The sequence below is a fragment of the Vigna unguiculata genome, chromosome 2 (genome assembly GCF_037176805.1).
Source record: "Vigna unguiculata cultivar grain cowpea cultivar isolate G323 ecotype 2 chromosome 2, ASM3717680v1, whole genome shotgun sequence".
Taxonomy (NCBI): Eukaryota; Viridiplantae; Streptophyta; class Magnoliopsida; order Fabales; family Fabaceae; genus Vigna; species Vigna unguiculata.
This window is the reverse complement of record NC_140793.1, coordinates 14,929,452-15,001,540: the sequence shown is the minus strand read 5'-3', so window position 1 is coordinate 15,001,540 and position 72,089 is coordinate 14,929,452. Positions and strand designations below refer to the sequence as shown.

Below are 72,089 nucleotides of genomic sequence, written 5' to 3'. Positions count from 1 at the left end.
TCTTTATTTCATCTATTATTATGTTATAAAGAAATTATTTATTGATCTAATTGATAAATTTTGGAAAAATTTTAAAGTATTAATTTTATTATTTAAAAACCAATTCACCCCCTCTTGGTTTTGTCTGCACGCTCAAACATTCCGCTGCGCGATACCAACAATTGGTATCAGAGCTTGCTTTGATAGTTATTCAAAATTTTTGAAAATGGTTGGACAAAATCAAACCTTTGCCGAGGGTGCGTCTATTAACAAACCTCCTCTATTTACTGGTGAAAATTATCCTTTCTGGAAAGTTAGGATGCAAATTTTTCTGGAATCTGTTGATAGAGGTATTTGGGATGTTGTTTTAAATGGTCCATTTGTTCCTGTTAATATTGTAAATGATGTGCAGGAACCAAAGCCATTTTCGCAATGGACAGCAGACGAAAATAGACGTGCTCAGTATGATGTAAAAGCTAGAAATATAATTTCATCTGCCTTAACCCTAGATGAGTTTTACAGGATCTCAGTCTGCACCAGTGCACAAGAAATGTGGGAAATATTGCGTGTAACCCATGAAGGAACAGACGATGTGAAAAGAGCACGCAAGAACTCCTTGATCCAAGAATACGAAATGTTTCAGATGCAACAAGGAGAAACTATATACGATGTGCAAAAACAATTCACACATATCGTCAATCATCTCACAAGTCTAGGTAAAACTTTTGACACTGATGAATTAAATATAAAAGTTCTTAAATCCTTGAACAGGACTTGGCAGCCGAAGGTGACAGCCATCATGGAGTCACAAAACCTTGCGACAATGACGATGACGGCTCTGTTTGGAAAGCTGAGAGAACATGAGCTTGAACTAGGCAGATTAAATGATGAAGAAGATATTGGAAGAAAGAAGAACATAGCCTTTAAAACCGAAGTGATTAAAGGCAAAAGGCAAAAGGCAAAAGGAAGAAGAAGATTCAGATGATGATGAAAATCTTAGTCTTATGATTAAGAAATTTACAAAATTCATGAAGGCTAGAGGTAAAAATCAATTCAAGAGCAGCAAGAAGGATAATCAAGGATCATCCTCAAATTTCAAATTCTATGGATGTGGAGAATTTGGACACGTTAAAGCTGACTGCCCAAATTCAAAGAAAAGTGAAGAAAAGAAGGGTAGAAAATTCTTCAAAAAGAAAGCATACATAGCTTGGGAAGACAATGCCTCAAGCTCATCAAATTCTAGCGATTCTGAAAATGAAGAAGCAAATCTATGTTTGATGGCTAATCATGATGATTTTGACAGTGAGGTAAATTCTACTTGCCACAAAAATGACTATGATGATTTGTATGATGCCTTTCAACAATTGCTTATTAAATCTAGTAAATTGGATATTGCTCATAAAAAGTTAAAATCTGATTTTAAAGATTTGCAAAGTAAATTTGAAAAATCTCTTGAAGAAGAAGAACTTTTGAAAAATAAAATTTCAAATTTAGAAAATAAAGAAACTGTTGAATGTGCTTCATGTAAAAGTTACATGTTTGATATATGTATTTTGAAAAAACATCTTGAAGATGCTTTAGAAAATAAAAACTGTGAAAAGTTTAAAATCAAGAAAAACCCAAATAAGACCAAGCATGCTCATAATCATAGTTTTAAAAAAAAAACTAAAAGAACTCATAGAGTTTGGGTAGAAAAAGGAACATATCATTCTATGAATACATATGCATGTACTGCTACATGTTTTTATTGCATGAAAAAGGGTCATACTTCAAATAAATGCAATATCAAACATTTTGGTGTTCCTAATAAGAAATATCATTGGGTTCCTATTCATAAATAGATATTTTTATTCTAACCCCAAGGACCCAAACAAGTTGTTAGGGACCTAAATAAATTGTTTCCTTATTTTGTAGATGACTTCTAAATCCAGAAGATCAATGTGGTATCTCGATAGTGGTTGTTCAAGACACATGACTGGAGATAAAAAGAAGTTTAAGAACTTTAAAAAGAAGGAACAAGGATTTGTCACTTATGGGGATAACAACAAAGGAAAAATACTTGGAACAGGTGATGTAGGTGGAGGAAATACTTTGGAGATCAAGGATGTACTGTATGTAGAAGGACTAAAGCACAATCTTCTCAGTATAAGCCAATTATGTGATAAAGGACTCAAAGTAATATTTGAGAGTGATTACTACACTATTCATCAAAAGGACTCCAAAAAAATAGCCTTAAAAGGTATGAGACACAATAATATTTACTTGATTGATCTTGATATTGCATCATCTAGTGATATAACTTGTTTGGTTGTTAAAGAAGAAAATCCCTGGTTATGGCATAAACGAGCTGCTGATATTAACATGCAACATTTAAACAAACTGATTTCTAAAGAATTAGTAATTGGATTGCCAAAAATAAAGTTTGAAAAAGATAAACTATGTGATGCATGTCAAAAAGGAAAACAAGTAAAATCTTCATTTCATTCAAAGAATGTGATTTCCACATCAAAACCTTTAGAACTTTTGCATATGGATTTGTTTGGTCCTTCAAGAACAAAAAGCTTTGGAGGAAATTATTATGCTCTTGTTATTGTTGATGATTACTCACGATATACATGGACTTTCTTTCTCACACTAAAAAGTGAGGCACTTAAAGCTTTTAAAAAGTTTGCAAAAGCAGTTCAAAATGAAAAAGATTTGAAAATTAAAGTTTAAAGAAGTGATCATGGTGGAGAATTTCAAAATGAATTATTTGAAAACTTTTGTGAAGAAAACGGAATTATGCATAATTTTTCTGCACCTAGAACTCCTCAACAAAATGGAGTTGTAGAAAGGAAAAATAGATCTTTAGAAGAATTAGCTCGCACAATGTTGAACGAATATGAGGTGCATAAATATTTTTGGGCTGATGTTGTGAGCACTGCTTGTTATGTATTAAATAGAATGTTCATTAGACCAATTTTAAAAGTTACCCCCTATGAATTGTTTAAAGGAAGAAAGCCTAATGTAGCACATTTAAAAATATTTGGATGCAAATGCTTTGTTCTAAATAACGGAAAAGAAAATTTGGGTAAATTTGATTCTAAAGCTGATGAAGCTATTTTCTTAGGATATTCATTAACTAGTAAAGCCTATAGAATTTTTAATAGAAGAACCTTGAATATGGAAGAATCTGTGCATGTTGTTTTTGATGAAATTGTGGACCTTGAGGACAACCCTCTTGAGTCAAATAAAACAAATGTAGGTGATGAAGAATATTTCAAAGAAGCCCTTGATGAGATGTATCTAAATGAGAATCCACTGACTGAACCTGAAGATCTTGCCAAAAGCTGGAAATCACCTAGAGGATTATCTCTAGAAAATGTCATTGGAGATATATCAAAGGGAGTTGTTACTAGAAATATGTCAAATTTCTGTATGACTGTTGCCTTTGTTTCACAGATAAAACCCAAAAGTGTAAACGAAGCTCTTCAAGATGATCAATGGTGCATAGCAATGCAAGAAGAGCTGAATCAATTTGAAAGGAATGAAATTTGGGAACTAATTCCTAGGGATGATTCACACCAAGTAATAGGAACAAAATGGGTGTTCAGAAACAAGCAGGATGAGGATGGAAACATCACTAAAAACAAAGCCAGACTTGTAGCAAAAGGATACAGACAAGAAGAAGGTATAGACTATGATGAGACTTATGCTCCAGTTGCCAGGTTAGAAGCTATACGTTTACTTCTTGCCTATGCTTCTCTCATGAAATTCAAACTATATAAGATGGATATCAAAAGTGCTTTTTTAAATGGATTTATAAAAGAAAATATGTATGTTGAACAACCACCTGGATTTGAAGACGATAAGTTTCCTAATCACATTTATAAATTAAAGAAAGCATTGTATGGATTAAAACAAGCACCTAGATCTTGGTATGAACGATTAAGTACATTTCTGTTAGAAAATGATTTTGAAAGAGGTAAAATTGATTTAACCTTGTTTATTAAAAGAGTAAATAAGCACATTTTACTAGTTCAGATTTATGTAGATGACATAATATTTGGGTCTACTGATAGTTCATTATGTAAAGGATTTGCAAGCATAATGCAGGGAGAATTTGAAATGTCAATGATGGGAGTGTTGACATTCTTTTTGGGTCTTCAAATTAAGCAAATGGAAAATGGAACCTTCATTTCTCAATCTAAGTACTGTAAAGAAGTACTTAAGAAATTTGGAATGGATACTGCTAAGGAAGCAAGTACTCCTATGGGAACCTCCTACTATCTAGACAAAGATGAATCAGGAATAGAGGTAAATCAAGTTATGTTTAGAGGCATGATAGGTTCTTTGTTGTATCTTACTGCTAGTAGGCCTAACATTATGCAATTTGTATGTATGTGTGCTCGTTTTCAAGCCAATCCAAAAGAATCACATCTTACTGCAGTAAAAAGAATTTTAAAATACTTAAAAGGAACTACATGTTTTGGACTATTGTATCCTTCAGGAGCATCTCCTAATTTGATAGGCTATTCAGATGCTGATTATGGTGGTTGTAAAATAGATAGAAAAAGTACCAGTGGTACTTGTCACCTCTTAGGTAGTTCATTAGTCTCTTGGCACTCTAAGAAACAAGCTTGTGTGGCTTTGTCAACTATAGAGGCTGCATACATACCAGCTGGAAATTGTTGTGCTCAAATTCTTTGGATGAAACAACAACTAGAAGACTATAATATCTTTCTAAATCACATACCTCTGAAATGTGATAATACCAGTGCTATTAATTTAACCAAAAATCCCATAATGCACTCTAGGACAAAGCATATTGAAATAAGACATTATTTCCTAAGAGATCACATTAATAAAGGAAATTGTGAGATAGAATACGTAGATACAAAACACCAATTAGCTGATATCTTTACCAAACCTTTAGCTAAAGATAGATTTTATGAACTAAGAAGAGACTTAGGCATATTAGAAATCTCTTAAATTGCCAAAAACTCAAATTCCTTAAAAGAAATCTGAAAAATAGCGTTAATAATCGATTATAAGTGTCAATAATCGATTATCAAACTCTTTTCAAAAATCCCAAAACATATTGGAATAATCGATTATTTTGGGTAATAATCGATTATCCTTAAATTCTTAACCTTAAAATTCAAAAACATTTTGTAATAATCGATTATTTGGGGCCATAATCGATTATCCTTAATTCTGAGCCAAAAATCAAAAACTCACTGGAATAATCGATTATCACTTAGGATAATCGATTATAAGCTCGTCAGGATTCATATTTTGCCCAGAACATGAACCAATAATCGATTATCATCTTAGGATAATCGATTATTACACGTCGTTGGACCAAATAATTTTAAAAACTAGCCGTTGCAACGGCTAGATTTGCATCAAATCGCGTGTATATGGCCGTTGGAGTCTTCTCTCTATAAATATTAGCCATTTTTGTCACCAGAACACTCTTTTCACTCCATCAACACTTAAACATTCCGCTACGCGATACCAACAGGTTGGACCACGAATGAGTTAGTTTCGTGGGAGTATAGTGAAGTCCCAAGACCTAGTTCATGTATATGACTCATGAAGGGCTATGAGTCATGGTTGGGTTATTTGAAAAGCATGAAATATTAGTTATGTTATTTTGGGATGGGTGACATATTTAATTCATGTTTCTGTTTTATATATTGTGCATAACTCACCCTTTCTCTGTGTGTGGCGATGATCGGATAACTCGTTATCCGGGAGCAGATGATGTGACAGGTGGGCCAGAAGATGCTTAGACTCGGAGCGAGGGATAGCAGGGGATTTTGTATATAATTATTATTTTGGTTTTGAGATAGCTTTGTAACCCTTTTGGGAGCCATTTGAATATTAATTCAATTTTATAATTATGGACTCCTGGTTTTATGACATGTATATTAAAGTTTTAAATTTCCCGCATTTTTGGAAAATGGTTTTATATTAAATGCGGTATTTATTTTATTTTGGAATTTATTTATTAAATATTAGTAATATTCATTAGGGATGTTACATTGCCGGCTTCACAAAGACCTTTAAGAAGCCGTCCTTGAACTGCTTAAAGGACTGGGAGAAGGCGTCCAAAATACTTATTGTTCCTGCAGAGAACAAATAAGATAAGTTAGGCACGAGTATCACCTTACCATGTAGTCCGCTATCTCTTCAGTTGGCCTCTTCCCAGTCGATACATGTCAGATTGAACCCAGGAGGGGTTACCTGCAGAAGAGTCTCCGAAGTTCAAGTAAGTCAAAGCTCTCAGAGAGTCAAATCAGTGATTAATGAATGCGTACCTTTAAATGATGGGATCCACGTGTATTTATAGAGCATTAATGACGTTTGACCATTTCATAGGTTGGGCCTTGACTTGGGCTCTAGTTTGGGCCATGAGTGGGCCTGGGCCCTAACCCAGGCCCTTGAGACCTATTGAACGAGGGGGCTTCGATTTTCGCTAAGTTATTGGAGTAGTCGGCCTGGGCCTTAACCTTACCAGATATGCTCGTGTAGTCGGTCCAGACCGACTACTTGCCTAGATGGCTTTTGTTGGTGATATGAGGTGCAGGTTGTCCTCTTAGACATTTAGGTTAGGTTAAAACCGGTACAAGTTAGGCTAACTTGGCTTAGCCTGGGTACTTGGCGGTCTCGATATGTACACTGTTTACTTGGTCGAGTTTGGCTAGGTACGGTACACTTATCCCAAGACGACTAACTAAAGATAACCAAGTGAGGGGATCTTTAGGGTGGGTATCATAAAAATACAGGAAACACTATGGGAACAAATGTAAATACAATGACCAACATAACAATCTGGATGCAATTGGGTGGGCGCAATTGATAGCTACCTTTACTACCCAAACCATGTGCAGAACCCTCGTTAGAATCACTACGTTACATACCTTACGGAAATGAACGAAGTTGTCGACACTAAAAACAACACGAAAACGAAAACCTTCGTGAAGCTCACACACAACATTGCTCTTTGCACAAATGAAATCTATCAAATGAAAGCAAGTAAGCACAAATGACCCCAACATCCCTATTTATAACATTAGGAACACGACCTTTCAACTTTTCCCGCTCAAAAATTGCCATCATTACACTCTGTAGTAGCATAATTGTCACAATAAATGAGGTACGACTACACCTTCCCAGACAAGACCCTTGCTTTTCTAACACCTTTTCATCTTAACCTCTACGTCACCTCTACTCCTTGAGGCTGGGGGGCTACCATACTTTAAGGGAGTAGAGGAAAGAAATGGAATTTTTCTTTACAACAGCCTCAGACACATGCGAAAGACTAGGAAGGCTGGTACCCCATACGAACCAGACAGGTAATTATGACAACCTTTAGCATAAAGATCATGCTAAAGACTGGGCTAATGTACCATAGGGGTTAGACAGGCCACTAACCCACAGAACTGTAAATAACACAATCAGATACATAGCGACATAACAAATGATAGGCACTAAAAACAAGACGATCAAATACATACTTTCAAGATTGACAAAAGGATCAACTCGCTAACTATATCTTATGTACCTAAGGTCACCTATATGGCTGCAAAACTAGTCAATCCAGTATGTCGGTATGTTAGCGAACCTATTCTAACTTAGGCAAAAATAGAGCAAAATCTAATGAAACATATTCAAAGAAAATTGGGCTTGCAAGGCCTAATTAAGTCTAATAAGGCCCAACAATGTTTGTTCAAAAACAATTAAACCTAGTCAAAACCCAAAAGCCTTGGCCCATAATTAACTAGTAAAAATATCACAAGTAATTAATTCTTTATAAATAAAAGTGGATCCAGGTAATTAAAGGTATACACAATTCATTAAGCACTATAATATGCATTTTGACTTTGAGAGCTTTTGCTAACTTGATCGTCAAAGTCCTTTCTATAGGTACATTCCCCTATGTCCAACGAAATACCGGGTAACGAGAACTTAACAAACAAGACCGTGGAGTACCCGTCCAAGAAATTCAAAGATTGTGGTAAGATAATGTTTGAGTCTTATAATAACTTAATATTCTACGCATGAATATATATATATATATATATATATATATATATATATATATATATATATATATATATATATATATATGTATGTGTGCGCGCGCGCTTGTAAAAGTTAATCCTAAACGTGAAATTCAGCCAAGCTTTAAAAGTAACATAAAAAGAATCAGTTCAGATTAAGCGGAGCTCTGTCATATGGGGCTGACAGAAAACTTGCATTTTGTGAATTACACTCCAATTTCGACGATTAAGATTTTGTGATTCTAATTTGAGGTTTGGAATAATCTCGGTGTCAGTTCTTTTGCTTGGTGGTTTCTGCATGTCAGCTCTGTTATACAAAGCAAATTTTATGAAAAATTAAAATCAAAAGTTCCTATAGAAACGGGAGTGAAATAGACATTACATACCCCTTGTACTTCACGACAGAGCAGTGATGGGAAAAACTAAAAAGCCCTCACCTTGGCTTGTTTGTTAAGGAGGGCATTTTGGGATTTTCCAAGAGGGAGAATTTAGAACAGTGTGAGAACAGCTTTTGCTTTTAAAAGTAGGTTTCTTTTGGCTTGTTTATTAGAGGAACTGTCTGATGAATGTGATTATTTGAAGACAAAATGAGTGCTTGAGAATCAATAAAGAGTAGCCAACTAAGATTAGCATGGCCAAAGAAAATAGAAAGTAACAGTGAGAGAAATGGGAGACATAATTGACACAACAAAGATCTCACAAGGAGGAGCCATTGCATCACCAATCTCAACCACAATCCCTTGGGATTCTAACTTTTTCTCATAATAATTGAATAAAACGAAAGAAAGTGGAGTTCGGTACTTAAAAGATAATGAATGGCATACCACAGGGACAGGGAATGTTTTTGGATTCTAATTTTTCTACAGGACACCTAGGAGAGCTTATAAGTTCAAGGTGATCCACTTTCTGTTCTCTTTTCCTCGCTCATAGTTGATGGCAGCTAAACTCATTGACCCACTTTGTTAATTTTTCTGATTAAGGTCCATTTGAGCCAAACTTTCCGAGTGCTTAACAGATAATACTTCACTTGCTCTCACTTTTTTTTTTCTTTTAGTATTATATTTGAAGGAATAGAATAATACTTTACACTCCTGCTCTTTAGACCAATGCATGATTGATGGAATTTTCTTTTTCAATCATCTTTTACATTTATCTAGAAAGAGGCTAACGGAGGGGTGCTTCATATCTTTTTATTATATATTCTTTCCTTTCTTTGTTGAACCATCAGCAGGCATGCTGGCTCTCTTTTAAGTCCTTTTACCATTGGCTCTGATTCAAGTCTGACACAAGGGTGGGAGTGAGTGCAATTCTAGCTTGAAAGCAGGTGGGAATGGTACTGTTGGACTTGGTTGAGGTTCCTCTTCTGATGTAAAACATGACATGTAACAAAAACAAACCAAGTTGGAATTGGTGGTGTTAGCTGAATCATTCAAAACCTGCTCCTTTACTTGCCCCCTCCTTAAGATAGAACTTGATCCAGTTTTGTTGTGCTAATAACTAATATAAGTTTGTGTTGATCCTTCAACCCAATGGAAAGAATAGGGGATGTAGCTCTCTTTTGTTTAGCTTTGTTCTTCCTGTCGACTTCAGTGGCTGGTTTGCTTTCTCCCAAAGGTGTCAACTATGAAGGTGATTTCCCTTACTTCATAGAGCACATAAGTGTACGGTCAATCTCATGTCCTAATAAATTCTTGTCTTACATGCAGTTCAAGCTCTGATGAGCATTAAGAACTCTCTGATGGATCCTCATTCTGTCTTGAGTAACTGGGATGCGGATGCTGTAGATCCTTGCAACTGGGCTATGGTCACATGTTCCTCTGATCATTTTGTCACTGCCCTGTATGTCAAACTTGAAAAAACCAAACCATAACAAGATATAGTCAGTTTCACTGTTTTTCTTCTTCTTAAGATTCTACATATTTCATCCTTTTCTTTTTCAGTGGGATTCCAAGCCAAAATATATCTGGCCGCCTCTCACCAAGCATAGGCAGTTTAACAAACCTCCTCACTGTGTGAGTAACATGCTACTTACAGTAGTAAAAGAAAAAATTGGGGGAAAGTTTGTGTCAAGAATATTATCTTACTATGCATTTTGCAGGCTTCTTCAGGACAATAATATTACAGGACCAATCCCCTCAGAGATTGGTAGGCTCCAAAAGCTTCAAACTCTTGATCTTTCGGACAATTTCTTCACTGGTCAACTTCCAGATTCCCTTTCCCATATGAAGGGTCTCCATTACTTGTTAGTTCAAGAACATAATGCTATGCATTCTTTTATAGGCTTTACAGACAAAACGTGTGTTAATTCCCTATCAAGAATTTGATGATAGGAATTTGAATTTTTATCAGGCGGCTTAACAATAACAGTTTGACTGGACCAATTCCTTCCTCTTTGGCTAACATGACTCAACTTGCCTTTCTGTAAGTCTCTTCTAGACTTCTATCATGATCTTTTTCTCCTCGTTAGTTAAGTTGATTTATGATGAGTTTTTTGTCTTCTGCCGAATTTGTTTTAGGGATATCTCTTATAATAACTTGAGTGGACCTGTACCAAGAATAAATGCAAAAACATTCAAGTAAGGTGTTTCGTCTTAATTCCTTTTAAATTTTACTCATTCAAATTTTTCTGTTTTCCTCACGTGAGTTAAACTGATATAAATTCTGTTTAAGTGATATTAGTTAATTGTATGTTTTTTCTTTTTTCGAAACAGCATCGTAGGCAATCCGCAGATATGTGCCACTGGAGTCGAGCAGAACTGCTTCAGGACAACGTCAATTCCTTTGGCTCCAAATAATTCTCAAGGTAATTATAGTTCTCAGATGTCTTAGATTTGTGTATGCTTTTTCACCCTCATGATGTTGAATCTAAAGTTTTTCTTCTCATCGGTCTTAATGTGGACTTAGTCGAAAAGTACTTTTTAGGGTGCATAATTATTTCACAAAACTGTTAAAAACTATCAAGTTCTAAGTTGTCTTATCGTGTTTATAATCATTGCTTCCATCATACTCCACCCCCGTATTTACTTTTTTCTCATACCCTAACGCAACTTTCTCAAATGCTTTTGAAGATTCACAATCCACCAAAAGACCAAAGAGTCACAAAGCAGCCTTGGCGTTTACTTCAAGCTTAAGCTGCATATGCTTACTAATTCTGGGACTTGGCTTCCTCATATGGTGGAGACAAAGACATAACAAGCAAATATTCTTTGATGTTAATGGTTAGTGGATCTTGAACTGAAGTATTCACAGGCCAACTTGGTATGTATATTATGGGTTTACTCTTGATTAACTCAACTCTTGTTCCTCTTTCAGAACAACACCGTGAAGAGGTTTTCCTTGGAAACCTCAAGAAGTTCCACTTGAGAGAACTTCAGCTTGCTACAAACAACTTCAGCAGCAAGAACATGATCGGCAAAGGTGGTTTCGGAAATGTGTACAAAGGGTATCTTCAGGATGGAACAGTTATAGCAGTAAAAAGGCTGAAAGATGGTAACGCTATTGGAGGTGAGATCCAATTCCAGACTGAAGTTGAGATGATCAGCTTAGCCGTCCATCGGAATCTTCTTCGGCTATATGGTTTCTGCATGACAACTACAGAGAGGCTCTTGGTTTATCCGTACATGTCAAATGGAAGTGTCGCTTCTCGTCTGAAAGGTATGGCAGATTACTGTCACAGTATATAATTTATTTTATGTAGAAGTATTCATTACCTTTATATGAAACAGCCAAGCCAGCATTGGACTGGCCTACGAGGAAGAGAATAGCATTAGGAGCTGGAAGAGGCTTGTTATATTTGCATGAACAGTGTGATCCAAAAATTATTCACAGGGATGTAAAGGCAGCAAATATCTTGCTTGATGATTATTGTGAAGCTGTAGTGGGAGATTTTGGGCTGGCAAAGCTGTTAGATCACAGGGATTCACATGTGACAACAGCAGTGAGAGGCACTGTGGGGCACATAGCCCCTGAGTATCTCTCAACAGGTCAATCTTCTGAGAAGACAGATGTGTTTGGGTTTGGAATTCTTCTTCTTGAACTAATATCTGGCCAAAGAGCGCTTGAGTTTTGGAAAGCAGTAAACCAGAAAGGAGCCATGCTAGACTGGGTGAATATTCACTTTATTTTTTACAAATTTCTAAATTACTATCTTAACAACCTTTTAAAATAGTTATATTTAGGGTGACTAAAACTAACCATAAAGGTTTTCAAATATACATGTGGAGATGCATGGCACATTATATCGTAACCATTTAAACTAGTTATATTTAGGAGGACTAAAACTAACCAAAAAAATTTCGAACAATATAGTTTGTCAAGTTTACATGCCTTTCTGTTGTCTGTTTATTTACTTACCTAATGAAAAATATTCACAGATAAACCAGTCAAAATAATTTTTTTCGTAATTATTTCAGTATAAATGAGCTATAATGTCATGTGACCTAAATGTATTCGCCATCACTATACTTGCAGGTGAAGAAAATCCATCAAGAGAAGAAAATTGACTTGTTGGTTGACAAGGACCTGAAAAATAACTATGATAGGATTGAGCTTGATGAAATTGTGCAAGTGGCTCTTTTATGTACTCAGTACCTTCCAAGTCACAGACCCAAGATGTCCGAAGTGGTTAGGATGCTTGAAGGAGATGGGCTTGCAGAGAAATGGGAAGCCTCACAGAGAGCTGAATCCACAAGAAGCAGAGGAAATGAACTCTCCTCTTCAGAGCGGTACTCTGATCTCACTGATGATTCTTCATTACTTGCACAAGCAATGGAACTTTCTGGCCCAAGATGATTTACTTAAACACCATGTGTCATATTTAAGTTGGTGAAGAGTGAAAGAAAGCTAAATTTTCTTCAAATGCAAGTTCACGAGTTGCAGTGAACTTGGTGTAACATTAGTATCATAGTAGCATCTTCAAGAGTGATGCTTGTTTCTGACTGTACAGATTTCGATCGTTGACATTGACTTGTAGATTGAGTTATGTATTTTCCTTAAGTGATGGACCGAAGATTTTGTGGGAAATGTCCTTCCGGCTCCTTCAACTTGTTAGAAGAATAACGTTCTTATAAATATATTGTACTTAAATTGTCAATAATAGTATTTTGGTATTTGAGAGTTTTCACCTACGTATATTCTATACAGTTTTTGTACCACACCGGGCCAACTTAGTAAAATAATAATAAACGATCACCACGTCTACACGCAAAATCATTCAAGTAACTGGCCTGAGCTGACCTAAGCCTAGCCGGCCTGAACCGGTAACATAAGACGCTGAGAGGAATAACCCACCTAAGACAGCGTATACAGACCGCTAAAGAGAGTAGTCGGTTCACGCCGACAACCTTAAGACACTTAACGAAATCCAAGCCCCCTCATATCCAATGGGTCCACAATAATCGAACTAAGGGTCTGGGCTAGGGCCCAGGCCCACCTACAGCCCAAACAAGGGCCTAGCCCATGACATGGCCAGACATAATTAATACTCTATAAATACACATGGACCCCAATAATTAAAGGTACGCATTCATTACTCCATTAATCACCTGATTTGACTTTTTGAGAGCTTTGGCTGACTTAAGCTTCGGAGTCCCTTCTGCAGGTAACCCCCGGGTCCAAGCAGACACATGCCAACCGGGAAGAGGCCAACTGAGGAGATAGTGGAATATATGGGTAAGGTGACACTTGTGCCTAATGTATCTTATTTGTTCTCTGCAAGAACAATTGGCGCCCACCGTGGGGCACGAGACAACACCTTACTACCCGTTTTTCTCCAAAGATGGTTTCCACCCGTAGTAGAGCTGGAGTTAACAAGCAAGCTGATGTTGGTCCCTCAGGACCCGCTAACATCACCCCAGATCTGGCCGTCATCCTAGACGGCCAGGCCAAAATGCAATAGGAGCTGGCAGACCTGAAGAAACGTAGCGCTGATGAGATGGAGGCACTGTGACAAGAAAATTCTCGCCTCAGGCGAAAGATCGAGGCCGACCCCACTCAGAAGGGAAAAGCCAAGGAGGCATCTAAGGCTGCAAGGTCCCCGACCTTTCAGCCCACAGAAGAAGAAAGCGAATACAACCCCACCCCTCACACCTTCACCACCACCCAACAAACACCCATTCCCTCCACCCATCCCATTCATTTCCCCTCCACCCAACCAGGGCATACCACCGCAACCATCTAGTAGCATCCCACAAGCTATCCATCTACAAAGAAGCCCGCTACATCTCTCAGAAAAAATGCAAACTCGGCGAAGAACGACGCCGAGCAGCTAAGGCGAAGGCCAATAAGTTACTGAGCGTAGGATTCATTGAAGAAGCTCAATACACCACTTGGCTTTCAAACGTAGTCTTGGTGAAGAAAGCCAATGGCAAATGGCGGATGTGTGTAGACTACACAGATTTAAACAAGGTCTGTCCTCGAGATGCCTACCCCTTACCTAATATTGACCGACTTGTTGATGGCGCGGCGGGGAATAAAGTACTCAGTTTCTTGGATGCATATTCTGGTTACAATCAAATCCCTATGGTCGCATCCAACATGAACAAGACCGCCTTCATCATGGACGACGCCAATTATTTTTACAGAGTTATGCCTTTTGGTCTAAAAAACGCTGGAGCAACCTACCAACAGTTGATGGACAAAGTTTCCAACCATCTAATGGGACAATGTGTCGAAGTATACGTCGACGACATGGTTGTCAAATCCCCAAGCCATCACCAACACGCCCAGGACTTCTCCGCAGTCTTCTCCGCATTACGCCAATACAACCTTCGCCTCAACCCCGACAAGTGTGTATTCGGTGTCGACCGCGGTAAATTTCTTGGATTCATGTTAACCCAGCGCGACATAGAGGCCAATCCTGAAAAGTGCAAGGCGATTATCGAAATGCGTAGTCCCACCACCATCAAAGATGTCCAACGCCTCATAGGTTGCCTTATAGCCATTTCTCGCTTCCTTCCTAAACTAGCTGAACAAACCCAACCCATAGTACAACTCCTCAAAAAATCCGCCCGGTTCACATGGACTGGCGATTGTGAACAAATTTTTCAAAAACTGAAAACCACCCCTACCTCACCACCTATCCTCCACAAGCCGGACACTCGTCAAGCCCTGCTAGTTTACATGATAGCCACCGACCACACCGTCAGCACCGCGCTTGTCCAAGATGTAGGCGGCATGTAGCATCATGTCTACTTCGTTAGCAGAACGCTGCAAGATCCTGAAACCAGATATCAAATGGTGGAAAAGTTGGTCCTGTGCTTGGTCCACGCAGCTCGCCGCTTGCGCCCACACTTCCAAAACCACAGCATCACCGTCAAAACCGACTACCCAATCCAGAAGATATTGCAAAAACCAGACCTGGCAGGACGGATGTCATCCTGGGCCATTGAGTTGTCAGAGTTTAACATTCCTTATGAACCTCATGGCCCCATGAAAGACCAATGCCTTCTAGACTTTGTTAATGACCTCCAACAGACACCCAAGGAGGACCAGTGGACGCTTCATGTAGATGGTTCTTCAAATCCGAAAGGTATCGGTGTTGGTATCGTGTTAGAAGGGCCCAACGATATCCTCATTGAGAAATCCCTCCACTTCGCCTTCAAAACATCCAACAATCAAGCCGAGTACGAAGCCATCCTCGCCAGCCTTTCCCTTGCCCGCGAAGTTGGCGTCAAAACTTTAACGTGCAAAACCGACTCCAAGCTTACTGTAGGCCACCTAAATGACGAATTCCAGATTAAAGACCCCATCATTTTACAATATTACCATCTGGTCCGCACAGTCATTCAATCCGCTATTGAACAAGTCCGCATCGAACACATTCCCAGGACCGACAACATCAAAGCCGACATCCTATCCAAATTAGCCAGCACCAAATTAAAAAGTCGTCACCGATCCCTATTGCAACAAACATTATCCACACCTTCCATCACAAATACTTGCCATAACCTAACCCACGCCCCAGCCGACAATATCACCCCTCCCCAAACCCACAACCGGACCACCCCCTATATCCAATATCTTCAAACCGGCAACCCCCCACAAGATACTGACAAAACTTGGCTGACTAAGGCAGCCAGATATACCATGATAGGCGATGACCTCTACAAACGCGGATACGGCCAATCGCTTCTCAAATGTGTCACTGCAGAACAAGCACAATATATCATTAAGGAGTTACATGAAGGCATTTCCGGCTACCATTCCGGCGCATGTACTATGGCCACTAGAATCCTTCGAGCCGGTTACTTCTGGCCGACTATAGTAGCAGATTGCCAGGACTACGTCAGAAAATGAAAACCATGCCAAAAACATGGCAACCTCATCCACCAAAAACAATAACAACTTCATTCCATACTATCCCCATGGCCCTTCGCTAAATGGGGAATGGATATCCTCGGCCCTTTCTCCCCCGGCAAGGGCCAGGTGAAATTCCTAATAGTAGCCGTTGATTATTTCACCAAGTGAATAGAAGCCAAACCACTGACCACTACCACAACCCAGATGGTACAGCAGTTTGTCTAGAAAGATATTATATGCCGATATGGTGTTCCGCATACTATCATCACCGATAATGGTCGACAATTTATAGATAAGGAACTAGCCAAGTTCTACACTGGTCTGGGCATCAAACACATAACCAATTATGTGGAACACCCACAAACCAATGGACAGGCAGAGGCGGCCAACAAAGTTATCCTAGTGGAACTACGCAAAAGGTTAGACAGCGCCAAAGGCCGATGGCCCGAAGAACTGGTAGAAGTGCTATGGGTTTACAGGTGCACCCCTCAGTCATCAACAAAAGAGTCCCCACTCAGCCTAGTTTACGGTGCAGATGCCATGATACCTGTCGAAATTGGCGAACCATCCCTATGCCGAGAACTATATGACCCAACCCATAACCATCAAAACATGGCCACTCACCTCGACCTCCTACCCGAACTTAGAGAAAAAGCCCAAATACGCAACTTAGCCGCCAAACAAAGAGCTGCTAGAAAGTATAATGCAAACCTATGTCCAAGATCGTTCATAAGAGGAGACTTAGTATTGAGAATGGCCAGCAGTGCATGAAAGAAGGATGGCAAGTTCTCCGCCAACTAGGACGACCCATACCGTATACGTGAAGACGCGGGAGGAGGAGCATATCGCCTGGAGCATTTATCTGGTGAAGAAATACCCAATACTTGGAATGTGTCCCATCTCAAATTTTACTTTAGTTAAACATATATTGTATCACATCGAAACACTTGTAACCCTGGGTGTACTCTTTTTCCTAACTTGGTCTTTTTTTCCCTAAGTAGGGTTTTGGCCAGGGAGGTTTTAACGAGGCACTCCAGATTCAATGAATAATACAAAGGGTTCCCAACTTTGCGACCATTCTTTACTTCACTTTTCGTTGGTTAATTCGTTCAAGTTCCCCACCCTTACCACAAGTAAACGGCCTGGGTCGAACACCCTTAATTCGTTGGTTAATTCGTTTTAAGTTCCCCACCCTTAGCACAAGTAAGCGGCTTTGGTCGAACACCCTTAATTCGTTGGTTAATTCGTTTTAAGTTCCCCACCCTTAGCACAAGTAAGCGGCTTTGGTCGAACACCCTTAATTCGTTGGTTAACTCGTTTAAGTTCCCCACCCTTACCACAAGTAAGCGGCCTGGGTCGAACACCCTTAATTCGTTGGTTAACTCGTTCAAGTTCCCCACCCTTACCACAAGTAAGCGGCCTGGGTCGAACACCCTTAATTCGTTGGTTAATTCGTTCAAGTTCCCCACCCTTACCACAAGTAAGCGGCCTGGGTCGAACACCCTTAATTCGTTGGTTAACTCGTTTAAGTTCCCCACCCTTACCACAACTAAGCGGCTTGGGTCGAGCACCCTTAATTCGTTGGCTAACTCGTTTAAGTTTCCCCACCCTTACCACAAGTAAGCGGCCTGGGTCAAACACCCTTAATTCGTTGGCTAATTCGTTTAAGTTCGCCACCCTTACCACAAGTAAGCGGCCTGGGTCGAACACCCTTAACAAACAATCGAGTTCGCCAAACATAACATACATCACAAATCATTAACATCCGGCATACAAGACAACAAACACAAAACATTAATCACATTAAACATAAACACAAAGCAATGTACCAAGTATCACGAACATAATGTACCGATTATTGCAGATATAGGCTCAATAATTGTTTCAAATCATTAAAGAGTAAAATTCCTATTTTACTGTATCGTTGCCCCCCTCCACGGCATCCTCCGTCTCCTTCTCCTCCTCCACCACTTCTTTCTCTACTTCCCCGTCCGGTCTGCTCTTATCTTCATTAATAAGCTACCCATCAACAACATCCTTGTTAACATCAAATCTTGAATCGACTGCGTCCACATCCTGATAAAAGAAGGTTGCTTGCCGTAATCCCTTCTGAAAACCATTAATATGCTCTTGGATGATACAACCCTTCAAGTCATCAAGTTCAACCGCAGCACCATCATGCTTCTCTTTCAACTCGTCATAGTCCGCCTCTAAATCCTCTATCCTCTTGTTAAGTTTTCCCTTCGAATCCAAGCAATGGACTTTCCAGGTTCCTAGCCTTTTCCTCTTGATAATGCTGTCGTTGACGCGTTCAAATTAATACTACTTATCTATAACAACTTCAGTATTGTTAAGAAAGTAGTCAACAAAATAGTAAGGGTAAAGTAACCCAAAGTCGTCTCCCAACGAACACAGAATTGATTTTTAACAAATTAGTTCTTATAAAACTATACAAAGCGGTTAGTCAAACAAAATAAAAAATATAGGGGATTCAGATAAACAAAGATAGAAATAAAATTTAAAAAATAAAAAGAAATAAAAACAATAGAAAAGAAAATAGATTGATTCCATTGCTTTTTCAAAATAGATTCATCATCGGTTATCTAAAGATTATTGCTCAATTAATTATTGTTGTAGATTTGCAAATTAATCAATGTAAAGTCTCAATTAATTTGTTGGCGTTCTCACTTTTAACCAAAGTACAGTCTCAATTAAAAGTGAGAACTTTTAGATTATCCATAGTAAATTCAATCAAAGTACAGTCTCAATCAAATTTTACTATGCCTAATCATGTCTATTCTTTTATCTCCTCACCAAATAAAAAGCTTAATTAATCAAAGTAAAGTCTCGATTAATTTTCATTAGAGTAAATACCTTTAACCAAAGTAAAGTCTCAATTATTGGTAAAAACTCATTTAATCACATGAAAGTTTCTAAATAAAATCAAAGTAAAGTCTCAATTAAATTTAAAAACCCTTGAACTCATATGATCAACATGCATATAGATTTAAAATCATTACTTTTTACGAGATTCAAAGATAAAAGACATAGATGAATTAAAACCTCAACAATAATAAAAAGAACAAAGAAATTAATTCATTCTAACCTCAAAATCCATAATGAAATTACAATGGAATCAACCCAAGAAGTTTAGCAATCCATGGAATACAAAATAAAAAGAAGAATAGAGAGAAGAAAAGAGAGAGAAAGGAAACGAAATTAGGCACCCCTAAGGGTTCCAAAACTCCGAAGTCCCGAGCTTGTTTTCTACTTCTCCCTTGGTCTCTTTATATAGGAATTGGACTGGGCTTTTCTGGTGCTAAAATCTCTCAAATATCTTTTAAAATAAAGATAAATATAAATATTTAAAAATATTTAGAGAGATATATACTATTTGACAAATATAGTTGGTTGATAATATCAATATCTAATATAATTAAATTAATTAATTACTTAAAGATATATGATAAATTATCACCAATTAATATTTGAATTAATTTTCCAAATCAACCCTTTGCAATCTTCTCAAATTATCTTCTAAATAATCCAATATCTTCAAGATATATTTGTTTGTTGTGGATCTAAAAAGATTCCAGAAGATCTTGTCATATTTAAAAAGATTTGGTAGTTAATATCTTTTAATATTTTATGATATAATTAAATAAGATAATTATTTAAAAATATCAAATAAAATATCTAAAGATATCTTTTTCCCAAATTATCTCTATCATAAAGATAAAGAAAACCGCAAGGTCCAATTTTTTTGTTCCTCTCTTCTTCGTTTAGCCAAACTTCTTCACTTTTTCAAGTTTTTCTTGCCGTCTTCATGCAATGCTTGGCTTGAACTTTTGTGCTTTTGATAATTCCTTATTCTTGGATTTATCTTTAAGGTGTCATAAAGCTTTAATCAATATATTTCCACACCTCCATGAGCTCAACTTAGCTGCAGCTGCACTAACACACCTCAAAATATCCAACGAACATTTATGCAACTAAAAAGCTATTTTTAACATGTTTTTGTATCTCAAGCTCAATAAACCCAATTATAGGAAATCCCAATTAAATCAATCTTTAAGCACACAAATTCAATTAAATACCTATAATTAAACATTAAATGAGGGCAAAAATACGCACTCATCACCTCTCCTCCTCCCAACTCTCCCTTTCCTTCTTCCAAGCGGCCCTCTCCTCCTCAAACTTATCAACCTTCCCCTGGAACTCCTCCACCTTTTCCTTACCCCCCTCCTTTACTTCTCGTCGGTACACTTGTGCCTAATGTATCTTATTTGTTCTCTACAGGAACAGTTTTCAACAATGACTCGTTGCTTAATTTGCTTATGTTTTCTGCTGTACTTTAACAGATTTTTTATGAACGGTAAGGCTTAGTGGCCATTGTATAACTTACATGCGAAAGATGATCACCCAAAGAAGTTCCATTACAAAAGCTTTTGCTACACACCGTTGATTGGAAAAGGTGTTGGTTTTGCCACTAAGGTGCTGATGCCTTTTGCGTTGTGCAGCTAGATTAAACAAATTCGTTGTTTTTGTTGGAAATCAGAGTTTAGGTCTCACATTGACTAAAAATGAGAAAGTTTAGTACCAGATAATAATGAAGTTAATATCAATCTTATGTGTGGATTGAGCTTATGTATTGGTGTTGTATCTCCTAGGTGATCCTCCCTCGAAAAACCTATCAGTGATATCAGAGCTAGGTTAGTGTTGGTGATAGACTTAGACGAGTCTCTGTATTGAAAATCTGAAGGGACTCACATTTGAGGAGGAGATTATTGGAAATCCAATCCAAGTGTGAGTCTAAGTCTCACATTGAGTGTCCAAGATTTCTGGGGTGTAGGGGAATCCTTCTGTTTGAATGGTAGCGACAGACAGGCCTCCCCTACGTTGGCTCCATTGCTTTCTTGAACTATTTGGGCATGTTCTTCTAGTTGTTTTCTAGTCGGTTCGTCCTGAGGCTGCTTTTTCCTAGGAAGGTTGGAGTGGACGGCACCAGGTCTTCACCATTCCTCTCTTGCCTTGTGGCAGCATTTTCATCTCGCAAGATCCTTAACTCCTCTTCATACCTCCTCTGCATCTCGTCCATCTATTTCTACATCCTCATCCACATCTTCCATGTGTTGACTTAATTGTTGAAGCTTCCTTTATCACAATATTGCTCGCCATGTTCCTTGTGGTCACCATTTAAGTTTGAGAAAATGATCGTTCAGCCCCACGTTGGGCACCAAAATGTCTTAGGTGTATGGTCGAATTCCACTTAAACAATTTCTAGGTCCTTCAAGTCTCTTGTCTATGCTCCTTGCTCGGTGTTCCTCAACCGATCGGTGGGTACCTATTAAAGGTGCTCTGATGCAAAAGTCTATTAGAATGGAGAGAAATATAGAGTAGGCATAATATCTGATATATTTCCCCAAATGTCAGAGAGCACAAAAACAATATTATATAGAGCCTAAGAGGTGAGTCAACACCACTATTGACAGTCAACAACAAACTATTTCTAGAATCACCTTATTGTTACACAAAAGACAAAAGATATAATAAAGGGCAAAACAATATTGTAAATATATTCTAACAAAGTCAGTGCAGGATTGATCAGTGAAAGTAATAAATGTTGTAATTAATGTGAGATAAAAGTTCCAATAACCACACCTTTGACCAATATTTATAGTTTTCTTCGTAGGTATTTGATTAGAGTCGACCTAATCATGATCTAATCCTCTTTAATCTTGATTACTGACATGCTTACATTTAATTAGGAGATCAATTGACTTCCAGGTAGGCCAATCGGTTCAGCATAACCGACCGGACCAAGTTGGACTTATTTAGAGGAATGATAGAGTGAAGATTAGCATGTCTCTTATGCAGGAGTGAGCATTGTCCGTAGAACAACATTAAGGGTTTGAATAATTTCCTATAGGCATCCCTACTAACTGCAGCTGAGAAGCTTAATAGAGTGTAAGCCGACACGTGATTTCCCAAAATCGATTCATAGTGTGCGGACCAACAAGTGGATACATCTCTAGAAACCTTATTTAAAGTAATCTCCACGACCGGTTATCTGTCGTGAATGGCAGGGTTGCCTTGGAAATTGGGTCTGTAGTACCCGAGCTCTCGCCTTATGGTGTCGAGCTCCTTCCTTGTTGGGTGGGCTGCGACGTACAGAAACTGGCACTACATTCAGGTATAGAAAGGTAAGAAAATAAAGTTTTTTATTATTTATTTACATAATGAAAAATGACCTCTTGACAAATTTAACAAAAAGTTTCTAAAAATAGAATTAAAACAGATTAAATTTTTATTTTTAATGAGTTGAAATAGTTGTACGAGTGAATGAGTTGAAATTTAAGAAGCCTTCAAATTTGTTTCATTTAAAGTGGGTCAGTGGTCTGAATTAAATCATTTGTATTAATTTAATTTGCTTTTCACCAAGGATTGGTGCATCTTTATTTCCTTACTTTACCTTTACAAATGATCAAGGGGCGCTTCGTTGAAATATATATGTAATTAAATTTGTCGAAATGAGAAATTTGCCAAACTGACTAGGGGCGGAATTATTAAGGGACAGGGGGAGCCAAGGCTCCCCCAACCGTTTTTGTTTTCACTTTTTTTTTTCTATATATTTAAAAAATAATATTTAAAAATTATTACTCTATTTATATTAATTATTTTTATTTTATTTTATTTTCTATATATTTAAAATATATATTTATATATTACTACTTTATTTATATATTATTACTTTATTTATATATTATTACCTTATTTATATTAATTTAGTTTGAAAAATCTATTTTAAAATTTAAAAATCACGTTTTGTTCTCTATTATAATTTCTTATACTGTTCTATTTGGTTTCTCTCTTCCGTGCCTCCAACTCTTTCTCCCCTTTTTATTTCCATCTCAATTTTCACCATTAATTCCTTATTATTTTCAAAATCAAATTGCACTACGACAAAATTGAAGAGTTAAGGAACATTTTGGACCGAACAATTTCTTCTTTTGAGTAAGTTCATCTTTTCCTTTTTATTTTTGAAGCAATATGTTTCCCTCTTGTATGTGGCTTTTCTACGCTCTAGGCATATATCTATCTGTTAGAGATCATAAAATCATCCTTTAATTATTGATCAAACTCTTATTTGTGTAGATAGAGCTATTTTAAGCTTTGAAGTTGTGTAAGGGAAGAACAAGATTAGGAATCTACTCTAAGGTAAGGGAAGCTAATCATTTAGAAGTTATTAGTTTTCTTAAAATATTGAGTCTTGCTTTTAAGATTTAATTTTGGGTATTCATAATTTTATCTTTTTGTAAATAGGTGAGAGGTGAAAAATTTATATTAGAAAAATTATGATAAAGAGTAAAAGAATTGATTCTTTTTTCAAGAGGAAGGCTTGTGATGAAGATGAAAAAAATGCATCTACGTCATCTAAAATTGAGAAACTTCATGAGAATCCAAATATTGAAAAAAATGAAAAACAACTCTCTAAGGTTCCCAAAGTTACACATAATGAATTTGAAAATACTTTAGAACGTGATCCGGGAAAGCGTCTTCAAATTTGGCAATACCCACCAAATCAAATTGATGAGGTACGAAGGGCTTATCTAAAATGGGGTCCATATCAAATGCGTCTAGAAAATTATCCATTTTCTGGTAAAGATGATCATCCAAGAAGATTTCAGTACACATGGTTTAGCTTATTTCCTTTATGGTTAGAGTATTTGCCATTAAAAGATGTTGCATATTGCTTACCGTGCTATCTTTTTAGTAAAAAACCAAGAGGACGACCTGGCTCAGATGTTTTCATTGTTACAGGTAATTGAGTTTATTTTCATTGAATTCTAATTGGCAATAAGTTTATTGTCATCAACATGTTTTAACTTTTTGAATGTTATTTTATAGGTTTTAAAAATAGGAGGAAAGTTAATAATGGAAAAAATTGTGCTTTCCTTAAACACATTGGGAAGGATCCTTGTTCACCACACAATATTGCAGTGTCTGCTTGTCAAGACTTATTAAATCAAAATTTTGTCACATTAGGAATGTTTTGGAAGTGCAAAGCTCAAATCAAATTATGAAGAATCGGTTACGTCTCAAGACTTCAATCGACACGGTTCGTTTTTTATCACTTCAAGCTTGTGCTTTTAGAGGTCATGATGAAAGTACTGAATCGAGGAACCAAGGTAATTTTCTTGAGATGATAAAACTCATAGCATCATACAATGATGAAGTTGCAAAAGTTATGTTGGAAAATGCTCCATTCAATTCCAAATATACTTCACCCAAAATTCAAAAGGAGTTATTGAATATTCTTTCTAGTAAAGTGAAAATCATATTCGTGAGGAAATTGGGGATTCCAAGTTTTGTATAGTTGTTGATGAAGCTCGTGATGAATCAAAAAAAGAGCAAATGGCTCTTGTTTTGATATTTGTTGATAAAAATGGTTTTATTCAAGAACGATTTTTTGATATTATGCATGTTAAAGACACTACAGCAATAACTTTGAAGAATGAATTGTGTGTTGTACTATCTCGACATAATCTTAATGTTTCTAATATCCGTGGTCAAGGGTATGATGGTGCTAGCAATATGAGAGGAGAATGGAATGGATTACAAGCATTATTTTTGACTGATTGTCCTTATGCATATTATGTTGATTGTTTTGCTCATCGGTTACAACTTGCCTTGGTTGCTGCATCAAGAGAAGTTATTCCAATTCACCAATTCTTTTCAAAATTGACTTTCATTGCCAATATTGTTTGCTCTTCTAGTAAACGTCATGATGAGTTACAGGGTGCCAAGTTAGATGAAATTGCATATTTGTTAGAAATTGATGAGCTTGAAAAGGGTAAATGGGCAAATCAAATTGGTACTTTAAAACGAGCTGGGGATACCCGTTGGAGCTCCCATTTCTCTTCTATTTGTAGCTTTATCAATATGTATGATGCAACTTGTTTAGTTCTAGAAAAAATTACTGTTGATGGATCTACTTATTCACAACGTGGTGATGTTGATAATGCTTACAAAAGCTTGACCTCGTTTGAGTTTATACTGATCTTGTATTTGATGAGAGAAATTATGGGGATAATAGATGTTCTTTGTCAAGCATTACAACAACAATCTCAAGATATAGTTAATGCTATGCGTCTAGTTTGTTCTACAAAAGGACTTATTCAAAACTTAAGAGAAAATGGTTGGGATAAGTTATTAAAAAATGTGACTTCTTTTTGTGAAAAACATGATATTGAGGTGCCTAATTTTGGGGCTTCTTATGTAGCAAGGCAAGGACGCTCTCGTCACCAAAAGGATCATATTAAAGTGGAGCATTATTTCAAAGTTGAAATATTCTTTGTTACCATTGATAAGCAATTACAAGAGTTAAATAGTAGATTTAATGACCAAGCAATGGAGTTATTAATTCTAAGCTCTGCTTTGGATCCTAAGGATGCTTATAAAGCTTTTAATATTGATAAAATTTGCACTCTTGTGGAAAAATATTATCCCATGGATTTCAATGAGCAAGAGAAGATTAATTTGAATTTTCAACTTCAACATTTCATTATTGATGCTCGTCAAGATTCAAATTTGAAGAATTTATCAACAATGCAAGAGTTATGTACATGTTTGGCAACAACAAAAAAGTCTGAAGTTTACTACTTGATAGATAGATTACTTCGTCTTATCATGACTCTTCCAGTTTCTACAGCTACAACTGAAAGATCTTTTTCTACAATGAAAATAATCAAGAACAAGTTGAGAAATAAGATGGAGGCTAAATTTTTAGCAAACACTATGATAATCTATATTGAAAGGGATATTGCAACTAGCTTCAGCTCTGATTCAATTATTGAAGATTTTAAGTCATTGAAAGAGCGTAAAGGAGCACTCTGAATAAAGGTAACTTTTGTTTTATATTATTGTTGATGATAAACTTTATGTTACTCTTTCATATATATTATTGTTATATTGTTTAGATTCTATTGTCATGAATGCTTATTTTGAATAAAAAAATGATGTAAAAAAATTATTTTTTTTAATTAAAAGAAATTATTATTTTTTAATTAAAAAAAATTATATATAACAAATATAATTTGGCACCCCTACAATTTTTGGTCAAGTTCCGCCACTGCTAAGTTAGTATAATGTTTTTTCTTTTTATAAATTTTTTGTTTTTATTTTATAGAAAACACCATTCTTTATGTATCTTTATGTCATCCTTCAATTAGAATTAAATTTTTACTTCAGTAATTTGTAATTTAATTACAAGAAACACTTTATTTGACAAAATTTTCATGCATGTTTTATACTTTATTTGATTCTAACAAAAGTTTTACAATTAATTGAGAATAAAAAAAATTATTTATTAAGAATTTAACTCCTAGAAAATCAATGTAAATCAATATTGCCCTTCTACACTTAATATACACATTTCAGTGTAAATTTACTGATGAGATTATTTTAATTCTTATATATATTATTTTAAATTTTTTACCTGTAAAAAAAGTTGTCCTAAATAAGATCCAGACAGTTTTAAACAATAAAAATAAATTTATTCACATCTCTTTTACGAAGTATAAATAAAGAATTATTAAAAGTTATTATATTTTTAATCAAGAAAAACAAAATAAAACTGATTTTGTGAACCAAAAGTATTTAATAGTTACTTTGCATTCCCATTACAATTAGTAATTATATGAAGATCAATTATTCAAATCCCAACTTTAAAACCATCGGTCCTTTTATAAATGTATAATATATTATATATTATTCCGTCTATCCCACAATTTAAAGGTGAATGTAACATATTACAAATAAAAATAAATAAATTGTAAGATCCACTTTTTCTGCTCCTTATATTTAAGGGTCTGTCCTAATTAGTTGAGCCTAAGACTGGACTATAATCTGCCCAAAACCTCTAAACCATCCCTAACCCCTTTCATTATGCACTTTTCAGAAAAACAGTTTTCCATCCCCTCTCCCTTTGCTGCTACGTGAGCTCTGCTAGGGTTTGACTCTCACTCTTCTTTGAGCTAGAAGAAACCCATTTTTATTCCACGTAAATTGCTTTTTAACCCGTACCCTCTCTTTTTCTAAGCTCTGTTTCGTGATTCCAACAGAGGTGCACTCTTGATGGAGCTTGGTGGAGACATGAAGCTCCAAGTGCAGCGAAAATGATGGAGGAAGCATGGAAGAGTGGAAGGCAAATTTGTAGGCTCTTGCTTGCAATGGATAGGTGAAAGGATGAGTGATTTAGAGGTAGCTCTAGCCTAGGAAGGGGGCTAGAGGTAAAGAGAGTAAGCTTTCTCTAAAAGATCACTCTCAAGTGGCAATAGTGAGGAGTGTTCTCAACCTCAAAGTGTCTATTGCACAAAAATTCAAGAGTGAAAATGTACAAATGGTCTACTTTTGGCTTTTATATGTGAGCCTAAAAGCTAGACTAATTCCTGGCCCTTAGATCAAGCTTGGAGGAGAAGCTTTAATCATCACCCTTGGATGGTGGCTTGGAGAAAGAGGCATCTTCCTAGCCTTTGGATGAAGATTTGGAAAAGAAGACACTCTCTAACCCTTGGATAAAGGAGGCACATGGGTGGAGTGTGGACTTGGCTTCATGGGATGCATGATCCATGAGGTGTAGGAAGGAGTGTTGACTTCCACTTAGTCTACCTTGGACTTTTGATAACTCATGGCCAAATCTCCTATTAGGCTTAATCAAGCCCAATTTTATTACTTCAACTACACATTGTTTGTCTTATTATTCTAGAAAACAAGGCCTAAACAATGGGCCAATCTTATTGCTATTCGATTGCTCTTTGATACACCTCTTCAAATCTTCACATCTTCTTTGGCCCATGTGAAGAGTGTGAGAAGCTCATGTGGGTTTGGGCCATCTTGAATGAAGCCCAATTGGATCTTTTTTAGCATGCCTCTTGTTATTAGGCCCCTTGATGGGCTTAAGCTTGAAGGTTGTCATGGCTTCTAGCCTAGCCTTGTAGTGGCGTGAAGCCATGACAACCTTGAAGATGAGTGGATGTGTGCCGCCACTTGCTATGCAAGATAAGGCTTAAAAGTATTCACTCCCTAGGGAGGAAACTCTCACAAATGGTTGAGACACAAGAATGTTTTTACTTCAAAATGTTCAACCCTTTTACATGTCTAGGAGCACCCCTTATATAGAAGAGTTTAGGGGCCTCTAAGCAAATAAAAGATACCTAAGGATGTGTCTATAAAAACCTAACCCTAGCTTCTAGAAACTAGGTCAAATAAGGTTACAAAATGAGAGACAAAAGAGCCAACTATGGTGTGTGCAATGCTAATTTCGTTCTAGCACAAAAGGAGACAAAGAATGTGTCTCATATGTCTCCAAAAAGTGGCCAAAGTGTGCTAAAACCAAAGGAGACCAAAGGTACATAGGTACACTTGTTTTATGCCTTTTACTTTATGCTTTATGCATTATGCCTTTGCTTTACTCTCTCATCCACATCATTTATGCTCCCCAATCACCATGCGCCACCTACCATTGCTTTTCTTACTCCTAATTAACCTACAAAGCAAATAAACATAGATTAGCATGTTGGCTTAAGTCAAGTCAACTATAGTCAACAAGTCAAACCTAGTCAAAGGTCAACAAGTCAACTAAAGTTGATTCAACTAAGTCAACTTAGGGAATCAAAAATAACAAACACAAATGAAAGGGATGAAGGATTAGTGAACTTCCTTTCTAAATATGCTTAGTCTTCTTAAGCATGTGCCTCCATCCTTGGTTGTGGTCAATCCTTCATCACCTAAGGAAGAAGACTAGAGTAAACTAGAGAAGAGTTTACTCTAAGGTGAGCTCAAAAGAGATTTGTGCACAAATTTGGGCAGCAATTCATTACTCAATTTCAAGCTGAAAAATACATCTCCTAAGCCTTCTATTTATAGGCTAAAATGAGACCAAGGAGTCTCCAAAATGTAGAGGGAAAAAGGAGTCTAGAAAGTTGAATTTTAGAGCCAAAAAGGAGCATGTGGGAGGTGTGACTTGCTACCTAAGCAAGTCACACTTGTCTTGCCATGGGAAGCTAACTCTCATCCTTGGAGAGCAAGTTTGAGAAGCTTCTAGGCTTTTCTAGAGTAGACACACTACTCTTGGCCCATTTGGCCCAATTCCCCTTTTTGGTCCAAAATTACTTCTAAAACCCAATTTCCTCTAAGGCCCAATACATGGCCCAAAGAGAACCCTATTCTACTGGGCCCAAAATACAAAGCCCAAAATAAAATCCTAATCTAGTATTTACAAGCAAAATGTCATAGGCTAGATCTTCACATCTTCCTTGGCCCATGTGAAGTTCATCTTGGGCCTTGCATGCGCATTTAAGGCCCATTCCTCTTGTATTCTCCTAGCCATGGCTCTTGTTCTAGGTCCCTTGGCTCGAGACATCTCATCAGAGTTCCACATGGTTCTGCACCAATCATTTTAGATAGACCATTTTTAAAGACCGCACGAACCAAGATTGATGTTCATGCAGGGACTTTGTCTACGGAGTTTGGTGATATTATGGTGTGTTTTAATATTATGGATGCCATAAAACATCCCTTTGAGGACAATTCTGTTTTCCATATTTTTATCATTGATGATGTTGTTGATGGACTTGTTTCTGATTTCCATCCTTTGCATGCAATGAAATATTCATCTATGTCTGAATTGTCTGAATTTGCATGCATTGGTGTTGATTCTAATTCTAATTCTTATTATGATTCTGATTATGATGTTGATTCTGAGTTTGCCTCTGTTGGTGTTGTACGAATTGATTTTGATGTTACATGGTCAAAATGCACTAACATGTTGTAGGAAGTGCATACGCATATGATTTTCATGTTGAGGTACAAGCTATCAAACCATTTTCCCACTCCCTTTAGGTTCCTGCTATTCAACCAACACCCAACACTCCAAAGTTAAAATCTCTACCAGACAAACTTAAGTATGTCTATTTGGAGAATGAAGAGGGACTACCTGTGATCATCTTATCTCCCTAACTATTGAACAAGAGCAGAGGTTGTTGCACAAGAAGGCAATTGGGATAACAATGGTTGACATTCCTGGTATTAGCCCATCTACGTGCATGCAAAAAATATTATTAGAGGATGGGGCAAAGCCAGTGAGACAACCACGAGGTGACTCAATCCTATCATTCTAGATGTTGTAAAGAAGAAGGTGACCAAACTTCTACAAGTTGGGATCATCTAACCTATTTCAGATAATCAATGGGTCAGTCTCATCCATGTTGTGCCAAAAAAGACATGACTCACTATAGTCAAGAATGAGAGGGACAAGTTTATCCCAACCAGGGTGCAAAACAGCTACAAAGTTTGCATTGACTATGTGAGGCTCCCTCAAGCAACCAAGAAAGACCACTTCTCCCTACCATTCACTGACCAGATGCTTAAGCTCTTGGTAGGTAAATCTCATTACTATTTTCTTAATAGTTTTTTTGGTTATTTTTAAATCCATATTGCTCTTAAGGATCAGGAAAAAACCACATTCACCTACCCCTTTGGCACTTTTCCCTATAGGAGGATGCCTTTTTACCTATGCAATGCCCCTGGCACATTCCAATGGTTCATGTTTAGCATATTCAGTGATTCTCTTGAAAACTGCACAAATGTGTTTATGGATGATTTTACTATGTATGGATCCTCTTTTGATGTATGTTTAGATAGCCTGGAGAGAGTTCTGAATAGGTGCATCCAAACTAACCTTGTTCAAAATTTTGAGAAGTGCCATTTCATGGTAGAACATGGTATAGTTTTGAGGTACATCATTTCAAGTAAGGGCATAGAAGTAGACCCAACCAAGATTTTTGTTATTTCACAATTGCCTTACCCTCTTCTATGCGAGAGGTTAATTCTTTTCCTAGCCATGTTGGGTTTTACATGTGCTTTATCCAGGACTTTAGCAAGACAACCCTCCCATTGTCCAAGCTGTTGCAAAGGGATGTTGACTTCATCCTTGATAAAGGGTGTTGACTTCATCTTTGATGAAGGATGCAAGAAGGCTTTTAATTTCCTCAAGAAGGCCCTAACCACCACTCTTATCATTCAGGTGCCGGATTGGACAACCCCATTTGAGCTCATGTGCAATGCATGAAATTATGCCTTGGGAACTGTCTTAGCACAAAAGATTGATAAGAAGCCTCAAGTCATCTATTACCCTACCTGGACGTTAGATGTTGTGCAAGAATGCTAAAAAATGTAAAAAGGTAAGCGTGGGTTCTTTTGATGAGTCATTATTTTCACTCATTTCATTGCCTTTCTGTGTTTATCATGACGGATGTTTGGTGCTTAATTATCTTTAGTGCATTTTCATCCATTGGGCTTTATTTGACCATTATTCTAAATTTTTATTAATTTGGGATTATTTGGTCTAATTTTTGTTTGTAATTATTTTTAGGTATGTTGTGTGAAGCAGATTTGGAGCTTGGACCCTAATCATTGCCATGTCTGTCCATGTCATTTCCACGTCATTTTAGTGTTTCACCAACATTTTCAGCCCATAGTGGAATTTTTGTAATTATGCACCCCATAATGCCATTTTTGTAAATTTGTGCATCTCTAGTGTTGGGGGTTCAGGTTTTTAGCGGGAGAACCCTCATTTTCGTTTTTCATCTCTTTTACGTTTTTTGTAGAGCTTTGATGACAAAGGATTGATCCCTACCAAGGATGATGGCCCATGGCACATGTTTAGAAGAAATGGAGTTCCTTGATCCCTTCCTTTGCTTTTATTTCCTTCAGTTTAAAATTCCATTAAGTTGGTTTGAGGGGGAGAACCCTCATTTTCGTTTTTCATCTCTTTTACGTTTTTTGGAGAGCTTTGATGATAAAGTATTCATCCCTACCAAGGATGATGGCCCATGGCACATGCTTAGAAGAAAGGGAGTTCCTTGATCCCTTCCTTTGCTTTTATCTTCTTTATTTTAAATTCCATTAAGTTGGCTTGGTTAACTATTTTTAAGTTGACTTGTTGACCTTGACTTTGGGTTGAGTTGTTGACTCATAGGATTAGCTTAACAAAAAGCCAACATGTTAATTCAAAAATAACTTGTTTTGTAGGTTCATTAAGAGGTGGGATAAGGAAGGACAAGTGGCCCATTTAGATGGCTTTTGAAAAGCGCATGTGGAGGAAAGAGAATGAGCAAAGCTTTCTAGAAACATCTAGAAAGGATGACCACATGCCTTGGCCTCCAAGAAGTCTAGAAACATCTAGAAGGAGCATCCACTTTGCCTTGGCCAAGAAGGCTTCTAGAATGTGTCCATGTGCTCCTTTGTTGACCTACTTTCTAAACTCTAGGTTTTGTTATTTGCATTGTAATCCTTTTTAGCTTATTTCTTTTTGCTAAGAGGCCCCTAAACAAGGGTTCAACATTTTGGATAATTTATACACTTTGTGTTTCAACCAATGTGAGAGTCTTCCTCCTTAGGGAGTGGAGTTATTTTAAGCCTTATCTTCAAAGTTGCCATGGTTTCTTCTAACCTAGCCTTGTACTGGTGTGCTTCTCACATTTTTATCATTCCTTTCCTTTCCATTTTATGCTTTCTTCTTCCTTTGTGTATGTGACTTGGGTTTTACTTTTTTTATCTGTTTTCCACTCTTATTTGTTTTGAATCAATCCATTCTTCTCTTCTCTAAAATCTTGGAAAGGAACCTTCACATCTAGATAGCTTGCTATCTTAATGTCCAGTGGGGATTTCCTCGGTTTTCTTAATCAATTATCACCATATTTGTTAATTTTCTAAAATGAACAAGATAATCCTACATCATTTGAAGAGCAATTGATGGCAGCCACTCTATTTTGATGATTTGGTGCATTTTGGACAACACCCATGTTAGGGTTTCACATTGTGGTTTTATAATTTACACTGTAATTCAATTTTCCCTTTTTTTATGCGTTTTCATTCTGGTTTGTGGTATAACTCGAGTCCCATGGAGAACTAATTTTGAGTATTGATTCTTTGATGAGAATGTAATGAAATCTTGAGATTTTGTGCATGTTTTTCATTGTTTATGTTGCTCTTCATCATTTTAATCGGTGGTTTGTTGTTGAATACGAATTGTGGATATGCTTTATGTTGGGGTTTTCGTTCTTGCATTGAAACATATTTGAATTCGTGCTTAATATTTTTGGGTGTTGTTTCTATATGTTCTCACATATGCTTAATCACATGTTAATTAGCATGGCTAGCCGAATTCATCTCCTTCCTTAGGCTATAAAATAAGTTTCCATGCACCATTGTAAAGGTTACTCTTGAATTCAATGGTAAAGGGCTATTGTTAGATCATTCCAAACTTTTGCATTGAGAGTCACGCTAGCTAGGAATCTCCTTAGATCTCCTTTAGCCTCCTTCCTCTAGGATAAATCATCCTTCCTAGACTTCTACTTCACCAAGCCATTCCATTGCTCAAGGGTCTTCAACCTTGCTTCCATTCCATTTCTGCTGCATCAATGAAGCTTCTCCTTTTCCAATCTGTGCAAGGACCTTCATCATCTTATCAACTACACGCACAACAAACATTACAAATTATATTTACACGATTGAACAATTCAAAATAAATTATAAAAAAATTATAGAATATAAATCACTCCAATTGCACACATGAACATTTCCAAAAAATACTAAGGTTCTAACCAATTATACTATACTCCATTTTTGCAAAATTATTTATTTACTTATTTAAATAATACTCCTCACGTCAAATTACCACTCTTGAAAAATATAATTATTTTTCCTAGGTCTTACAACCCATCTCCCTTTCATGGGAGCATCTTTCATTACTAAAAAAACTCACATTTCCTGCCAATTTTGTTTTGAATTTTTTTTTAGGAAATACTTATAAATTTTGTTATGAAAAAAAGATTTGCAGGAAATTGCTGCCAATTTTTTTGCAAAATATTTTGTATAAAACACTTTTTGCAACAAATTTTGTAAGAAATACTTGCAAATTTTATAATTTTGTAGGAAATAATTACATACGAAGGAATTACCTGCCAATTAAAATTCTTAGAAAAAATAACAGGAAAAAGCTTTTTCTTGCAAATTTTTTTAACAAATTTGCAAGAAAATTCCCATGTAATATGAGAATTTGTAGTAGTGTTTATAATACTTTCATTATATTTCCTCTTTAGAAATTTCTCATCAAATTCTTTCTGAATTTTTTTTTTTAGAAAATTGTGTGTTTTCAAAGGTGGTTTTACGAGATGAGTTCTTATTCATATGGTAGTAGTAGGTTACATAAGCAAAGTGAGGATGCGATGCATCATACACTTGAGAGTGATAGTCAAAGATTATTAACAATTATATATATCCACAAAGTTAGTAATTCAAATTCTAAATGATAAGACTTGACTGAGTATATCAAAGTTAAGGAATTTTCAAATATTAAAGGAAATATCTCAAGGATTATTTATTACAATTTATTCAAGTACAAAATCAAGTCCATGAAAGTCCATAAATTAAGGGTCTGACATAGGACAAACACACACTTGGAGAGAAAGAAACTTGATATCTTTACATTTGAAGGTAAAAGGGTATTCTGAAGGATGAAAGCATTCAATTTCAACATCAGTCTAGTATTCAGTATGCCTAGGAGTAGCTAACTCCCTCATTCACGGGGGTTGGGTGTAATGTATTCTTAATTCTCTATGTATTCCATTAATCAATATAATTCTTTTCCATCACTCTTGTATTCTATTATTGCTTTAACTTCATGATAATTATTGATATCATATTTATGGGTATCTAATTGTAACATCAACATCCCAGCCGGATATTATTTAATTAAAATTAAAATAATACAAATAATAATAAACTGCATTTATTATTGAAATATTTTCCCAAAACGTGGGAAAGTTTAAACTTTATTACAAGCGTCAAAGTTCCAAAATCCATAAATTTGTACAACATCTACCACATTCCAAAATTATTAAAAACAAGTCACTTATTACAAAAATAATCCATAAAATCCATAAACTAATTCTATGTAAAAATTCCCATGCTAACCCACTCCGGCTCTAAGTATCCACATGCTCACCTGCATCTACATCTGCTCCCATGTAACAAGTTACATGATCATCGCCAAACACACACAGATAGGGTGAACTCAAAATAAAAACGCATACAAGGTACATTATAATAACAATTAAAAATCCTAAACACTTCTACTACACTCAAATCTCGGACCCAAACTTTCATATCTTCCTCTGGACGCCTCTTGATTCTACACCCTTTGATGAGTACACTGATTGATCTTTGTTGCACGAGTGTTTACTCGCACCTCCGACTACAGGCCACCACCTAATAGTCCACACATGGGAATAACTTGTCACGGCCAAAATACACGACACCAAGTGGAGTTCTCCAAAACGAACCGTAGTCCATAGTTGTCCTAATGAAGGATTATCTTGTTCCTTTTTATGATTATTGAATATGGTGTGAGTTGATTAAGAAAGCTAAGTGAAATCCCCACTGGACATTAAGATAGCAAGCTATCAAGATGTGAAGGTTCCTTTAACAAAGCTCAAGAGAAGAAGATGATGGATTGATTCAAAACAAATAGGAAATGGAAAGCACATAAACCATACAAACCAAGAACAAATTAAAGGAAGAAGAAAACATAAAATGAAAAGGAAAGGAATGGTAAAAATGTGAGAAGCACGCCACTACAAGGCTAGGCTAGAAGCCATGGCAACCTTGAAGATGAGTGGATGTGTGCCGCCACTTGCTATGCAAGATAAGGCTTAAAAGTATTCACTCCCTAGGGAGGAAACTCTCACAAATGGTTGAGACACAAGAGTGTTTTTACTTCAAAATGTTCAACCCTTTTACATGTCTAAGAGCACCCCTTATATAGAAGAGTTTAGGGGTCTCTAAGAAAATAAAAGATACCTAAGGATGTCTCTACAAAAACCCAACCCTAGCTTCTAGAAACTAGGTCAAATAAGGTTACAAAAATGAGAGACAAAATAGCTAACTATGGTGTGTGCAAGGCTAATTTCGTTCTAGCACAAAAGGAGACAAAGAATGTGTCTCATATGTTTCCAAAAAGTGGCCAAAGTGTGCTAAAAACAAAGGAGACCAAAGGTACATAGGTACACTTGCTTTATGGCTTTTTCTTTATGCTTTATGCCTTTGCTTTACTCTCTTCTCCACATCATTTATGCTCCCCAATCACCATGCGCCACCTAGCATTGCTTTCTTACTCCTAATTAACCTACAAAGCAAATAAACATAGATTAGCATGTTGGCTTAAGTCAAGTCAACTATAGTCAACAAGTCAAACCTAGTCAAAGGTCAACAAGTCAACTAAAGTTGATTCAACTAAGTCAACTTTGGGAATCAAAAATAACAAACACAAATGAAAGGGATGAAGGATTAGTGAACTTCCATTCTAAACATGCTTAGTCTTCTTAAGCATGTGCCTCCATCCTTGGTTGGGGTCAATCCTTCATCATGTCCCGAGACTATTAAACTCAATCAATTACATTAAAGAGGGAAATCTTCAAGAACCCTGTCGTACGAGCCACGATCTTGCACACTCCACTAGACTTCCAAAACAAACAGGCTACAACCTTGAGTGGCCACGCATTACCCCAATACAAGTTACACTCGTAACTAGGCCCCCAACAAAGCATCACATCAAGACCTCCATCCAAAGTTGTGTAGAATCCCTCGCATAATACAATACTACATCGAAAACCACCAAGCACAACATCCACGTCGCTAGCTTAACTCGCATTCTAGACCACCTGTGATGTGATCCCAACAAGGCTTATAGCTTGGGTCAACGCTAGGGATGGCAACGGGCGGGTCGGGCACGGATAGTGCCTACCCACAACCCGACCCGCAAAAAAAAAATCCGCCCGTTACCCGCCCGTTTACCCGCCGGGTATCCGCTTAAAAAATACCCGCGGATATTTTTAAAACCCGCGGGTACCCATGGATACCCGATACCGCAAATATTTAAAAAAATATGTATTTTATAAATTTTTTAATATAAAATTATAAAAATAAAATATAAATTAAATTAAATTTTAATTATAATTATAATTATAATTAAATTTGACATAATAAAATATACTATTACTTCTAATTTTAATTAAATTTAACTTAATAAAATATAAATTAAATTTTAATTTTAAATTTTAAATTTAACGCCTAGGCCCAAATCATGCTCAAGGCCCAATACATGGCCCACATGCACCTTCAAGCCCAAGCCCATCAAGAGGCCCAATAACAAGGAGCATGCTCAAAAAGATCCAATTGGGCTTCTCATACTCTTCACATGGGCCAAAGAAGATGTGAAGATTTGAAGAGGTGTCTCAAAGAGCAATAGAATAATAATAAGATTGGCCCATTGTTTAGGCCTTGTTTTCTAGAATAATAAGCCAAACAATGTGTAGTTGAATTGATAAAATTGGGCTTGACTAAGTCCAATAGGAGATTTGGCCATGAGCTATCAAAAGAGCCAAGGTGGACTAAGTGGAAGTCAACACTTCTTCCTACACCTCATGGTTCCAAAGCATCCAAGGGTTAGGAATGCTTCCTCCTTTTCTAAGGCATCATCCAATGGCCAAGATCAAGCCTCCTTCTCCAAGCTTGATCTAAGGGCCAAGATCAAGGCCCACTCCATCCAAGGGCTCTCCTTTCTCATGTGTAAATGGCTTCATATAAAAGCCAAAATTTCACTCATTTGTAGACACTCTTGAATTTTTGTGCAATAGACACTTTGAGTTGAGAACACTCCTTACTATTGCCACTTGAGAGTTATCTTTTAGAGAGCTTACTCTTTTTACCTCTAACCCCCTTCCTAGGCTAGAACCACCTCTAAATCATTCATTCCTTTCACCTATCCATTGCAAGCAAGAGCCTACAAACTTGCCTTCCATTCTTCCATGCTTTCTCCATCATTTTCGCTACATTTGGAGCTCCATGTCTCCACCAAGCTCCACCAACTTGGCAGAACACTTGTCGCCAACCCACTAGATTTTGATCTAAGCCCATTTCTACAACACACTGCTTGGCGGAACCACTTCCGTCGCCAAGTGCCAACTCTCGGATTTTACTCTAGACCTCACTTTGTGACCTATCTCCTGGCGCTTTACACCGTTCCGTCAGACGCTACACCAGTAACTGGTAATTTACTAGTATTTGGCACTCTAGAATAGGTTCTAATGAACCTATTTACACAAGAGACTCAGTGCACGAAAAACATGCATCCATGACAAGTAAATACACTTTCATATGATTAAGTTTAACTCAACTACATAATATCACATGGTCATACATCAAACACCCATATTCTTACTTTTATACATCTCGGAGAATCACAATAAATCCACATAAAACTATCAAAACAAATTGTCATACCCAACACACAATCTTGCACAACCAAACAATATACAAACCAGGAAGAACACATAACCATTGCCCCAAAATATCGCACGAGCAATAAAATAGTAATAATGATAATAATAAAAAACAACAATAATAACAATAACGATAATAATAATAATAATAATAATAATAATAATAATAATAATAATAAAACGAAACAATACATATAAAAAAAATAATAATAAAATAAAATGAAACAATAATAGTAAAACAATAATACTAATAAAATAAAATAATAAGACAAAATAACCATAATAAAATAATAAAAATAAATTAAAACAATGATAATAAAATCATAAATAAAATAAAATAATGATAATAATAAAAATAATAACAAAATAGTAACAAAATATAAAAAAATATAAATAATAATAATATAAATAATTATTATTATTATTATTATTATAATAATAAAAGGAAATTTTAAATAATAATAATAATAATGATAAAATAAAAAAATAATAGTAAAACAATAATAATGATAATAAAATAGTCAATAAAGAAAAACAATGATAATAATAAAAATAATAATAAAATAATAATAAAATAAAATAAATAAAATAATAATAATGATAATAAAGATAATTATAAAACAAAATAAAATGAGAATAAAGTAATAGTAATAAAAATAATAATAATAATAATATAAATAATAATAATAATAATAATAATAATAATAATAATAATCATAATAATAATAATAATAATAAAATGAAATTTTAAAAATAAAAATAATAATTAAAATAAAATAAGACAACAATAATATTAATAAAATAATAATAATAATAATAGTAATAAAATAAAATAATAATATTAAAACAATAATAATGATAATAAAATCATCAAGAAAATAAAACAATGATAATAAAGACAATGTAATAAAATAAAATAATAATACTAATAAATATAATTATAATATAAAATAAAATAAAATAATAATAATAATAACATAAAAATAAAAATAGAGTAATTGTAACGTCCCATTTAATTAATAAGCGTAATTAAAAGAAACGTCACTCATAAATAGTATAACAACGTAGTCCTGGGGTCCTTAACGCCACCCCTACAAAACTAGGCACACCACGATGCCAACAAAAATAGTTGAAAAGTCTAACAAACGAAGTATAGTAATAAAACATAGAGAAATACATAGGCCATAGCCCTAAAGAAAAGCCCATTAAGAGATAAGGTCCAGCCTACGCAGACTATGCAACGGAACTATCACCTCCCTGTTGCCCACGGGTGTTCCTCGCATCTGCTCACACCAACAAGTTGATGATCATCGCAAAAGGGAGTACCACACAGCCGAACACAAAACAATGAAAGTAGGGTAAGCTAGAACACAAAAGATTTCATCCATACCATCAAATATATATATTCACAATCCCATATACACACATCAACTAAACATGTTATGACTTTCCAAACAATACACTATGACACGACTCGACTCATCCGGATACATATAACCTGGTCGGATTCAGCGGATGCTTGCACTTGTGGTGGATACCTTTGCTCACCCCCGAGCTATGTGTTACAAGTGTTACGATGAATCAATTTCCCTCACCACAAGGTTAGCCCTTAATGAATTTCAGGCCTCCTACTACTCTCACCACAGGGGTCAGTCCGCTCTAGGTGAGACTAACTGACTTCTTAGATTGTCAGGATGCAACCTTACCTTGAATCCTTACCTAGTTATACAGATGGGGCACCACCATGGACACCCACTAACAGGGGCCATGGAATTTCGTCCCAACCATTGGAGCACGACCCGGAAATCACACTTAGGGATTTCCAAGGAATTACGCACTGACACGGACCAAGCATACCAGATCAATCGATAAAGATTATTGCACATTTATATATACATCACCTACCATCACTTGATAATTCACCCTTCTTCAGTTCTTTCTCAGTGGTTCCATACCCAACCATTTCTCTCCAACCATAGTTATGGGATTTCAAATCATGCCAACACCATGTTACTTTAACACTAACCATCTCATTTAGTTCACATGCCAAGTTCATACCACATCCATCATTCAGCATTCATGAATCATGTCATTCATACATAGCAATTCATAATATATTTCTCATCATAACAATCACACCTAAACAGTGCACTACCTCGCCCAGCCCCTCACTCAGGCTGAAGGGTCTCGCTCAGGCGAGAAGCTCTCACCCAAGCTCTCACCACGAAGCACAGCAACTCGAGAGGTAGACTGGGAAACTTGTGGAACAGCGGAACGGTAGGAAAACGAGATTATTATCGAACCCTAAACGGAGGAATACGAAAAAGAGCTTTAGGGAGTAAAGGTAGTAGATTTAGAATCACTTACATGGAGCAAAAAGCACTACTTGAGCTTTGAGCGGACTGGTTCGAGACGAGAAAGCAAACCCTAGCAGAGCTCTAATGGTACAGTTGAGAGAGACGGCTGCAAATCTGTGAATGAATGAGAGTGGAAGCATTAGGGCAACTTGGGATCAGCTTTATCCTTTGGGCCAACTCCTTGGCCCATCGGATTTGGGGCAGCCCTTTTTGTTAAAGGGGTACAAAAAGAATAGGGCCTTACAGTAATTGTAATAATAATAATAATAATAATAGTAAAATAAAATAATAATAATAATAATAATAGCAATAATAACAATAATTATTATTATAATTATAATTATAATAAAATAATAATAATAATAATAACAATAGTAAATTAAAATAAGAATAATAATAATAATAGTAATAATAATAATAATAATAAAATAATAATAATAAGGATAATAATAATAATGGTAAAATAAAAAATAATAATAATAATAGTAAAAATAATATTAAGTGTGTCGTATTTAAAAGAAAAACTATAAACATCTTGTCAAGCCAAAAAGAAGAATCATGATAATCATAGCAATGATTGAGTCACAAAATCCAAAAAGAAGAATCATGATAATCATAGCAATGATTGGGTCATAAAGAGAACTCAATACAACGGAATCCACAAGCACACACATACTCTCTCTAAAACCATATACGATAAACATCAAGAAGTTAAACGATACAAGAATTTGATTCAAGAGAAAGCTTTCATGCACCCATATATAAGCAATTGCATATAATATCACTAAAATAGGAAATGGCAGCTCCCTCACCTGGAATTCTGGCTCCAAAAGTACTCTTAGAATCCTTCCTTACACCATAATTGATCTCCCATTTGATCTCCATCCTTGAGCACTCCTTCCAGCCTTCTAACACTCTCCTAAGTTCTGTTTTTAGGGTTCTAAAACTCCCTTTTGGTAGCCACAAAAAAATGCCTTCCCACATTAACATGTGAGTTCATTGCAGTGTAACACATTATTCCATGACTCTTTGATTTCTCGGCTACTATAGTTTCTAGGTTTTTCCTAACATTGTAGAACCAAAAAAATAATAAAATGCAAATAAGTCAAGGCTAAATTGTACTAGCCAAGGCTCGAACCTACCCCAACTTAATTACAAAATAATTGCACAACCATTCAACCAATTTATGTTTCATGATAAATCCTACACCTCTAGGATTATATTATCACACACCATGATCAAACATATAACTAAAATAATAAAACAATTAAATTAATATGCTAATGACATTCACAAGGCTTGAACCTAAGTCTTCTTATAATAGTCAAGTACTCTTAACCACTTAAGCTACCATTGCTCCTTGTCTTCTCTATCCATATTAATGAACTTAGGGATTCCCGCCCTTGCATTTATTAGATAAATATTTATTTATTTACTTAATTTTCTCGGATCTTACACTAATCATTGGACACGATATTAGAACCTAAACTATAATAGACAACTAATTGATGGTGCATCTAGACATAGAGTACATCATTGGTCATTCATAAAATCATAAGTTTGATCAGTAATGTGAACTCTTAATAAGCAAAGGTCTAAGAAATTAGGGTTCTTATTAAAGTTTAGACTTGTTGCTAAGACATTAGGGCTTGTTACATAAGGTGTGAATGCGAGAGTAGGAATTAGAAGAATATTGTCTAGTGTTTTTGCTTTGAATTGGATCATGAAACCCAATCTCAGTGAAGCTTTTATCTGATATTTTTCTCAATCAAAATATTACTTTCCATTGTGTCAATTTCTATCCATATTTTACATTTTAATTCTAAAGTTATTTTTCCTTTAAACCATAAATGTTTTGGTATTCTCACCCGTTATCAGTAATAAATCAATTAATTTAAACCACATTAGTCCCTATGGGATATGATATCTGGACTTGTCCACTTTATTATTTGTACGATTTGGTGCACTTACCAATCCCAAAAGAGTAAAGAAAATTAGGTGATTCCACTGCTTTTCCAAAATAGGATTCATCATTGGTTTTCCAAAACATTATTGTTTATTGATTACTTGTCTAAGATTTCAAATCAATCAAATGTAACTTCTCAATTAATTTGTTGGTCTTCTAACTTTTAACCAAAGTAACTTCTCAATCAAAAGTAAGAACTTACAGATTAATCATAGTAAATTTAATCAAAGTAACTTCTCAATTAAATATTATCATGCCTAATCATTTATTCCTTTACCTCTTATATCTAGTAAAAAGCTAATTAATCAAAGTAACTTCTTGATTAATTATAATCAAACTTTTTACCTTTAATCAATGTAACTTCTCAATTATTAGCAAAAACTCATTCAATCATATGAAAGTTTCTAAATCTAACGAAAGTAACTTCTTAATTAAAATTTAAAAACCCTTGGACTCATATGATTGTTATATTATGTAGATTTAACAATGTGTAACTTGCTACAATGTAAAAATCATCACTTTTAATAGATTAAGAATCAAAAGACATAGATGAAAATAAATCACAACAAGAACAAAAAAGAACAAACAAATTTATTCATCGAACCTCATAATCTAATTAAGAAATTACAATGGAACTAACCCTTGAAGGTTAGCCCTCCATGGAAAGCAAAAGTAACATAAATATAGAACTAACCCTTGCTCAATATTTTTTCCTCGTTGATAAGCTTGCAACCTTTCATCTGTCGCCTCTAATTTCTCTCACACTCCATCCATTAGTATCATAACTCCCCTATAGGATAGTCCATTGGTTGCTTCAACTTGTTGTGGTGGTACATATTGTGAGTATTGAAATGGATAATATTCCAAGAACGAGGGTTGAATTTGCTTATTAAAAACTTGGTTAATTTTGAAAGCTTAAAACACCATTAACTTGAATCAAATCAACTACGAAACGAGGATGTAATAACTATTGGACTTTACACTTTTAATTGATCAAAAATAGGGACAATCAGCTAATTTCATTAAACAATTAACAGTATAGTGCAAATCAATATATCAAAATATTAAATCAATCGATTGAAATACTGGAATTCTGCTGAATTTTGAATTTATAGTTTAAACCGAAAACAGAATGAAAGACTTATCCATATTGATTCAAATGAGTAATACAGATATGAGTCAAGTCTCAGGTCGTGCTATAACACACAAGAATAGTTAAAAGAATATACAAACCATAATTCTTGAAACTTTAAAGCACAAATCAAAAGAGAAGGGATAAAGACAAGCACAAGAACATAAATTTTATACTGGTTCACTCAAATCTGAGCTACATCCAGTTTGTCAAGGCAACCCGAGCCTGACTTGCACTATTTCAAAAGATTTACACAATCCATAAGATCACACTTTCAAAATAAGTAAATATACACACCAAGACTCTTGAATCCCCTAAGAATCTCAACAAGCACAACAAGATCACACTTGCTGACCTGGAAAACCACCAGAAACAACAAAGAAACTTGAGAAAGATCAAACTTGAATGGAGGCTCTCCCTAGCCAACCAAACCTCTTTCTCTAAGTTCCTAAACCAAGCAAAATTGCTCCAAGAAAGATCAAAGATCAATCACCAAAGGTTGCAATTTTGTATGATCCAGAGAGAGATTTTTCCATAAAATTCACAATGATTTCGCGCTCAAAATGGTAAGTCTTGCACCTCTCTCTAGAAAAACATATTATATAGTCAATTTGTTAACAAATTCAACAGGTTGATTTTTCATTCAATCTATTGATTTCACTTAACTTAAGCAAAATTGGTCGATTAAAAAATAAATCAATTGATTGAATACATAACAAATAAAACTACTATAGTAAGACATTTAACCTGTTAAAACCAATTCAACAGGCTAAAAGACACCAACCAGACCTTCTACATCTATGTAATACGAAATGGTCTACATTTTGAGAACCAATCTTCAAGCTTGTGTTCTTCGTGTGAAATCCAGATTTAGCACACACACACATGCCAGGCTTGATCAACATGTGAATCATCAAGTCTTCACACCTTCATCAATTTTATCATGGCTTCATATATCTTCATCAAATCCTCAAGCACCAAATCTTCACACAATTTGTTATAACACATATTGTTGCTAAAAACTATGTGGAACATATGGTTGTTATGGATAGTAATTATAGTCCATTGCTAAGAACCAAAATGATAAAAATTCTAACTGTGTTCCTTGAGAATGGCACCAAATTCTAATTATGCCTAATCATGTCTATTCCTTTACCTCTTATATATAGTAAAAAGTTAATTAACGAAAGTAACTTCTTGATTAATTCTAATCAAAGTTTTCACCTTTAATCAATGTAACTTCTCAATTATTAGCAAAAATTATTCAATCATGTGAAATTTTTTAAATTTAACCAAAGTAAGTTGTTAAATAAAATTTGAAAACACTTGCACTCATATGATTGTTATATTATCTAGATTTAATAATGTGCTAACTTTCTACAATATAAAAATAATTACTTTTACTATATTAAGAACCAAAAGACATAGATCAAAATAAATCACAACAAGAAAAAAAAGAATAAACAAATTTATTCATCATACCTCATAATCTAATTAAGAAATTACAATGGAACTAACTCTTGAAGGTTAGCCCTCCATGGAAAGCAAAAGTAACATAAAAATAGAAGAAGAGAGTGGAGATGAGATAGAAATTAGGTCCCCCTAAATGGTTCCTAAACTTCAAAGTTCCAAACTTTTGAACTTTTTTTTCTACTTCCTCTTAATCTCTTTATATAGGACTTGGACTAGACTTTTCTGTTGCTAAAATATCTCAAATATCTTTAAAATAATCATCAATATCATGCATCTTTATAGTTGTTAAAAATATTTAAAAATATTTGGAGAGACATAACTAGTTTTAAAACCATTTCACAAATATAGTTGATTGTTAATTTATGATATAATTAAATAAATTAATTATTATATCTCATGTATTATTAATATTTGCATTATTTTTTCAAATCTCCCATACTTAATCTTGTAGTCCAAATTTATTGAAAAATTCAAATATATCGATATTTGAACTTTAACTCTTTAACCTTTGACCAAACTTTAACCAAATTTAAATTTTTTACCAAACTTTGGTTATTTGACATTTTGACTGATCAATTACGAGTTGACATGTGGTAAGCCAGTTCTTTCTCTCACATCATCTTTCTCTTTCCTCCTTAGGGTTTTGCTACGTTTCATGAAGGAAGTGCATTGCGCTATGGCTGTCTGGCGCATTGATGGTTGCTTCGTTATGGTGTCGTGGTTCTGCGTTTTCTGCAGGTCTGATCTAGTGCATGATAAGTGCCATCAAGATGCATGTTTCGCGTTGGAGAGGCTACGCGAGATACAAGTTCAGATTGAAGTTGCTTCCATGGTAATGAACAAACCGGCACGAGGCCCGTTGTAGGTGAGATTTGGGTCACGTTTTGGTGGTGCAGTGCGGCGGTGGATTCGTGGCCTCCGTGAATTGGTTTGTTTGCTTCACGCACGGTAGTGCTGCTGGTTCTGGCGTGAACGCGGAGGCTGCCATGGTGGACTATGGTGATGAAAACTGGCGTGTTCGACGCTTCTACGTGTGCGTGATCGTGAGATTGTTAGAGTGTGCTGCCCAGTGGTGGCCGAACGGACTGCTGCAGGTGGTTGACGGTGGTGGCTGTCAATGATTTGTTTAGGGCTTTGGCCGGTGAGAGGTTGAAGATGATTTTCACGTGGCAAGTTGTTAATGGCCAAAATTTTTAGTGCGAGATTATGCGTGTTAAGATGTAGTTAGGCTGATTTAAAATTTAAGGATTGCTACACTTGGCATCATTTGGTTAATGATGATTTTAAGTGGTGGTAGCAGAGGTGAAAATAGATGTATTAGGAGTGTAGAATAGGTTTTTTTAATGGGTCTTCTGATAAAATAAGTGGAGTGTATGAATAAAAACGACAAGTGCATGTAGTTCCTGATTTTTTTCTTTCTAAAATTTACTAATCTTTTTTAATTTTACATTTTTAATGAATCAATTTTAACTTTAGTTGCATCAACAAATTTAGAATATCCAAAGAGAATTTATACAAAAAGAAAAACACTTTTTAAGTTATTTTTATCTTACAAACTAAATAATTCTAATTATCACAAATCTTAATTAAATGAATCTTCAAGTAAAAAAAATTCAATTAAATATCTAAAATTAAAAATTAATTGAGGGTGAAAATATGCACTCATCATCCATCCCAAAGTGGCATGCTTCCCTTCCCTATTCTTCCATCTCCTATTTTCATCTTTTTGTTTTCATTTTCAACTTATATCTTGTTATTGTTGTTTTGTTTCTATGTTTAGTTCTTGTCTTTTGGTTATACTGAATTCATCCTTTCTTCTTCCTATTCGAGTGTCGTGAAGTGAACATTCACATCTAGATAATCTTGTTATCTTAATGTTTAGTAGGAATTTTCTTAAGACTTTCTTAATCAACTTGAACCATAATACCTGGTTCATTAAAATTTAGTAAGATGAACTCTTATCAATTCCTCTAGAAGATGACAACCTCAAAAGGGAAGATGCCACTAGCAAACCTAAAAAACAAACAAACAAGATTAGGTGCCTAATGTAAGGAGAAATGGTAAACAAAGTTAAAGAAATAGGCGAGGATGAGATCTCCTTTTTAGTCATGCTCCTAGTGATCCTCCTAGGAAGAGTCTTTCCTTAGGAAGAGTCATTCCTCAAGAAGAGTCATGAACTCATCATACAGTGAAAATCTAGTTTGCATGGGTTGTTTGAAAAAAATTCACAAATATGTCTCGACTTCTAAAAATAGTATAAAACATAAGAGATCTCTAAATTTCAAAAAACATATGTTGATTTTAGGTTTAAATACTTTTTTTGTCCCAAATTTCGTCAAATTTTGTCAAATAAGTCCTAATTTTGGTTTTGTGTTCAAATAGGTTCCAATTTTTGTCAATTTTGTTCAATTGGGTCATTTTTTGCTAACACCGTTTAAATCATTAACGATCATGAACAATGACTGTCACATGTCACTTCATGGTTTTTTTTAATTTTTTTAAATGTCCACGTGTCAACCTAGTAGCGTGTCACATGTCAAAGTCAATGTTCTATATTCAATTTGGTCCCTATATTTGTTATTTTTGTTCAATTTAGTCCCAATTTTGTTTAAAATTGACCAATTTTGTTTCTATCGAAGATGTGACCAAATTTAATTTTTATATCAAAGTTATAATAATGTGAATATTAATATATTATATAAAAATATTTAATAAAAAATGTGAACTTTAATATAAAAATTAAATTTGATTTCAATTTGGAGAAGCACCAAATTGGTTCATGTTAACAAAAGTTGTGACTAAATTGAACAAAAATAACAAATATAGGGACCAAATTGAATATAAAACATTAACTTTGACATGTGACACGTGGATATTTAAAAAAATATATATTTTTTTTAAATTCAAGAAAAAAAAGAAAAAAATTCAAAAAAATCACGAAGTGACACGTGGTAGTCACTGTTCGTGGCCATTAATGATTTAAACAGTGTTAGCAAAAAGGACCCAATTGAACAAAATTGACAAAAATTGAGACTTATTTGAACACAAAACCAAAATTAGGACTTATTTGACAAAACTTGACGAAAATTGGGACAAAAAAAGTATTTTAACCTTGATTTTAAAGACCCGAAAATGTAAAATCCAATACAACTAAAATTAAGAAAAAAAATCTATAAAAAAAGTTATGACCAAAATATTGAGCAAAGGTAAGATGAGCCAAAAATTCCAAATTAAAACAAATATGTACATTGAATTAGGGCTGGGCAAAATAAATCAAACTGCATTGCACTACCAAAAACTGCACTGAACTAAAAGTTGTTCGCATGAACTGCACTAAACTGAAAAACAGTTCAGATGAACTGAACTGAACTGTTATTCTTAAAAATAAAACTAGATTGAACTGCACTGCACTGAATTGCAATGCATTATAATATAAATTGAACTGAACTGTTTTATGAACTGCACTACGTCAGAACTGAACTGCACTATTTTTGGACTAAACTGCACTAATTTTTAACTTAACTACACTGTTTTAGAACTGTTTTAGAACCGAATTGCACTGATTTTTAATAAACTTCACTATTTTTGAACTGAATTGTACTATTTTTGAACCGGATTGCATTGATTTTGAACTGATTTGCACTATTTTTGAACTGAATTACACTATTTTGAATCGAATTGCACTAATTACATATGATTGTACTACACAATAATAATCTAAAGTTTATAATTTGAAAGTCCTTAGGAAATAATACTTGAAATATGCATGATACTTCAATACACCAATTAACATTTTTATAATTTTTTTTATTTATATTAAAGTTTTCCGTAACTTAAAATGTAATTAAAATATTAAAATTAATATAATAAATATAAATATCGGTATTAACTTATTTTTTATATTTTAAAATCTGATGTAATATTATTTTTTAGTTTTACAATGTTTATTATGTTGCGTCAAATTTTTTAAAAGGATTTATTTTAGAAAATTCTCAAAATTAATATTTTTTTAACATTTGTATTCATTAATATTTATGTCAAAAATGTTCTAGAAATTTTATGAAGTTCTAAAATTAATATTTTAAGAAATTTTTAAAATAAATTCGCTTTAAAAAAGTTGACGCCACATAATAAATATTTTAAAACTAAAAATTAATATTACATAAGATTTTAAAATAAAAAATACCTTAGTACTAATATTTATATTTATTATACTAATTTCAATATTTAAGTTAAGAAAACTTTAATATAAATAAAAAATTATAAAAATGTTAGCTGTCAAAAAAATTAATTTTTAAAAATAACTTCTGTAAAATCATAACATAATAATAACATTACATAGTGAAATTCATTCAAAATAAAATAAGATCTTGAATTAATTTATAATTTTTTTAATAAATTAATTATAAATATTTTATATTTTTCTCAAAACAAGAGTAAAGAAAAAAATTAAGACAAAATAAAATAAATATTTTAATATGAAAGAGAAAGAATAGAACGTAATATATAAAACACATAAGTCCAATTCTTGTCCTAATACCAATATTTTATTTGAGGTATTTTGCTCTTTCAATCTACTATAGTTCAATAGTTAATATAATTAACTTAACATAAGTTTAGTTTCTTAAAACTGAACTATTTTATAATACAGTTTAATTATTATTATTATTATGAATAGTTTAGTATATTTTAGTTTGATATAGTACAATTAACTATAGTTTAGTATAGTTTAGTAAATTATGCCCAGCCCTACATTGAATCCAATCTATTACTACCAAAAGAAAATGAACTAAAATTTGAAAATGAAATATATTGAAAGTGTTTTATTGTATGATAAAATTGTAAATGTGTGTATTAAATATGTTTAATCATAAGTGTAGTTAACATCATCCTTTTTTTTTTTTACTTTGACTCAACCCATAATTCATTGAGTCAAGATCTTGCATATTTTCTTTATATGTTTTTAAGACGATTAATAAGTAAAATTTCTATTAGAGATAATCAAATTTGTCGAAAAAATAACATGGATGTTAATCAATTTTTAAAAAGATTTTAAAATATTTAAGAAAGTTAATTTATTAATAATAAATTTGCATGTGGGTTGTCATGTGATGAATTGATATTACTTAACTTTATTTATATAGAATTTGTAGTACATTTTGTGTAACATCCCAAAAACTGGATAACCTCAAATTGATAAAATGTCACATACATGAATAATCAGAGAGTACGGAGTTTGGAGTATGCAGGCATACAGTACGCCAAAAATTTCCCAGATTACATAAAAGAGGCTCCACACGGCCTAAACAAAGTACACTGGAAAAGCAAATAACTATACTAGGTCTTGTGCGGACAAGAGAAACATAACTAACAAAATCCTTCAGTGATGGGCCCCACAGTGGGCCCAATATTCATCCAATCCATCAAGCTGTAGCATCCCTATTATCCATACCACTGCCAGGGGTTCTCACATCTGCTCACATCAATAGAATTGATGATCATTGCAATAGAGAAGACCACACACAACATACAAGCAAGCAAAAGGGTAAGCTAGTGTAAAGGAATCTCATATTATAACAATCCACATGTAATCCCAAAGCCAAGCATAAATAACAAGCATCTATACCAGAGTTACCAAAACATATGAGACACCAAGACTTGACTATCCGGATACGTAACTAAGGCACCACCACTAAGTAGTGGAATTACGTCCTAACAGTGCGGCGTCACCACGAGGCCTTCGCGGAATTACACCCTTACAAGAGGCACCACCACGTGGCCTTCGTGGAATTACGTCCTGGCCTTGAGGCACCACCACGATACTCGCATGGAATTACGTCCTTATGTTAAGGCACCACCATGAACTCTCACCACGAGGTCCATGGAATTAAGTCCAATAGTTAAGGCACCACCAGGGACTCCCATTAGAAGGGTCCATGGGATTACGTCCGACGGATGAGGTGCCACCATGAGCTCTCGCTACAAGAGTCATGGAATTACGCCCTGCTCACACTTGGTACATGATTCACCAACCAATCAGAAAGTTTCCCACAATACCAATATCATGCATAACAACCCATCATAAAACTCATGCTTTCCAATTCAAACACAATGGAACAACATATCATATACATCTCACCCTCATACATAATCAAGGCATTATCCCTCAACCTTTTCTAGGAAAGCATTCAAATCAATCAAACAAACTATCACATCATTGGCCATTCACGTTATAGCACGAAACTTGCCCCAGCCTCGCTCAGGCTAGAAAACCTCGCTCAGGCAGGACGTCCTCTCGCTCAGGCGAGTCGCTTCTCGCCTAGGCGAGAGTGCGAGTAGTGGAACAGTGACTCCTGCAGATTCTCGCTCAAGCGAGTCCCCTTTCACCTAAGTGAGATACGCTTCGCTCAAAAATTGCAGACGAGTCGCCTGAGCGACTGTTCGCGCAGAAAGCTTGGGCGAGCCTCTGCTAGTCTCGCCTAGGCGAGGCATGCTCGCTTAGGCGAGAAAACCAGTGCCCGCCACCGTTTCTTCATACAACAGTCACACATACACCAAACCCAAAGGCCAAACGACATTCTTATCACATCACAATAGCATACAATCCACAGAATCATGCAATAGCAGTAGAACAAGCAGAAAACGATCTAGACAAATGGACCCTAGCTTCCCTTACCTGGATATAGTTAGAAAAAGATATTCTGACACACAACAGCCGAGCACAACAGCTCCATGATTAGATTCAAAAGCTAATTAGAGGGAAACAGAAAGAACATACTGTTATCATGGCAAATCTTTGTTGGCTTAGAAAACTAGCTTGGAAAGGTGAAGATGAGCTAAGCGAACTTACGTGGAATAGGGGAATGGAAAAGGTCGATAAGCTAACTTGGGAGGAGGAGGGAAGCCAAAATCCTAGCAGAGCTCTGTAACGAAGAGAAGAGTTGGGAGTGAGCTGTTTTCCAAGTGCAAGCAGAAGTGGGAATTGAAAGGGCAGCTTAGGGTCCTGAAGCCTCTAAGTGGGCTGACCTTAGGCCCAATAAAAGGCCAAGCCCTAAACTTTAAGGCAGCAAGAAAAATGAGACTTTACAATCCCCCCAACAACAAAATTTTTGACCTCGAAAATAGAAACTTACCAGGTAAACAATTGTGGATGGGACTTCCTCATATCTTCCTCCAACTCCCAAGTCGAGTCGCCGGTTTTTCGATCCCATATGACTTTGACTAGACTGACTTGTTTTCCCCCGCGTTCCTTAATTTTTCTAACCTTTAAAGCCATTGGTGGTACTTTCACTGTGACATCCTCCCTGATCTGTACATCCTCTGCTTCTAGCACATGAGAGGGATCAAAGACATACTTCCTCAACTGCGACATGTGGAACACCGGGTGAAGATTTGCCAACTGAGGGCACAAAGCTATCTCATAAGACACCGACCCAATCCTCCTTGAGATCTGATAGGGGCCAAGGAACTTAGGAGAAAGCTTCCTTGAGCGAAGAGCCCTTCCCACACTAGTGGTTCGAGTCACCCTCAAGAATACGTGGTCCCCAGCCTCAAATTCCAAGCGCCTCCTCCTGCGGTCTGCATAAGCCTTTTGTCTGCTCTGTGAAGCCTGCATTTTGTTCCTCACCAATCTCACCTTCTCGGTGGTCTGTTCCAACAACTCTGGTCCAACCAACACTACCTCCCCATCCTGATACCAACACAAAGAAGTCCTACACTTCCGGCCATAAAGAGCCTCATAAGGTGCCATCCCTATGCTCGCGTGGAAACTATTATTATAGGTGAACTCAATCAATGGTAAGACTTCATCCCAAGCGCCCAAGTGATCCAGTATACATGTCCGTAGCAAGTCCTCAAGTGACTGGATCGTCCTCTCACAGTGACCATCTGTCTGAGGATGATAGGCTGAACTCATCGTGAGCTTATTTCCCAGAGCACTCTACAAGGTCTGCCAAAACCGTGATGTGAACCGTGGATCCCTATCTAATACAATGCTCGAAGGCACCCCATGCAACCTCACAATTGATGAAGGATTATCTTGTTCCTTTTTAAGATTATTGAATATGGTGTGAGTTGATTAAGAAAGCTAAGTGAAATTCCCACTGAACATTAAGATAGCAAGCTATCTAGATGTGAAGGTTCCTTTCACAAAGCTCAAGAGAAGAAGATGATGGATTGATTCAAAATAAAAAGGAAATGGAAAGCAAATAAACTATAAAAAACCAAGAACAATTAAAGGAAGAAGAAAACATAAAATGGAAAGGAAAGAAATGGTAAAAATGTGAGAAGCACGCCACTACAAGGCTAGGCTAGAAGCCATGGCAACCTTGAAGATGAGTGGATGTGTGCCGCCACTTGCTATGCAAGATAAGGCTTAAAATTATTCACTCCCAAGGGAGGAAACTCTCACAAATGGTTCAGACACAAGAGTGTTTTTACTTCAAAATGTTCAACCCTTTTACATGTCTAGGAGCACCCCTTATATAGAAGAGTTTAGGGGCCTCTAAGCAAATAAAAGATACCTAAGGATGTCTCTACAAAAACCTAACCCTAGCTTCTAGAAACTAGGTCAAATAAGGTTACAAAAAATGAGAGACAAAAGACCTAACTATGGTGTGTGCAAGGATAATTTCGTTCTAGCACAAAAGGAGACAAAGAATGTGTCTCATATGTCTCCAAAATGTGGCCAAAGTGTACTAAAAACAAAGGAGACCAAAGGTACATAGGTACACTTGTTTTATGCCTTTTACTTTATGCTTTATGCCTTTGTTTTACTCTCTCCTCCACATCATTTATGCTCCCCAATCACCATGCGCCACCTAGCATTGCTTTCTTACTCATAATTAACCTACAAAGCAAATAAACATAGATTAGCATGTTGGCTTAAGTCAAGTCAACTATAGTCAACAAGTCAAACCTAGTCAATGGTCAACAAGTCAACTAAAGTTGATTCAACTAAGTCAACTTAGGGAATCAAAAATAACAAACACAAATGAAAGTGATGAAGGATTAGTGAACTTCCTTTCTAAACATGCTTAGTCTTCTTAAGCATGTGCCCCCATCCTTGGTTGGGGTCAATCCTTCATCATCCTCCCCTCCTTGGAAAGAATTTGACCACAAATTCTTTAAGCCTTTGTAGATGGAGCTTGACTTGATTTGGGGGAGGATTTGCACCTCCCTTTTATGAGCTCTTGTTCCATCCTTTCTAAGGGTATTACCCCTAGCTTTGGTTAGGCCATCCCTCTTTTCTAGACCATTCTTCCTCTCATGCTTGGGCATTGGGTCTTCCTTTTGAGCCTTGGAAGAGAAGGAAGAATGGTGATGTCCATCTTGCTTTGGAAATCTTTTTTTGGAGTCAAGTAACACTTTGGAGGTAACTTGCTCTTTTTCATTTTCATCTTTTCTCTTATCTTTCACTTTATTTTGGTCCTCATTTGCTTGATTGGGTGAGAGAGGTAGGAGTGTGAACTTCTTGCCTTGGTAGGAGAAAGCATATGTGTTAGCATGGCCATCATAAAAGACTTTTCTATCAAATTGCCATGGCCTACCTAGCAAAATATGAGTTTATTCCATAGGCACAACATCACATAACACCTCATCTTTAAAATTTCCAATTGAAAAGTTAATGAGGACTTGTTGAGTTACTTTAATGTCTTCTTTCTTAAGCCATGATAGCTTGTAGGGCTTGGCATGAGGGATAGTTTTCAAGCCAAGCTTGTCCACAACCCTTGTGCTAGCCACATTTACACAACTTCCATTATCTATGAGGAGGGGACATAGTTTGTCTTTGATATGACACCTTGAATGAAAAAGGTTTTGTCTTTGAGAAGGGTCAAGTTCCTTGGAAACTTGTCTTAATTGGTGCCTTATCATTAACAATCCACCTTCAAAGGGTTTAATCCTTTCACTTGAAGAAGAAGTGTGGGAAGAAGTACTTTTGGGGGAAGGGGGAGAAGAATGTTCACTCTCTACTTCTTTTTTAAGGTTTAAGGCCATGGTTCTTTTGGTGGGACAATTTGAAGCTATGTGCCCATATCCCAAACACTTAAAACATTTTATAGAACTTGTCCTTGTACCTTTAGAAGAATTAGGAGTTTCATTCGAAGGCCTAGACGAATTAGTCCTAGGAGGTGGGTCTTTGGAACTCTTGAGTGGTGATTTATCATGTTTTCTTTCTTTATCTTTCCAAGTACTAGAATAGTAGTCATTGTATGAACCACTCCTCTTGGCCTCTTTTTTCTTTTGCAATTGAGTTTTAACTTTGATGGCCAAATGTAAAACTTTGTCAAGAGAGGAGTACTCATATAACTCTACTAAATCTTGTATGTCCCTCCTTAACCCACTCACAAATCTAGCTACCTTTTCCTCTTCACTTTCAAATTGGAGTCCTACTTTTAGAAGCATGGACTCCATTAACTTGTAATATTCATCCACACACATGGACCCTTGTTGAAGCCTTTGGAGCTTCAAAAGAGTCTCCCTCCTATAGTAGGAACGAACAAATCTAGCGCGCATCAAATTTTTAAGGTCTCTCCAAGAAGTCGCGAGTGACTCTTGGTTAATATTGTCCATACATAATTGATGCCACCAAGTCATGGCATAATCCTCAAACTCTAAGACTACCAAATCTACTTGCTTTTGATGACTAACTACATGAATGGTAAAAATTTGGTCCACTTTTTGTTCCCACTCAATGTAGATGTTTGGGTCATTTTCTCCTTTGAACTTAGGAATCTTTGGAGTTTGCTTCTCTTGTGATGGTTTGCGCCTAGAATGCCCTCTTTTCCTAGCCTCTCTTTCTTGCTCCTTAGCTTCAAGCCTTTGAATGTGCTCTTGGATTCTTAGGTCACTTTGCTCCTTGTCCTTTCTCAATTGTTCAAAGGCCTCCTTCCTAGACAACTCCAAATCCCGAAGCAATCTCATCAATGTATTGTTTTTGTTTGGTGTAGGTGCATTTGATGAACTTGCCATGATTCCTACAACAAAAACACTCAAATCCGAGACAAAATAAATGGATTAGGGGTTAGACAACATGAAAATCGAGACCAAATCCAACCCAAAATGCAACCCAAGTGTTTAGATCACACTCCCAAAGTAACAAGGCAAGGCTAGCACTCAAAATCCACCAAAGGAGTGAAGCAAACACTTTTAAAAACTTGTTCAAAACCTTTTAAATGCAAGACAAGTGATTCGGCCACAACATCCCAAGAGTTTCAAGAAAAGAAAACTACTATGACACAACAAAGAACACCTAGTGACAAGCAAGAAAAACACAAAAACAAGAAAGTTTAACTTCTAAGGAAATTTTGTTTTAAAGACAAAACTTGAACAAGACTAAAGCAATGAAAAACACTTTTAAAGACTCTATGGAAAGCATTTGAACAAGCCAAGATTATACCTCAAATTATGCATACACCAAGAAAGATCATAACCAAGTTAAAGCATGGAACTAATTTGCCAATATCACCCAAAATTCAAGTATAAAATTTGGTAGCATAACACCTAGTAAAAATGGCCAAATGGATTCACCAAGCATTGTAAAAGCTCTTGGCCAAACTGTTTTTGGTCTTGAAAACACTTTTTTCTTTTCAAAATTAGGTACTTAAAATGATGAGAAGGATGTTTTAGGATGTCTTGAACACTTAGTTCCTTAAAATTAGGTCAAAATCAATTTCAAGGAGCATACAAAAACACAAGGCATAGATCTCATGCAATAGTTCAAAAACATAGAAACAAGAACAAGAAAACTCAAAGAAGCATATGACAAGAGACTCAAGCAAAAGTTAGACACATTTAAATACTCAACATGACATACACAAAGACACAAACATGTAGCTATCATGCATTTAAACTCATGGATTTGAGGCTCAAAGACTAAGCATCAAAAGACATGTTATCCAACCACATTTAGGAGCAAAAGAGTCACAAAACCGAAGCCAAAATTGCGACAACATAACCTGAAAACGTTGTTTTTCGTATTCTCGGCAGCTCTGACCTTTGCTCACTCATTTGATCATAACTCTCTCCACAGAACTACAAATGCAATAATTCTTTTTTTGTTAGAAACTAGACTCACAGAGCTTTCTTTTGATATAAAGAACGTTACTTTTAGACCACTGAGATAGCTGCAGTATTTTTTTCAAAAACGCACACGTTGCTGCCAGCACTGTTTTTATGTGGACCATTCAAAGATAGCTACACAAGACAAGGTTAGAACATGAAACCACCATATTCAAGGACAACCAAAGCTCTGATACCAAATGATGAAGGATTATCTTGTTCCTTTTTAAGATTATTGAATATGGTGTGAGTTGATTAAGAAAGCTAAGTGAAATCCCCACTGAACATTAAGATAGCAAGCTATCTAGATGTGAAGGTTCCTTTCACAAAGCTCAAGAGAAGAAGATGATGGATTGATTCAAAACAAAAAGGAAATGGAAAGCACATAAACTATAGAAAACCAAGAACAATTAAAGGAAGAAGAAAACATAAAATGGAAAGGAAAGAAATGGTAAAAATGTGAGAAGCACGCCACTAAGAGGCTAGGCTAGAAGCCATGGCAACCTTGAAGATGAGTGGATGTGTGCCGCCACTTGCTATGCAAGATAAGGCTTAAAATTATTCACTCCCAAGGGAGGAAACTCTCACAAATGGTTCAGACACAAGAGTGTTTTTACTTCAAAATGTTCAACCCTTTTACATGTCTAAGAGCACCCCTTATATAGAAGAGTTTAGGGGCCTCTAAGCAAATAAAAGATACCTAAGGATGTCTCTACAAAAACCTAACCCTAGCTTCTAGAAACTAGGTCAAATAAGGTTACAAAAAATGAGAGACAAAAGACCTAACTATGGTGTGTGCAAGGATAATTTCGTTCTAGCACAAAAGGAGACAAAGAATGTGTCTCATATGTCTCCAAAATGTGGCCAAAGTGTACTAAAAACAAAGGAGACCAAAGGTACATAGGTACACTTGTTTTATGCCTTTTACTTTATGCTTTATGCCTTTGTTTTACTCTCTCCTCCATATCATTTATGCTCCCCAATCACCATGCGCCACCTAACATTGTTTTCTTACTCCTAATTAACCTACAAAGCAAATAAACATAGATTAGCATGTTGGCTTAAGTCAAGTCAACTATAGTCAACAAGTCAAACCTAGTCAATGGTAAACAATTCAACTAAAGTTGATTCAACTAAGTCAACTTAGGGAATCAAAAATAACAAACACAAATGAAAGTGATGAAGGATTAGTGAACTTCCTTTCTAAACATGCTTAGTCTTCTTAAGCATGTGCCCCCATCCTTGGTTGGGGTCAATCCTTCATCATCAATCTCCTTGAAGTACAATTGAGCCAACTTAGCCATAGACATAAGATGAGTGGCGTGCACTGTCTTTCTACTCAAGGCGTCTGCTACCACATTTGCCTTCCCCGGATGATACAAGAGTTCAAAATCATAATCCTTCAAGAATTCCATCCATCTCCTCTGCCTCATATTCAGCTCCTTCTGATCAAATAGATACTTGAGGCTTTTGTGGTCATTGACACGGAACTGGGCACCGTCGAGGTAGTGCCTCCAAATCTTCAAGGCAAACACATTAGCCACCAACTCCAAGTCATGAGTTGGGTAGTTTCTCTCATGCACTTTGAGTTGTCTCAAAGCGTAGGCCACTGCCTTCTTCTCCTGCATCAACAAACAGCCTAACCCTAGATGAGAGGCATCACAGTAAACCTTAAATGGTTTTCCAACATCGAGGATTACTAGGATTGGAGCACTCGTCAACCTCCGCTTAAGCTCTTGGAAGCTTTCCTCACACTTATCTGTCCAGGTGATAGGTTGGTCCTCCCGTGTGAGTTGTGTTAAAGGTGCCACTATCTTGGAGAATCCCTCTATGAATCTCCTATAGTAGTCAGCCAATCCCACGAAACTTCTGATTTTTGTTGCTGACTTGGGACTTTCCCACTTAACTACTGCATCAAACTTCGCTAGATCAACTGCTATCCCCTGGGCGGATATCTCATGTCCTAAGAATTGCACTTCGTCCATCCAAAATTCACACTTGGACAGTTTAGCATATAGTTGCTTCTCCCTTAGGATACCAAGCACTAGCCTCAGGTGTTCGGCATGCTCTTTCTGAGTCCTAGAATAGATAAGGATGTCGTCTATGAAGACTACGACAAACTTATCTAGGAACGGTCTGAATATTTGGTTCATGTAGTCTATGAACAACGCTGGAGCATTGGTCACACCAAAAGGCATGATCACATACTCGTAGTGTCCATACCGGGACCTGAAGGTCGTCTTCTGCACATCATCCGCCTTCACTAATATTTGATGATAACCCGACCGCAAGTCAATCTTCGAGAATATTGCTGACCCATGCAGTTGATCCATCAAGTCATCTATTCTCGGGAAGGGGTATTTGTTCTTGATGGTCATCTTGTTCAGTTGTCTGTAGTCTACACACAGCCGTGAACTCCCATCCTTCTTCTTCACCAACAGTATCGGCGCTCTCCAAGGCGAGGTACTGGGTCAGATGAACTGCTTCCCCAGTAAATCCTCTATCTGCTTCTTGAGTTCCACCAACTCTGCCAGAGCCATACGGTATGGAGCCATTGACATTGGCCTGGTTCTTGGCACTAGGTCTATAGAGAACTCCACCCCTCTATTGGGAGGCAACCCTAGTACCTTCTTTGGGAATACATCCTTAAACTCGTGTACTACTGGTATGATCGATGCCCCTTCCTCCTTCTCCACTTCCAAACGAGTGAAAATTATGAAGCACTACGCGCCCCTCTAAATCTCCTTCACTATTCCCTAGGATGATAACAACTCAGACTCCCCTGAGTTGGGAAACAATAACCTCTTTTCTCGGCAGTCTATAAGGATGCGATTGGCTGAGAGCCAATCCATCCCCAAGATCACTTCCAACTCTTGTAGAGGTAGGCAGATCAGATTCACTTTGTATCTTCGTCCTTCTACCTCCACCGGACACCTAGCGCACAAGGACGACGTCCTGACCAAATCTGATGTCGAAGTAGACACCACAAGTTCACACTGCAGCTCACACACCGGCAGACTCAACTTTTTCACACATGCATCTGACACAAATGAGTCTGTCGCTCCAGAGTCATATAACACACAACAAGCTTTCCCAGCTATCAAACAATGGCCTATAACAAGGTTACCTTAACCCGTTGCTTCCGCTCTTGTCATGGCGTAAACTATGCCCGATGCTTGAGGCCTATTGCCTCCCCTCCTCTACTGGTTCTGCGTAGGAGTCTGTACTGGAGGTCACGTCACTGCACTAGCAAGGGTGGGACAGTCCCTCCCAAAGTTGCCCTTCTTGCCACAATTGTTGCACTTCTTGAAGCCTACAAATTGTGGGCAAACATTCCTCTTGTGTGGTCCCCCACACTGTTAGCGTTGAATCTTGCTCTACTGGGGAGACGACTCCCTAGACCCTTGAGACTGGAAATGGGGCCTAGTGTAGGGTTTCCTCCTCTCTTCGTGTGTATGCTTGGATCCCGATGGTCCTCCCACTCTCTACTGGTGTGGATGCTGAGTCTCCACCTCCACCTTCATCTTCTCCATGACCCTAGCCTTCTCCACCAAGGCTGCAAAGTCCTTAATGGAAAGTGGGGCCACCATCAGACGAAGATCTCCGCGGAGGCCATTCTCGAATTTCCTACATCTCCACTCCTCATCCAGTGGCATGGTGTAGAAACGACTGAGGTGCTTAAACTTTTCTGCATACTCAGCTACATACTTGCTTCCTTGGGTTAACTGTAAGAATTCTACCTCTTTAGCATATTTGATGTTGTTGGGGAAGTACTCGGAAAGGAATTTTCTTCTGAAGACGTCCCAAGTGATTTGTTCCTGTCTCTCCTCCATGATGGACTTCGTGCTGATCCATTAGTGCTCAGCCTCACCCGTGAGCATGTACATCGCGAAAGCCAGCCTACTCTCCTCGGGGCACATCTTAGCATCAAATATTCTCTCTAGATCTTTCAGCCACTGGTCTGCCGCGTCCGGACTGGTCTTGCCCCCAAACTTCACCGGGCGGTGTTTGAGAAAATCCTCCAGGCTCCACTCCCTGGTAGTAGGTTGTGGCTCAGGACCAAATGCAGGGGCGGCTACCCTGTTCTCCTCCAGCTGGCGGAGGGCTTCCATGTGTTGTCTGTGAGCATCCTCAACAGCCACCCTAGCAGCCTCCATCTGCTGCATTACTAGCTACTGTTGCTTCAGCGAGGTCATCTGTCGTTGCATTGATGCTTCATGTTGTTGCATCATAGTCGTACTTTATTGTGTCATAGCAGCCACCATTGCTTCTATCGCCCTAGCGATATCTGGTGCGTCCCCTTGGGAAGGCTAAGAGTTCCTACATTGAGGTGTCATGTCACTAGCACACAGGAAAAGCAAGAGTTAGGTTAGATGAGACCTTAGCTAGTAACACATAAGCCACAACGGTAGCTAAGCAGGCACACTAGACCATAGATCCTAAGGAACGACCGCTCTGATACCATAAATGTAATATCCCAGAAACTGGATAACCCCAAATTGATAAAACGTCACATACATGAATAATCAGAGAGTACAGAGTTTGGAGTATTGATGAGTTCAAATTTTTGCCCTCATTTAATATTTAAATTTGGGGATTTAATTGAATTTTCTGTGCTTAAAGATTGATTTAATTAGGATTTGTGATTATTGGATTTATTAAGTTTGGTAAAAATGGCGTAAAAATTGATTTTAGTTGCATAAAATATTATTGGATATTCTAACGTTTGTTAATGCAGTTGGAATTTATTTTTGGACATTAATAGTGTGGATTTAAAATATTCAAAGTTACAAAATAAGTCCAAAATCAGGAAATTCTGGAAAAGAATAAATCAGGAGCTAAATGCACCCCCAGATTTTATTTGAACACTCCTTCTAAAGTGGACCACCAAAAAAACTTGTTCTACACCCTAGTTTTCACTAAGTTGCACCCCTCCTACCACTTAAACTCCACTCAACCAGATCATGCCATGTGGCAATCCCCACCGTTTAAAATTAGCCAACCAGAACAAGACACGTGTCATAATCCTCCACTCACCAAATTGACCAGTCAGATCTTGCCACATCATCATCTCCTCCATCTCACACATGAAACACTAACCCTAATTTTCCTCCTCTCCTACCATCACCATGGCAGCCGCCATCCTAGCCACCAATCTCGCCGCCGGCCACCGCGACGCATCACCAACCTGCAGCGCGCATCCACCGCGCCTCTAAGCACCTTGCAGCACCACGAAACCATGTTAGAGCAACCACCATTCGCCGGAGCAGCCGCCATTGCAGCAGCCACAAGCCTCCATGAAACCCTGAACGCAGCAAACCCTAGTTTGGAGAGAGAAAGTGCACTCTGCGCCACGTGTCAGGCTGCTATTGGACAGTCAAAGTGGTCAACACTGGTCAACTGGTCAAAGTCAGCAGTCAAATTCTGGTCAATTTTGTAAAAATGATTAAACAAGAGGGGCAAAATTGGAAACTGGACAGGAATTAAGTTGCTAATTAATTAAATAAAAATAAAAGATTTTTAGCAACTGATAGATAAAGCCCAAAGTCCAGTTGAAGCCTATATAAAGAGACTTAAGGGAGCAGAGAGAGGGGACAACTCAGACACTGAGAACTCTCTAGTTTTGGCAGACACAGTCATCCATCACATCTCTCATTCTCTCTTTTCTTTTATTTTCTTTCCTTCATCATATATTATCATGTATTCCATCAAAGCCATGGAGGGCTAAGCTTTAAGGGTTGATTCCACTGTAATTTCTTAACTGGATTCTGAGGTTAGATGAATTTATGTGTTTGTTATTTTGATTATTGTTGTGTTTTTTTATCTATGTCCTTTGCTTCTTAATCGAATAGAAAGTAATGATTTTAAATCTACATGCATGCTAATCATATGAGTTAAAAGGTTTTTAAATTAAATTGAGACTTTACTTTGATTTTATTTAAAAACTTTCATTTGATTAAATAAGTTTTTGCCAATAATTGAGACTTTAATTTGATTAGAGGTAATTACTTTAACTAAAATTAGTCAAGACTTTACTTTGATTAATTAAGTTTTCTATTTGGTGAAGAAACAAAGGAATAGACATGATTAGGCATAGTAAAATTAATTGAGACTGTACTTTGATTGAATTTACTATGGACAATCTAACAATTCTCACTTTTAATTGAGACTTTACTTTGATTAAAAGTGAAAATGCCAACAAATGAATTGAGTCTTTACATTGATTGATTTGTAAATCAACAACAATAATTAATTTAACAATAATCTTTAGATAACCGATGAAGAATCTTATTTAGAAAAAGCAATGGAATTGACCTATTTACTATTACTATGTTTACAAACTTCCGTGTCATTTTCTTTGCATATCAAAACCCCCTATTTTTATAGTTGCTAGTTTTAATTGCATTTTTAAGAATCAAATATTTGAGACCAGTTCCGTATTCGTTGTGAGACGACTCAAGGTTATCTTAACCCTAACTATTTTGTTCACTACTAACTTGGCAATACTGAAGTTGCTAAAGTTAAGTATTGGTAATTTGATCGCCCAACGACAGCGATATCAAATTTGGCGCCATTGCCGGGGAGTACGGTTAGTATTTCTTTTATTTTGATTCTGTTTTTATTTATTTATTTTATTTTATTTTTTATTTTTATTTATTTATTTATTTTACGCATATACGTTTAATAGAGTTTGTTATTTTGTAGTCTTTAGTTTTCTTTTAATATATTCTAAGCAAAGTTCTATTTTTGTTTTGATTAAGAATTTCTTTTAAGAAATTTTTTGAGACTAGTTTGGAAAACTCTGTCTAGGAAAGACTTGGTATTTAAGTTGTCCACCGTGACACACCTCTCTTTCCTGGGAGTAGACCCAACGACATCTTAACTCATTTCTTTCTTGAAGTCTTTCTCTAAAACAAGAATAGGAAGAAAAAAAACACACAGAGAAACACTTTCAGGTGGAGTGCATAGTGCATGACTCGGGCCAATCTGGGTCAATTTTATCAACTTGATTCAGAACTTGAAAGGAACTTGCGTAAATCACGTAGGAGACTTGAACTCAGGTGTTCTACTGAAGGAGCACCATCATCATCTGAACCTACCACTGAAAGTGTACCACTAGAATCACCTCCGGTGATTAACATATCTTCTGATCCATCACCTGAACCAGAAATTCAAGAAGATAGAATGGAAGAAAGAACAATAAGAGAGAGTTGGCTTCACCGGATGCAGCAATTACACAAAACATGTGCATCCAATATCCAGATGGAGAATGTGAGCTTAAGTCTGGGTTAATCCATCTTTTACCCAAATTCCATGGATTAGTAGGAGAAGACCTGTACCATCATTTGAAGGAATTTCATGTTGTTTGTTCATCCATGAGACCTACAACAGTGACAGAGGAACATATCAAGCTTAAGGCTTTTCCATTCTCATTGCAAGATGCCACTAAGAATTGGTTATACTGCCTTCCGCCAGGATCCATCAATACTTGGGAGACTCTGAAAAGATTATTTCTGGAAAAGTATTTTCCAGCATCTAGAGTTGCTCCTATTTGCAAAGATATTTATGGGATAAGGCAACAAGAAAGAGAAAATATTCACGAGTATTGGGAAAGATTCAAAAAGTTATGTGCTTCATGTCCTCATCACCAAATAAACGAGCATCTCCTCATTCAGTACTTTTATGAGGGATTGAGTATCATGGATTGATGAAGGATTATCTTGTTCCTTTTTAAGATTATTGAATATGGTGTGAGTTGATTAAGAAAACCAAGGAAATCCCCACTGGACATTAAGATAGCAAGCTATCTAGATGTGAAGGTTCCTTTCCAAGGTTCTAGAGAGGAGGAGAATGGATTGATGGGGAGTAAGAAATCAAAAGGAAAAACATATAATAGAAACAATATAAACCAAGAAGAGTAAAGAAACATAAAATGAAAAGCAAGGGAAATGGGAGGAATGGAGGATTCACGCCACTACAAGGCTAGGCTAGAAGAAGCCATGGCAACCTTGAAGATGAGTGGTGTATGCCGCCACTTGCCAAGGCAAGATAAAGCTTGAAAGAACTCCACTCCCTAAGGAGGAATGCTCTCACAAAAGGTTGAAACACAAAGTGTATAATTTCTCCAAAATGTTCAACCCTTGTACAAGTGTTAGAGGTCCCCTTAAATAGACAAGTCTAGGGGCCCCTTAGCAAAACAACTAAGTTAAAGGATTACAAAAGAAACCTAGCATGTTCTAGAAAGTAGGTCATCCTAGGGTGAATTTTCGTCCAAGCCATCTAGGTGGCAAGTCTTCATGGCCAAGGCTCCCAAAAGGAAGGTTCTAGAACATTCTAGAAGACTTGGTGTCCAAGGCATGTGGGCCTCCCCTTTCTAGATGCTTCTAGAAAGTCTTATTCCTTCTCTCTCTTCCTTAGGACGCCAAGTGTCTCCTATGTGGTCCTCCTCCTTTCTTATTCCTACAAAAGCAAATTAAGGAATTTATTAGCATGTTGGTTTAAGGTTAAGATAATCTTTTGAGTCAACAAGTCAACCCAAAGTCAAGGTCAACAAGTCAACTCAAAAATAGTCAACCAAGCCAACTTAAAGGAATTTTAAACTAAAGAAAATAAAAGCAAAGGAAGGGATCAAGGAACTCCCTTTCTTCTAAGCATGTGCCATGGGCCATCATCCTTGATAGGGATCAATCCTTTATCATTTTCCCCTTGTTGGAGAGAATTTGACCTCAAATTCTTGAAGTCTTTGTTGATGGAGCTTGACTTGAGTTGATGAGAACTTTCTTCATCTTTAATGATTTGATCCCTAGTCTTGGAGGTGCCCTCTTTCTTTTTAATGCCACTCTCCTTTTCTTGCTTGTGTTTTTGTTCATCTCTCTTTGTTTGGGAAGAAAATGAAGAGTGGTGTTGCACCTCTTGCTTTGAAAAACTCTTTTTGTAGGAGAGTAAGTCCTTGGTGAAAGCTTGCTCCTTTTCTTTTTCTTTTTCATCTTTTATTTTATTTTTGTCCTCATTTTCTTGTGGAGGTGGGAGAGGTAGGATTGTGAACTTCTTTCTTAGGGAGGAAAAAACATAAGTGTTTGCATGGCCATCATAAACAACTTTTCTATCAAATTGCCATGGCCTACTGATGAGTGCGTATTTTTGCCCTCATTCAGTATTTAACTCTGGGTATTTAATTGAATTTGTGTGCTTAAAGAGTGATTTAATTGATAATTCTGTTAATTAGACTGTTTGAGCATGTGTGATAAAATTGTCTTAAAAAGTGATTTTTAGCTGCATAAATTATTTTTTGGATATTTTAACGTTTGTTGATGCAGCTGAAGTCAAGATTAAGCTTATTTAAAGGTGGAAAAATAAATTGATTGAAATTACAAACACCTCTAAAGAAGGCTGAAATTAACAAGTTTTGGAAAAATCACTTTTGCACCCCTAAATTACATATGCACTCCCCTCATTCCAAATGGGCTACAAAAAAAACTTACTTCTACACCCCTACATTTGTCTATTTTCACTCCCTCTTACCACTTAAACCCAACTCACTCAGATCAGGCCATGTGGCAATCCCCAACTTTTAAATCTGTCCAATTAAAACATTCCACGTGGCATTAATCCTTGCACATGCATGTGAACCAATTAAGTAGTGCCACGTCATCATCTTCTTCCCTCAAACCCTAGCAGCCAAAACTCACGACCACCATGGCAGCTACTGCTCCGCCACCACCGTCCCTGCACCATGCCGTCAACGCCTTCACTGCACCGTGAATGACGCATCAACTGCAGCAGCATCACCTGCAACCACTCTCGGCCACCATTGCGGAACGCTGCCACCATTGACGCAGAACCATCGTTCGTTGTCCTCACCACGTTCGCACCGCAGCTCCAGCACGCACCAGATTCGCGAATCAGAGCGCACCTGCACTGCGAATCCTTCGCGCACTCACGCCAGCAGCCATGGAAACCACCTTCTCCATCGCGCAAAACGCAGCGCCTCCACCACTACGAACCAACCAGAACCTCAACTGTGACGGACCATGAACCTGCGTGTGTGACAAACCAGAGCAGCTGTTCGAACAGCCATGGAAAGTGGCCGCTGCAACGCGCCTTCAAGCATCCACCGCCGTGCCTTCGCCGGAGAAGAAAAGGCAGCCACCACAGCCGCAGCCATCATCACGTGTTGGAGAAAAGTGTGAGAGTGAAACCCTAATTTGGGAGAGAGAAGGAGCTGCCACGTGTCATCCTCTCAATGGACACTGAATAGTCAAATGGTCAAATCTGGTCAAGCATTCAAAAGCTGGTCAAACAGTCAACTCTGGTCAAAGACTGGTCAAAGGAGAGGGGTTTAACTGCAAATATTGATATTTTTGGATGCCTCTGCAAAATTGGACTACAAAATTGAAAATAGGCTATTTAGAAAATTAATACAAATATTATTTGGTGATAATTTATAAGATATCTTTAAATAATTAATTTATTTAATTATATCATAAATTATTAACCAATTATATTTGTCAAATAGTCTATATCTCTCCAAGTATTTTTTAATATTTATATTTATCTTTATTTCAAAAGATATTTGAGAGATTTTAGCAACAGAAAAGCCCAGTCCAATTCCTATATAAAGAGACCAAGGGAGAAGTAGAAAACAAGCTCGGGACTTCGGAGTTTTGGAACCCTTAGGGGTGCCTAATTTCGTTTCCTTTCTCTCTCTTTTCTTCTCTCTATTCTTCTTTTTATTTTGTATTCCATGGATTGCTAAACTTCTTGGGTTGATTCCATTGTAATTTCGTTATGGATTTTGAGGTTAGAATGAATTAATTTCTTTGTTCTTTTTATTATTGTTGAGGTTTTAATTTATCTATGTCTTTTATCTTTGAATCACATAAAAAGTAATGATTTTAAATCTATATGCATATTGATCATACGAGTCAAGGGTTTTTAAATTTAATTGAGACTTTACTTTGATTTTATTTAGAAACTTTCATATGATTAAATGAGTTTTTACCAATAATTGAGACTTTACTTTGGTTAAAGGTATTTACTCTAATGAAAATTAATCGAGACTTTACTTTGATTAATTAAGCTTTTTATTTGGTGAGGAGATAAAAGAATAGACATGATTAGGCATAGTAAATTTGATTGAGACTGTACTTTGGTTGAATTTACTGTGGATAATCTAAAAGTTCTCACTTTTAATTGAGACTGTACTTTGGTTAAAAGTGAGAACGCCAACAAATTAATTGAGACTTTACATTGATTAATTTGTAAATCTACAATAATAATTAATCGAGCAATAATCTTTAGATAACCGATGATGAATCTATTTTGAAAAAGCAATGGAATCAATCTATTTTCTTTTCTATTGTTTTTATTTCTTTTTATCTTTTAAATTTTATTTCTATCTTTGTTTATCTGAATCCCCTATATTTTTTATTTTGTTTGACTAACCGCTTTGTATAGTTTTATAAGAACTAATTTGTTAAAAATCAATTCTGTGTTCGTTGGGAGACGACTTTGGGTTACTTTACCCTTACTATTTTGTTGACTACTTTCTTAACAATACTGAAGTTGTTATAGATAAGTAGTATTAATTTGAACGCGTCAACGACAGCGTTATCACCTACCTAGCAAAATATGGTTGGCTTCCATAGGCACAATGTCACATAATACCTCATCCTTAAAGTTGCCAATTGAAAAGTTAATGAGGACTTGTTTAGTTACTTTTATTTCTTCTTCCTTAAGCCATGATAGGTTGTAGGGTTTGACATGAGGAATGGTTTTCAAGCCAAACTTGTCCACCACCCTTGGGCTAGCCATATTTACACAACTTCCACTATCTATGATGAAGTGACATATCTTGTCATTGATAAGGCACCCTCCATGAAAAAGGTTTTGTCTTTGAGAAGGATCAAGTTCTTTGGGAACTTGCCCTAGTTGGCGCCTTACCATTAACAATCCACTTTCAAAGGGTTTAGTCCTTTCAATTGAAGAAGAAGTGTGGGGAGAAGTATTTTGGGGGGAAGGGGAAGCAAAATGTTCACTCTCATCATCACTCTTCTTTAAGATCATTGTCCTCTTCATTGGGCAATTCAAAGCAATGTGTTTATACCCCAAACATTTAAAACATTTAATGGAACTTGATCTTTGAGAAGTGGAATGGTGAGTGTGACCATTTGGTAACTTATTTTTACTTGATGGTACTTGGTGAGACTTAGAAGGAAATTTATCATGTTTCTCTTTAGCTTTTCCCTTCCATGAGTGACTATAGTAGTGGTTGGGTGAGTAACTCTTCCTTGCCCTATTCTTTCTTTTCAAATGAGTTTCAATCCTAAGAGCAAGTGTGAAAACATTTTGAAGAGTGGAGTACTCATACAACTCTACTTGGTCTTGTATGTCTCTCCTAAGACCATTCACAAACCTTTTCATTTTTTCTTTGTTAGTTTCTCTTATTCCAACCCTAAACATTTGAGACTCTAATTCTTTAAAGTACTCACTCACACACATAGGACCTTGGTGAAGCCTTTGGAGCTTCAAAAGAAGTTCCTTCCTATAGGAGGGAGGAACAAATCTAGCGCGCATAAGAGTTTTAATGTCCATCCAAGAAGCCGCGGGTGACCCTTGGTCATAATTTTTACAAACTTTATGCCACCAAGTTTTGGCATACTCAAAAAATCCTAACACTACTAGATCAACTTGTGTTTGATCCTTTACATGATTTTCATTGAAAATTTGATCAACTTTAGCTTCCCAATCAAGGAAGATTTTGGGATCACTTCCACCATAGAACTTAGGAATCTTTGGAGTTTGCTTCTCTTGTGATGGGTTGCACCTAGAATGCCCTCTTTTCCTAGGATCTCTTTCTTTCTCCCTAGCTTCAAGCCTTTGAATGTGCTCTTGGATTCTTAGGTCACTTTGCTCCTTGTCCTTTCTCAATTGTTCAAAGGCCTCCTTCCTAGACAACTCCAAATCCCGAAGCAATCTCATCAATGTATTATTTTTGTTTGGTGTAGGTGCATTTGATGAACTTGCCATGATTCCTACGACAAAAACACTCAAATCCGAGACAAAATAAATGGATTAGGGGTTAGACAACATGAAAACCGAGACCAAATCCAACCCAAAATGTAACCCAAGTGTTTAGATCACTCTCCCAAAGTAACAAGGCAAGGCTAGCACTCAAAATCCACCAAAGGAGTGAAGCAAACACTTTTCAAAACTTGTTCAAAACCTTTCAAATGCAATACAAGTGATTCGGCCACAACATCCCAAGAGTTTCAAGAAAAGAAAACTACTAAGACACAACAAAGAACACCTAGTGACAAGCAAGAAAAGCACAAAAACAAGAAAGTTTAACTTCTAAGGAAATTTTGTTTTAAAGACAAAACTTGAACAAGACTAAAGCAATGAAAAACACTTTTAAAGACTCTATGGAAAGCATTTGAACAAGCCAAGATTATACCTCAAATTATGCATACACCAAGAAAGATCATAACCAAGTTAAAGCATGTAACTAATTTGCCAATATCACCCAAAATCCAAGTATAAAATTTGGTAGCATAACACCTAGTAAAAATGGCCAAATGGATTTACCAAGCAACACATTAGCTCTCGGCCAAACTGTTTTTGGTATTGAAAACACTTTTTCTTTTCAAAACTAGGTACTTAAAATGATTAGAAGGATGTTTTAGGGTGTCTTGAACACTTAGTTCCTTAAAATTAGGTCAAAATCAATTTCAAGGAGCATGCTACAACAAAAGGCATAGATCTCATGCAATAGCTCAAATACTTAGAAATAAGAATAAGAAAACTCAGAGAAGCATGTGACATATGACTCAAGCAAAAGTTAGACACATTTAAAGACTCAACATGACATACACAAAGACACAAACATGTAGCTATCATGCATTTAAACTCATGGATTTGAGGCTCAAAGACTAAGCATCAAAAGACATGTTATCCAACCAGATTTAGGAGTTAAAGCATCACAAAACCGAAGCAAAAATTGCCACAACATAACCTGAAAACGTTGTTTTTCGTATTCTCGGCAGCTCTGACCTTTGCTCACTCATTTGATCATAACTCTCTCCACAGAACTCCAAATGCATTGGTTCTTTTTTTGTTAGAAACTAGACTAACAGAGCTTTCTTTTGACATCAAGAACGTAATTTTTGAATCACTGAGCAGGTGCAGTTTAATCTTTTAAAATCGTGAACAGTTTCTGCCAGCATTGTTTTTGTGTGCAATGGAAGTGGATTTGAACCATACAAAGATAGCTACAACAAGAAAAGATTAGCACATGAAAAACACCATATTCAAGGACAACCAAAGCTCTAGATACCAAATGATGAAGGATTATCTTGTTCCTTTTTAAGA

At 36.3% G+C, this 72,089-nt stretch overlaps 3 protein-coding genes across 3 annotated transcripts; 2 read left to right on the top strand and 1 right to left on the bottom strand.

Annotated features, from left to right (window-relative positions):
• Window positions 1–8,911: 8,911 nt before the first annotated feature.
• On the top strand, window positions 8,912–13,152 carry LOC114173515 (protein CLAVATA3 INSENSITIVE RECEPTOR KINASE 5-like). Its single transcript, XM_028057971.2, has 11 exons — window positions 8,912–9,659; window positions 9,737–9,869; window positions 9,971–10,042; window positions 10,129–10,272; window positions 10,380–10,451; window positions 10,547–10,606; window positions 10,742–10,833; window positions 11,099–11,248; window positions 11,343–11,684; window positions 11,756–12,135; window positions 12,501–13,152. Exons 1-11 carry the CDS (start codon window positions 9,560–9,562, stop codon window positions 12,819–12,821), a joined length of 1,866 nt encoding a protein of 621 aa, XP_027913772.2. The 5' UTR covers window positions 8,912–9,559; the 3' UTR covers window positions 12,822–13,152.
• Window positions 13,153–25,256: 12,104 nt separating this feature from the next.
• Window positions 25,257–26,225, top strand: LOC114173260 (uncharacterized). Its single transcript, XM_085669531.1, has one exon. It carries the CDS (start codon window positions 25,272–25,274, stop codon window positions 26,223–26,225), a length of 954 nt encoding a protein of 317 aa, XP_085525657.1. The 5' UTR covers window positions 25,257–25,271.
• Window positions 26,226–52,788: 26,563 nt separating this feature from the next.
• LOC114174468 (uncharacterized) lies at window positions 52,789–53,574 on the bottom strand. The gene is made up of 2 exons (XM_028059307.1): window positions 53,341–53,574; window positions 52,789–53,109 (listed from the first exon to the last, which is right to left on the bottom strand). Exons 1-2 carry the CDS (start codon window positions 53,572–53,574, stop codon window positions 52,789–52,791), a joined length of 555 nt encoding a protein of 184 aa, XP_027915108.1.
• Between the last annotated feature and the right edge of the window lie 18,515 nt (window positions 53,575–72,089).

What these genes read in the sequence shown, in the direction of transcription:
- LOC114174468 (XM_028059307.1), bottom strand. Translation starts at nt 53,574, where the DNA reads ATGAGTTCAGCCTATCATCCTCAGACAGATGGTCACTGTGAGAGGACG. An exon ending in GTTGGTATCAGGATGGGGAG is followed by an intron (nt 53,110 to 53,340) that starts GTAGTGTTGGTT and finishes GGCCCCTATCAG; the next exon opens with ATCTCAAGGAGGATTGGGTC.
- LOC114173260 (XM_085669531.1), top strand. Translation starts at nt 25,272, where the DNA reads ATGTATGATGCAACTTGTTTAGTTCTAGAAAAAATTACTGTTGATGGA.
- LOC114173515 (XM_028057971.2), top strand. Translation starts at nt 9,560, where the DNA reads ATGGAAAGAATAGGGGATGTAGCTCTCTTTTGTTTAGCTTTGTTCTTC. An exon ending in GATCATTTTGTCACTGCCCT is followed by an intron (nt 9,870 to 9,970) that starts GTATGTCAAACT and finishes TTTCTTTTTCAG; the next exon opens with TGGGATTCCAAGCCAAAATA. An exon ending in GGCTCCAAATAATTCTCAAG is followed by an intron (nt 10,834 to 11,098) that starts GTAATTATAGTT and finishes ATGCTTTTGAAG; the next exon opens with ATTCACAATCCACCAAAAGA.